Genomic DNA, 72,089 nt, shown 5'->3' with positions numbered 1-72,089 from the left:
CCAATTTGTATAAACTCCAATATAGCCCGAGAGTTGTATACCTCTTACCACTTTCTCGACTCATTCATTCAAATATCTCTGATTTTATCTGAAGCATTTTTCTGCAATAAACCAAATTCTTTCCAGGCTTGCAGGCTTGCTAAATCTCTACATAAACCAGCTTTGTTCACGGCTATGAAAATATTTAGTTACATGATTTTGAAAAACCAATGCCAAAATTATAGCGTCGATAAACTGTAAATACGTAATTTTTTTTAAATCGCATTCCCCTTGCCAATGAACCTTTAAGTAAATCTGTATTATTGCTTTAGAAAGGTGGCAATTTTGTTCAATTATTTTGTGTGAGCAACCAGTTTTTTTTTAGACATTTAACATGATGTAACGTAAAGACAGCGATAAACGGCGAAATGTGCTTTTCAGTATTTTGTTCAACTTAATAAGTTCCAGAAGACATTTCCGAGCAAGGAAGACAAGGATCGATTTATCGGAGAATTTGTCTGAATGATTGTTGCTTTATTACTTTTGCTGTATCCCGAGCCACTGACAGTTTGTTTACGGCAGGTGGTCAGCTAATTATCGAATTGTTCATTTGCCTTTATTTTTACTCAAAAAAAAAAGAATTAAAGTTACAAAGGATAAAAGCATGTTGAAAAAGCGTACAAAGGTCGCCTAATCCACGTCAAAAAGGTATCCGATTTCTGTTTTCAAACAAGGCTGATAATTATCGTGTTTAACTGAATTACAATGTTGTACAGGCGTTTGGAAATTGCCTAATTCTCGTCTTCTGTGCATGAAAAGTTAAAAAACCTTCTGTGAGTAGGCATTTTGAAGATTTGATATCAAGTCTTTTCCTCAACTTTAACCCCACAAAAAAACAATTTGCTCGCCGAAAGAGTTTAATTATATCAAGGCCAATAAATCGCTTCCCAAAATCTTTATTACGTTGGTTTTGTGCTTTGCTTCAACCTACGCACGAAGATGCCCTTGTCCTCAGACCTGACGTTAGTCTGTTTCTACAGCGCACTACTTAAAGTTGTATCCAGAAAGAATTTATTTTAAGATTTTAAAGCAAACAAGCAGCATTTATCAGATTAAAGTGATGTCTGGCCTTGGACAAAGGGATCCGAGCGACGAGGTTTGTGATGTTATTTCACGCCATCTTTTGATGTAGCCGGTACCAGAGCTAAGCCAAACCAACAGAAGACAACCTTCTACAATTTTCCGCACGAGCGGATCTGAAGGGATTGGACAGTCACCACAGTGTCTCCAGTTGGATTTGAGTGCGATTGAACAACTAGTGGGATTTTCTGTTATGACGAGTCATGATTGTCTTCTACAGATTTGTCATGGTCACTTTCAGTATATTGGGAACTGACTTTTGATGACAAGCACACACAAGATTTGTCCAACACATTTCAACAGCAATTCAGAATGAGAACAAAAGTGGTGCGTCACACGTAAAATACGATAAACAGCTTATGATTGGTAGCTACCGGCTAGCTATTGCAATGAGAGAACACCCAAGTCAAACATTATAAGCTAAACCACGAATTATTTTATTTTACAGTACATTTTTTGAAAGGTGGTCATGTGCCATGTGAAAAATTGAACATTGCAATTAAATCTAAAATAAGCAAAAATTTGTAGACTTTTCATGTATTATTTTTTCGAACACAACACGAAGCAACAGATCGAAACAAAGAAGTTAAAAGTGAGAAATTATTAAGCAAGGTATTTGATCAAACAGAGGGGAAAAGCGACTACGGATCTTCTGTTCTTTAAATTTGTAATTGCATTATTTTTTTTGAATATTTTTACTCCTGCAATTGTGCACTACCTTTAAAAGGTAAACGATCGTAATATATAGCACTAAAGCAGATGGAAGCTTTTGTCTGCTGGCAAAAGCTGGATATGCGTTGATGAAATAAAATCCCTTTAAACTGTTTGTCTATGGTTGCAAGCTATGATTCCAAAAACTATTTCCAGTTAGGTTGATTTCTTCAGTTAGTGAACGAGTGCAGCGTTAGACAAACATATCTACGCACTACAATGCATTGAACGATTGAACAGACTGTCCACGCCATTTATTTCATCTTGATACATGTTTTGAAATTTTAAAGCTTTTCTTTCATTTCTTCTTTGCATAATTAATAGGTAGCCTACCACAGATTACAGTCCGTGAAACAGGATTTGTACAAGAAGGTGTCAAAAATGTCTGTAATCTCTTAACCAGTTGTCTTGTCAACAGCTTCAAAATTAAGCAACTTTTTATCTACATTAAAACTACGTTGCAAGACGTCGTTTTGATAACTCAAAAAGCAACAATTACAATATTATTTAACCAAAAAAACTATTTTTTAAGTGTAAAAGTTTAAATGGAAGTAAGACAAGTCAGGCCGTTATAAACAACGACTTCTAAGAAAGAAAGTTAACCGACCAACGCACTTGAAGCTGACAAATGGTGACAGTGGGTTACCATCTCACAAAGACATGAAGTGACAGCAGCACCTGTTAAACTAGAGTTGCAAACTCGATCGATTTTTAATCCTATTCAAGTACCAGTTTTGAAAGCATTTGCGAGTTTTGAGTTCTCCATTTTTAAGGTTTGAAGTCACAGTTTGAGCTTGGCAATTTTCCATAGACCTCAACTTTGGATTCAGCAAATTGTGAAGCTAAAAATATAAAGAAAAAATTGTGAAAAACGAAAACCTTTCTTTGCAGAATATTTTCTTAATTTACAATTTCGCTATTACGGATAGCATTTTTCTTGCAAAAAAATTATTTTTGTGTTGTCTTTGAAAAATTACCGTATATTGAAAAGTTTGGGTGTTCATCGGGACAATTATCGTTTCTAGCACTAGTTGCAACGTTCCTCTGATGAAAGTGAAAGGTAAAGCAACCACAAACAATTTGACTTATTGCTTCACTGACGTTTCGCGCACAATGACAATGCGTATCCTCAAAATTACTGTATGGCGGTATTTGAAATCTATCCATTTTTCGGTCGAGTCTCTTGAAAAAAATCAAATGCTTTAATTTCATTGCGCTTTCCTGTTGCTAACGTAGTTGAATATTCAAACTAAATGTGAAAAGTGCTCTACTATGATGTTTGTTTGTAGCCTAAAACACTAAACTGCTTTTTGAAATCTTCAAAAATTAATTTTGACTTGATTTGAAGCATATTGTAATATCTTTATAAATATAATTTCTTCTTGCAATTTTTTTCAAACCGCGAAGCTACTATTTGCTAGGTAAGTGTTGACATGTTCATGATGTCCACATCACTTCTTAGACATCACAGTTCATTTGGAAGTGGCCGTTTTTCTTTAACAACCTCAAAGTTTTTCAGTAGCAGCAGATGCACAATTTTATTGAGATTGTTTTTGAGTAGCGGTAGTAAATTGAGTTTGTCGCCATTTCATTGCGCAGTACCTTGTTTCCAAAGTTTCGTTCACTTTCTTATTGTCACAGAAATATATTTGATGAGGTTATTAGGTAGTGCTTATTCATGCTTCACCTACAATTTTTCATCTTTTTATTGCTGAGCTTTCAAGCAAAGTTTAAGCAGCAAACATTATGCTGCAAGTTGTATGAATTGAATCCCTGTTTTATGAGAATAAATTCACCGCTGTGGCAAATTCACACAGCCACCTGAGACATCGGTAACGGAAAGGTGCTTTTAGATAGGTTTTTATTGATCTTAGTAAAGAACGAAAAGCCGTAGAAGAAAAGCTGACAATAAATGTTATTTAAGAAAGGCTTTGAATTGACTTTTTTCTTGTGCTCAATTCCCAGGGTTGTTTCAACGTTTAAAATTTATTGTAGCATAGTCTAAGGGTTAATATTATGCGTTTATTTTTAACGAAACGCGTGGGAAGGACAAACTGTTCACCAGTAATTTACCAAAATAAAATTGGAAACATCGCAATATTTGCGGTCAACAAACAAGTGTAGAAGTGGATGATATACTTCCAACAGCTGCATTTATTCTCTAGCCGTACTGTTTACCACAACAGCTCCAAACGGTTTCTCCGTTTACGCTTAATAAAATCATGATACGGGTAACTCCTAGCAAAGTCATGACTCATTCGCGACGATATGTATTCAAGTAGATGAGTTAAAATAATGATAAAACATAAATTATTGATTTTCATAAATGTTCGCCAAACGTAGAGCAGTTTCAACGCAATGATGCTAAAACGTTTAAATCGCAAACAAAATGAAATCCATTCGTATATTGGGTTTTGCTGCTGCTTTGATTATTTCACTTGATGTTGAATAGATAACAGTATCCCATATGTAGGAAGTATGTTGTTTGACTAACGATAAGCAAGTCAATATATCGACATGCAATGAATGCCAAACTGGTCACTCTATTGCGTTATAGCAAAGCTAAAATGTCAGAAACCGCTTCCATATTGTTAAATTTTATCAAAGTGCAAATGATGAAACATACTTTAGTGGAATCTACTTTCCCGGTTTGGCAGTTCTCATGGGTTTCGATTTCGTTTCGTTGACAAATCTTTTTATTTCGAAACGAAACAGCACGTAGTTTTCCAGAAACAAATTTTGGAAAAGCAAGCAAGATAAGAAGTTTCGCGTCGAAACGAAATATTTCGATTGTGGAAATATTTTAGTTTCAAACAACCCCATTTGGAAGTAGTACGGTATTTTTATATTCATCAACGTGTGGTGGGCTCCTTATATCTGTACCGAGACTTTTTGGGTTTATAAGCGTTTGTTTTGTTACTTGAATAAAAGCAACTCTTGAATATAATTCGAAAGTACCATCAAAAATCCAGAAGATAGTAGTTTTCATATTAGAAATTTTTATTGGGTTGGTGATGTGTGACTGTGTGTCGTGTACCGTTTAGAAATGTTGTCACTTTGTCGATGTTCACCAAATGGTTTTGTTTGCGCATACGTCATCAGACTCAGCTGCACTGACAGCTCATTTGAGTCCTTATTTATTTTTTTAATGAATTTATTAACGCTAGGCTAACTCTTCTAATCTAGTGTCTAAGTTCGCTCAAATATTAACCTGTCTGTCAGAGCACACAGTAAACAGACTTCAAAAGTACACCGGGAATAATAGCATAATATATACTCGACGCCAATCGACTAACACAATCTGGTCATCACTAAAAATGACATCATCAATGATTAACACGGGACAGAACCTTTCATATAAAGTAAAATATTTGCTAAAAGAAGCAATATTGAGTTGTAACTAACGGTGAGTTGTTTTCTTTTGCTTTGGACCAGTAGGTATTTTAGTGCATCTTTTATGTGTGTTTGTCCACCTCGGAGAACAAAAGAGAATTGACCATCCTGTAAGTTTGATAACGATTTTGAAAGACATGTTTTTTCAATTTGAATCCGCAAAAAGGTCGATTGAAAGAGCAAACATGCTATGTTCGTTTTGCCATTTGTCATCAAGCGGTTTCTGCTTTGTTTCTACTTGTCAAAGTACCAGCTTAGTGGCCAAGTAGTTTCGGCTTCGGCTCCGGTGCTGGTAGATCTGAGATCGATTCCAGGTCTGGTCAAACCCGAAGACTTCAAAAACGGTACCGATTGTGTTCTTTCTTGCATGACGCAGTGCGAACAGGTCGGGTTATATTGTGATGACATCATAAGCCTCTGATATCAATGAAAAATGAGCCCTATCGCTAAAAGACCTTAGCTGTTGCATTGCGACAATGAATAAAACCATAACATTATTATTATTGCTTGTTAAGGTTTAGCCTGTAAAGCAAGTGAAAGATTTTTTGCATGTAAATTACACTGGGGTTTATCTTTGTCTAGCTCTTTTAGCATCCAGCTTGAAATTTGCATTACAACAATCAACAAATTTTGGTGTAAGTTTATAAAAAGTACAGTCTGGTTCTAAAAGAATTGTCCAAACTGTATGAGCAGAACGATCATATGAACAATCTTTTTCCTAACGTACCAAAGTTACTTAAAGCTTGTTTTTGACAACCTATTTGATCGGCAGTCAAAATTCGAAGCATTAAAGATGTCGTAAGTGTGAATGGTATGCGCTCTGGACAGCTCGTATGACGTCTTGTCGTGTTTTCAAACATTTTCGCTTGATCGCTTGCCCGTTACTTCCAATCAGACATCCATTTTTTCAACCACGCAATTATTATATGCTGTCACGTAATTATCGTCCTTAGTGCGCGCCAAAATGGTCGGAACGGGACTAATGAAATAATTTTAGATTGCACATTTTGCAAAACAGTTTATTCCGACAAATATCATAAGCCCCTGTTTTCTTCTCTTATTTGCGCCGATAACATTAAACCTTAATGGAAATAAAAAAAAAATCAGCAGTTTTCAACTACTTTGCCTCTGATCGATTTTTAATTAAAGTGTTAAACTTCTCATATTTCTTACATCAATTTAACGTTGTGAAATGTCATCCAAACGCAATTAAGGTAGATAATCATCGACTGAGGCGGAATTGAAACGTAGCCTGCTTTATTGGTTCATTGGCTTCATCATTTGCAATAGAAGTTACACTAATAACAAACCCTGGAAAGAAGACCATGGGAAATTTTATATGCCATTGTGGTGGTGTAATAATTTTTACTTGGGTGCGTTCAAAACTTATCTGTGAAAAACAATATGAGATCTTGCGATAAACCAGTGTTACTGAACGCAAAAACAGCACAAATTTAACCAATTTCTCTGCACCATTGATCAACGAGTGCTTCTCTGGCTACGAAATATGCATTCAGAAGTGGCTTGAGGATCCGGACTTAGTTTGGGTTTATGTTTGTTCTGGCTCAAACCTATCAAATGGCTATTTCCAAACAAAACTAACAAAGCATTTGTTTCCATGACACATTTCCCAAAGCACCATTTTGAATTCGGCAGGCTCGTGAGCTTTGTTTACCAGTTACCAGGTCACCGTACTGCAGTGCACTGCATCTGGTGGAGAGACGTTTTTCTGCTCTGTGATGTAGCCTGCTGTAAAGTTACGCCAGGGTCTAGTACGTTGGAAATGTATAAAATATTTCATGTTTTGAGTTTAATAATATCTTTAAATTACGTTTGAAACTCACAGAAGTTGTTCAGAAATCTTGTTTTGCTTCTGCTTTTACAAAACCCGTATGTGCGTAGTTATCACTTTGCGTGTTTTATCGGAACGGAACTCCTTCTTCAAGCGCAAATGCAAACACTGAAAGTTGAAGGGTTTCATAGAAGGCACTCATGCCGCAACATCGGATATACATTAGCAGTATAGCTTATTTAAGCATCGAGATATGTTCATATTCGGTCACAATCATACTTCCAGGCAGTGGCAATATATTTCTGATGGGTTGGGTGGTGCCGAATATTTAAAATGGCAAAAAATGAAAAATATCTCAAGAAAAAAAAACAAACTTGGGCTTATTTTTTCTATTATCATGATTGGCGACGTAACTTTTCAGCTAAAAAGAAATTGACAGGGATGTGATTAGCAAGTGAACCAATATGAGTTTGTGGAATATATATTTGGAGCATAATTTTTTTGTGATATTTTGCTAAATTTTTGATAAGCAAAATCTTCAGATTGCGCGATTACGTTGGTTTTGTATGACTACCATGCTATACCTTTTCAAAAACATGTATGAATTTGTTTGCATTCCTTAGATAAAAGTTTATTCTATGTGGTTTGCATAATGTTGCTCTATAACATTTGCAAAACAAAATTGAAAACTAGAATTGCGTATTATTAACAACAAGTTCTTCAAAGTGAAAAAATTGTCAAGCTCAATGCCAAAACAAGGTTACGGTGAGTAATGTTTGTTGGAGCGTGTTATTATAAAGTAGGCTAAGCATTAGTTGCGTAACTAGATGTTTGTTACGGGGGAGTAAACGTAGCAGAAGGAGGATACATCGCCAATGCAAACATCGTATTTTGACACAAAATGGGCAAGCATGGTTTTGAGATTTAAGTTGCATGGGAAGTTGCTTTTCTGTGAACGTTGACTTTTCTTAAGTCTGTTCAGAGTTGATATTCTTAGCATTGCAAAGAGGATAAGAATAGATAAAGGATATTTATGTTTTATGGCAGCCTTGTTTTGTAACTTATCTGCTGACTCCAGGCCTTGGATTCGTCATGGAATTTAAATTCAACAAGAAAACTGTGATGGATTTGTTCTAATGTACTTTGAGCAGCGCAGTGTCAACTTACAGCTCTCCTTACTGAACTATTAAAAAGCAATCAGTGAATAATTCCAAAAGTTAGAGTGAAACTTTTGCTGATCATTGGCTCATAAATGCTGTCACTAGTTTTACATTACAAAACGATGACAATGAAACCCGTGACGCGATTTTGTAAACACCAAGGGTTACTTATGATGGCAGCTGAACTACACACAACGGAACTGGTAATACTTCAGTTCCACGCAGACAACTATGAGAAAATTTATGTTGTTCTATGATAGTCGACATTTTACCGCTGTGCAAGCAAATATTGTAGCCAAGCTATGATTTACTGACTGAAGTATTCGCTATTTGTAAACTTAAGTGGGCTATTGACTCGTTTACTGGTGTCCATGATTTTTGTTGTCATAATTTTCTGTGGGTATACAGGTTTGTCGTAAATTATTTCGTAGTCAAAATTAACGGTGCTTCGTTTAGAACCCTGTAACCCTGCACTTTAACAACACAATTTCATGGTGATCTTGGTCTCAGTTTGACAAGTCCGACTTATTCGTAGCTTACTTCACCAGTCTAGTCTGGCAAAGTACCATCGCTGATCGCGACAGCAATTACAATGGAGAAAATGAGGTATGTGCCATGTGTCGATGTGAGGAATAGTTGTCGCGGAATACGATATGTTCTTGATCCATCGGGTTTATTGTGATGCAATTAAAGTCTGAAGAAAATTTAATAACATTTCAAACGAACGAACAGACGTTTTTGTGATGTTGATGCAGTGTCACAGTGTGTTGAACCAAGCATAATTGCTGGGGTAGGAGCCTTGTTAAATACTTATATTCTGAGGTGACACACACGTCAAACAGATGTGACGCATTATTGGCTAAAATTGGGAAACATATCCATCCAGACAGATAACCAAAGCTTGAAAACGTCATGTCCTTAGTAATATTTGCCTTAAAAGGGTGTAGGGGTGAATCCGCACTTAAAAAGCATGTGAAGAGCTGTTTAACAACAAGTGTAGACAAACAAAGGGATTTTGTGGTTAACTTTTACTGCTATCACTTGTACAATTGAAAGTGATGCTACAACCTCTTTGAACAGGTTCTTGTGATAGTAGTCTACATATGTTTTTCTCTTTTTTATTGATTTTCTCCCATTGATTGCTATTTTCGCTCACTTAAGTTGTATGTAGTGTTGCTAAAATCAGCTCATATATTTGCTGTAGATCTACCTTTCCAATCTATTAGGAGTTGAGACAAAATTTTTATGTGCAATAAAAGATGTTTTGTTATATCTTTTGGCAATAAAAATGTCGTCGTTGACTTTTAATTAACGCAATTCCTTTGTTTCAAAATTTGCGTTGCTTTTAGAAATAATTAAGTCGTTTTGCCCACGCGAAGAACTTCATGTTTTGTTATTGCTCTACAATTGTTTCACGTAACTATACCCGAATTAATCTACTTTATTAAATACACTAATACTTCATGCATGCAAATACGCACCGCGACCTTTGCGATCTTGAGTTACTTCCGCTGAAAATCACTGCGCATCCGCTTGTCCACTTCTACACGACCACTTGGGTAACAACTTACGCGCATCAGAGCGACCCGATTAGCAAATCACCATTTACATTGATTCAACGTTTGCAGACGTTGAATCAAAGTAAGAAAGGACTGATGTTCTCATATAGAACTGCGCTGCGTTGGCTTGTTCAAACAAATGCTCTTTTGCTCCATTCAGTGACTGTACGGCGCTGGCGCAATACATTCCGATCAAACGATGACAAGAAGGCGCCCGGTTTACCAACGTGTTGGCTGGGAAAACTACCTATTGACTGGTGGCATCGCGGTGTTTTGTTGTCCATTCCAACGCTGCGATAAGCTTATCATAAAAGTAGCGCTTGTTTGAAGATGGCTACAGTGTTAGTTAAACTTTGTTTTTAATTTAATAAATGAAACTACGTTTCACAAAAAAAAAATTCACAAGCTAGCTGAAAGTAAATTGGAACTGTAGTAGTGAGATATAACTTGATGGTAGATTCTGTGCATTTTAGAGAAATTGCAATGACCTATTGGGATCTCGTTTAGGTCAACCGTTAAGTATATTTGTTTATTTCGTAGCAAAAGTCGCCAAAACATGTGCCGGACAATTTGATTGTTTATCATCACTAACATTTGCTGTTAATTTAAGAAAGCTGCTTGTTGCTTCTTATGACGCTAAGTACATATTGAATTATAAATCCAAAGAGTTTTTATTTGGCCAGTTTAGAGGCCACTGTTGCATCGATGGACTGTGTGGTACCCTCCTTGAGGCTGGGTTACTGGGCACTCTAATATAAGATGATCTATGATGTGGTTTGGGGCGTTGCATTTTACACAGTTTAGTTGAGTTGCTCTTTTTCATCGACTGAGGCTGACTTTTGTTTTATCTTGTTTTGCTCTTATGCGGTTTATGAAATGGTAGTTATTAGTTCTTAAAATGATACAAAGAAATATTTCAGTTTTGTAGCCATGTCATGTACAACATTTACCTAACTGCCCGAGCAACTACTTATGAACATTTTGCCTCTTTTCTTTATTTATTAATGGTGTCGGTTCATTGCTTGTTGCTGCTGGTGCATTATGTAACGCACCCAACACGTTAATGACAAAAAGTGGAATAAAAATTATTTTTCAATCTGTTTAAACTGGTATTGAAATGAACGGGGTTGCAAGAGACAATGCCAATTTTTAAGAGGCCATGAATCTACTCTACTGAAAGAATTAGCTAAGTAGGCCATTGCAATAATACATAAATGTTCCTGATTGATTGCAAATTTTTTTCCATTTCCAACGAACGAATATAGAAAAAAATGTTTCATCAAGCGAAACCGCCGAAAAAGATTGAAAGCTTATGATGATTATAATAGATTTGTTCGTCAGAGCAATTACGGCTTATTTAACTTCAACAAATAGATTTAATTTGCCTTTTTTTCTATACCGGAATTTGCAACCTAATAGCATTACATCAGCGTAACACGGCACGAACATAATCGTTTTTTATTTGGTTTTATTTTAAACATTTTTATGTGTTTTGCATACGTAATTTATTTGCTGTGAAGTAGTTGGAATCCAATAGCGATGGAGGTATCGTTGCAGTTGTGTTTCACTGAATCTGTCAAAATTTGTCTATTTTCTAGCATTTTCTTTGAATGTGGTTGGGTTTAGTTCAACTTTTTTCACAATGCTTGTGTTGAATTGAATTGACTACAACATTTACGGTTAGTTTGATCAGCTTTCATGGTTTTCCTAAATTTTATGTTTTCGTTGACTTCAAATTTACATCATATTTGCTAATCACAAAAACTGAGTTCTGTGGCACCAAAATATTTAACGCCAACTTTGGATTGGAAGTCTCAGGAAAACCTGTTAGAAGTGGAACTTTACTGACAGCTTGCCATGTGGCGTTTTGCGATCATATCTTTCCTGATTTCACATCAATTACTTGGATTTGATTTTCCACTCACTTTCTTTTGTCAAATGGTCAGTTATGATATTAGAGAGAGCTTACCTTCTGATGTCTGGTCTTTCCATTTGCGACTTAATATAAACTGGCAGATGACACAAGAGGAGATAATCTTGACCGTTTCAATTCCTCTTTTTAGAAATCATATGGAGCCATTTATTCAAACGTACTTAATGCGGACACCAGTCTTTTAAGATTATTGCGCGTGTGGAAAGATAATTAAGTCAATTTTATTTGTATGTGCATTTGCGCAAGCATGTGTGTGCGCGCACTCATGACGCATTTTGTTTGTGGCAAGAGCGAGATTTTCGGTCTGGATTTGGTCAGTGTGTAAATTGTCAGTCAGCGATCGAGTGCGCGAGAATGAGAAAAATGAAAACGAACATTTAACTTTCCATTTGGGGTTGCAAGTTGGCAATAAACATTTTATCAAAAGGGCGGACAGCTTCAGGCAGTGAAATACTTTTTTTCATAAAATAGAAATAGCCGTTTTCTTTGAGATCGAAATGACCAATATGAATAATACAATGACAAGTTTTCTTCGATTGTTTTTAAAGGTTAAATTTAAAAGTACGTAATTGCCTATTAAGTTAAAAAGCAATAGTTTATTTCCTGGTAAATTGTATAGCCGGTGCTTGTGAAAGTGAAAATGCATTAGGTTATAATTTTACCTGGGCTTTACTAAAGGTAATTTGCTTAAGGTTATTCATCTGGAATTGATATTGTTACAGTTTATAATTAATGTTGAAGGTTGAAAATTTATTGTGTTTATTGATCGAAATGATTGACCACACACTTCAAAAGATCGATATCTTGGCACCGGCTTTTGCCGCAAATACGCCTTACATCTTCGGCATAGCACGAGATTTTGTCCGATCTTAATCAAACGCCAGATCGTGTTTATGGTGATAACAAAACAGCCAATCCTACATCGTATCTTGTTTGAAATAAAGTTGACAAACTATAGTTTTACAAGAAAGCAAAGCCAAGAAGTTGAATTGCGTTTGTTTTCTAGTTAATTCGTGATTTTCCTCCCAATATGGCGTCTCAGGTTCGCTTAGTCACTTCCCTAGACTCCACAAAACAAAGGCCATGTCGCCACTCAATGCAGTGCTGGCTAGCTGGGTTGGCAGGAAACTTGAAGTCGGATTGATTTCACACAGCCATAGTGCTTCACAAAGTTGATTATTTTGTGTGTGTTTACTGTTATCCACCGTTGCATAAACATCGATAAGGTTGGAAATAAGTAGACCAAAGACTGTTTGCCCTGCGCTGCACAGAACAATTCTCCTGTTTGCTTATTGTCCACAAAAATTAAATTCTCTTAAAAATGTTTGTCCACGTAAATACAATGCAAATAATATTTTTCTGTCAACTGTGCAACAACGACCTGTTTAGTCCAGGCAGTCCAACAGTTTCAGCGAGAGTTGTGTGAAAATTTTGGGAAGCAAAACTGAAACAAATTTGAATAGAAGTAGCGACTTGGCCGTGAACAAGCTGTGCATTTCGTTTATATTATTAATTATGCATAACTTAGATTAGACTCAACTTATGTGAAAAACTTAAATAAACTGTTGGCATTACTTTAGGTTAAATAGACAAAAGGCTAAGCAGTATTGAAGTGCCAAGTTTTTATGCCAAAAGGAGACGCCTCATGTCCAGTTGCTAAAAGGAAAAGAACCTATATTGTCCTTACCTTATTTTCAAGTTGATCACTGACAAGCCAGTGAGCATACTAGAAAATGATTTACCAAAAATTGCATGCCTTCCAATGCAATCAACAGTCAAATTAGGTTGTTATAATTTCAGGTTCCGTTTTACCTTCACAAAATCGTGCCGAAATATCAGATCTAGCTCCCACAAAAAATGAAAGGGTCGTTTATTTATCAACTTCTGGCTACTGTAACTAATTTACCAATAGAATGTACCAACCCATAAGTTTGATCGTGAAGTTTTACAAAGTGCGAAAACGTTTCCGTGTTGAACAAAAAGCGTCGTTGATTGAATTATTTTGTAGTATGGGTTGAAATGAGAATCTTGTTTTGAAAAAATAACTCAAAAATTAATGCGTGCAAAAAGCAAGGATGTAACTATACTTCAAAGCGGCTTTGTTGTTTGTTTCACACATCGCAAAACGTAAATTTTTCAAAAAACAAAACAAAGTTTGTTTGTAGTATAGTTTTGTTGAAACAAAGAGAAATCTTGCAAGGGTCAAAATTAGCACTGACTACAAATACCTTGTCTTGTATAGTTCATTTTAACAAATATGCTTTGTTTAACTTAAAAATTGGAAAGCAGCGGGCTTGCGATTGACTCCAACTGACATTTAGCTAAAATAATTTCAATCGCGGGCGCCATCTTACGACAACAATAATACCGCTAATGACTTTTCGAATCGGATTTCTTCACTTTGTTGAGTCAGTGCAGACCCGTTAGTTGAAACAACAATGTTTGCGATAAAATCTCTCAATTTACTGAAGAAAATTGTTGACATACTTACAACCACCATTGCTTAAATAAACCTTTGTTTTTGTTGTTCGGTTGTTTCTCTGCTGTGGAATTTGTTAAACTGCTTAATTTGTACTTGCGTAATCCTATTGGTAATGGTGTTATAACGCAGTGGTTTGTCTATAATTCAACCAGAGTTGACACTTTATCTGCCTTGACACGCTTTCTTCTGTAAAACAACAAAGTCATTTCGAGAAATCACAGCAAAGTATATTGGATCATTAGACCTTGTCAAGTTTGTTTGAAATTTGTATAATTCACCGTAGCCGATGCATTTATCTACGACTTAAATCAAGTGGACTTAAAACGTAGTTAGGAATTTTATAGATTGCTTTTTGCTTTCAATGCTATTGTTTCGTGAACGCTTGAAAACAAACGTTGTGGTAAAAATGGCTTTTATAATAAGTAAACTTTGAGAAACGCACATTGAGGATAACAAAATGCTTCAAAATAAATACGCAACCAGTGTTCTAATAAGAACACTGTCATAATGCGATTAAGTATAAACTATTTTCAAACAAAAACGACTTAATTAATTCGAATAATATAAGAGGCGTGATTGACAATTTAAATTCGCAATTTCGGTCTTTTCAGTGTAATATCATTATAATGTGTTCTAATTACAAATTATCGATATCGTAATGTTGAATTGTGAAAAGATTGCAGACCTTTGTCTCTGAATAGTTTTTCTAATTTTTCTAACACGGTCGTGCAACCTATAATTATGGGTGGCATTGGCAAGCAGTGTCACGGCGTATGTATAATGTATGTTGTCACTAACTCTTATTTGCAACAAGATAAGATTAAGGGCGCCGACTGCTAACCGCAATGCATTGCAGGCGAGCTGTTTAATGAACGAAATATTGCGCCAGTCAGATTGACAGGATTTCTGTATTTTCATCACCAACGTCAAAAGGCTTAAATAGAAGCAGTTGTTTGGAATGTTTAAATGCACACAAATAAACAGGTTGAATTTTAATAAATGAAAGTTTGTTTCTTGATATCTTCACAGGACCACAGAGATATCAACAACACATAAAGTTTAAAAATGCATACAGTGTTTGAAAATCTATGCTTTTCACATTCAAATTTAAAAGCACTTCTCAAGCAGGTTGACTGTCAATCAACTTATGTTTTAGATCCGAGTTTTTGCGTTTAGTCAACATTTAATGACATCGCTCAAATTGAATATAGGCTACAAGGTTTACCAAAAGCTATCAGAGAGAATGATAATGTGATGTATTCCACAACTGAACGTTTATCGCGTGTAGAAGGGAAGTGTCATTGCTAAATGACAATGTTTTTCAATAAAAATCGATCTTGGCATTTTCTTCATTGCAAAGTGCTGTACAGCAATGCGTTAAACTGCATTTAGAGGTTTAATTTTTGATATATTTTTGTCGCACCAGAAATATCACAACGACAGTTTCAGACACGAGTGTATTTTATTCTCACTTACAAAACATACAGCTCAACGCTCAGGAAAAAACGTTTGCATTAAAAAATGTTTGCAAAACTAAATATGTATGGAGAAAGGGGTAGACCGATCTTTTCAAGCTGCATCATATTTGTATTATAGCCAGGGAATCACTGTTTTTACATTGATTTTGTAAAGAAAGAACCGACTGATGATGAAATTGTTTTGACACAACCTTGCATAAAATGGCAGTGTTGCAATGCAAAATCAACATGATCGTGAAAAACGCTAGATATTCTGTGACAAAGTTTTTGTTGACCTTTTTTACACCTTGCCAAGTTAATATGCCACAAAGTAAGTTTAATATGGCAACATCCGATGGTGATTAGCTTAAGTCCTGCTTGCTTCGTTGTGAATAATGGGGCTTGTTCTGTTTGGCAGCCGTAAAACGACGAAGAAAGTCTCACAAGCCTTTTAATCCCTTTTGTTTATTGTAAATAATAACACGGGTTGGATTTTAATCCCGAACTAATGCACACCGCCATGTGCACCCCATTAGGACGTACACGGTTTTATGTGTAAAATAAATAACTTGCTGCCATTGTTGATATCTTCTTGTTTTTCGGATAACATTGTCGATCCGAGAAACGTATATGTTTACAGGTAAACGGTACCAATGATTTATGAGTATTGTAACTGTCCGCCGACGAAACTTTTTTCATTACAAGGGCTTTGCAATGCGAGTGTATTATTGATTGCAACTTTCACTGATCAGAAAAACTAAATAATGATATAAAACAAGTAGTTTATTAAGTGCTTAGGAAGAAAGTAATTGTCACATTGTTATCGCAAATTTGCTTAGTCGCTGTTACTTTACCCATGTGGGAACTCATACAACAGCCGACAAAGCTTTTTTTCAAAGGTAATAGAATATGAGCTGCAGTAACTTTCAGTTAGGCTAAAATACAAGTTTTTCAGTACAGGTGCAAAATCCCTGATGAGCTGAATTAATACATCGACCAAAGTTTAATTTGAACGTCTTATTTCTTTTTATCAGATATTGCTCGAGCAGTCTAATTAATATTATCCACGATCAGTTTTAAAATCTATGTTGAGCAAATTTAAACTCTGAGATTAAGCCTGTGAGTTTATTCAAGAGCTGCACGCATTTTGCAAGCTCTGCCTTTGTTAATCTGTGTTATGAAAGTAGTGCTTTCAAATGAAATGAGAGACCAAAAAGGAATGACAAGCTATACCGACACTGAATCCTCAGGTATGTTAATAAAAGTGTTTGTGCAATGTGTATTAAAGTTTTAGGCCATACCTCGTTTTGTATGCTTGCTGCGACTTTGTAAACAGCGCTTGTTTCTGCCAAACCTTGATTTACTCAACAAGATCAGAATAAAGACTTCAGCATGATTTCAGCAGGACATCTACCTCAAGCTAATTCTGCAGACAGACAAACTTTGCGTCACAATATGCTTGTTCCGTTGTTCCTCATTGTTCTGTTTTTCTGTAGTTTCAATCTCAAGCCTTAAAATGTTTGTCTGGTTTTCACTTTGCAGGCCTTGGAAAATTCAGCTTTTAGTAGTGTGCCATTGCACAAACTGAACGCTAAACTTCTTCTCACGCAGTTAACAAACCTTTTATTTTTTTAAATGCTAATATAAAAATATTTTGTTGTTATTTACTAGTCTGATCGTGCGATTGTCTTGAAAAATTGAAATAAAAACAACATTATTCGTTCAATTTTGCATCTGCTGTACAACGTATTCAGAAGTGTTGCAATAAAATTGGTTTCGTTCAAACGACACTACACATCTCATTACATCAGATTTCTTACTTCTGCATTTCTTTTGAACTAAATTCAAACGTGTTTTTTCCTGCAGCAGTTTGTGCCACAAACATGCGGCTTTTCGTTGTCGGCTTTAAAATGTTACTTTCCAAACATTTTGTAGGGGTCCTATGTAGCCAAGTGCTTAATTACATGAATACTTCTTGTGTTTTGGCCCCGAGTTTTGGCAAGGTCAACAGGTGGTTTTTGTTTTTGGGCAATTTTAAGTTAAATTAATTTTATAATTAGCCTAAATGAGCAGATAGTCAAGCATAAGCTTGTTGGAATGGTGACAGTTTAGTGGTTGTAATTGGTTGTCAGACAGTTGAAAGCAAAATGGTTACGGGTTAGTCCAATCTTTTTTCTGTCTATAGAAATATAAGTATTTTACCAGGCACCTTGATGATATTCACAGAAAGTAGAAGACTGTTTCATGTGTCCGCTTCATTTGACAGCTGCTGCTTACAGATTTCTGTTTTGCACATCGTTTTTCGTTTTTGTTCTTGACATTTGGCTGGGATAACTTTTTAAAAAGACCAGAGTGTCATGTGATCACTGCTGAATTACCTTGAGATCAGTACTTTAAGCGACAGTTTTGTTGTTTGAAAGTAGCATAATGCATCCCAGTTGAGTTTGCGCATTGTTTAGCTACTTTTACAGCAGGCTTCCAAATCGTCATAGAATTTGTTGGTATCTTTGCAAGATTATTTGCATATCTATTGTGTGTGGGATTCAACACTTTTGGCTGATGGTTTGACGTCACCATGATAGGTGCTGAGAAGTTGATTACAATAAAATAAACTTAAGCATTAGCGGTTCATCCGATTTTCACTCTTCAAATCGATATTTTGGGCTAAATATTTCTGTATTTTGATGATATTTTGGTAAGTTAACACGTCGATCGTTAAATCCCGTATTGCCACAACTTACCACGATTTGTTGAACTCAACAACGACTTAACAACACAACAAAGACTGGGAGCAGAGTCTGACCATGACGTTGAAACAACATAAAATCTACAATTTCATTAATTGCTTCTGGTCACATTGTAGTCGGTTGGAAGTGATTTATTATCGCAATAACGAGCAGTAAAATGCGCATCTCTCACAGCTGTAAACTTGCTGCATGACCTGAAGTTGTTCGTTATCGTTTTGTGCTAGTATTTAGAACTTTGCTAGTGCTTTGTTGTTTGTACTGTCGTTTTGTGCAAGTTATAGCATTTGACCAGAAAGTTGAGAATTTACTTTTGCAAAACGTTTTATTGAAGCTTAGTGTCTACTTAGATGTGTTGACAGAGAAATGTTGAGCAGAAAACAGATCGTAAAGTAAAAGGCAAACTTTTTAATCAAATACCACAGTATAACTGTAACGAATATTTTCTGCAGTGTTCACTGTTAACTTTTGCTGATACTTGTAGATTCATAAAATTCTCAAATAAAATGCACAACGGAAAATGATCTCATCCAAAAAAACTAAAGCTCAATCGTATTATGTCAGAGTTAAATAATCAAATTAGTCTTCAAAAAGACTGGGTGTGCTCGCCAAAAACAAGCCCCGGACAATTCAAAGTAGTTTTGCGGCCGATCGGTCGGCAGATAGCTCGAAGGATCAGCCTTGTCACTGGGTGTTCAGAAAACGAGCAGTTGTCTGTTGGCAATGCAAAGCGCGTGCGTTGGAGACACAGTTTGGCTGCATATCCTTCTGGTGATCATCGACGATATAATGCAGGTGATAAGGCGGTCGCAATCAGAATTTGTCTTGGTCGACATTTAGAATACTGTATTATATTTAACGATTTAATTTACTGTCAAATACCGTGTTTAGGGAATCCACAAACAAACCCTTAATGTCTAATGCAGGTTGCAGCTGATATTGATTGCTTTTTCAGCTTCATAACAGCAAAGAAAATCAATAGACTTTTTATTCAGAATCATTAATTGGTTTACTAGATTCGATATGCAAATGCTTGCTGACCCCACGGATGTTGTTATGAGATATACCTGCATAAGGGATAAACTTTTAATTTCGACTAAGAAAAGTTTATGAATGTGGCTTATCTGTAGCCACCAAGTTAGAAAGTATTTTGTTGGAGATGTAGACTAAGTAGTTGATTTTATGCATTTCTCACATTGACGACAGTGCGCTGATAACTTGTAGTCGTCGTCTAGTATATCAATCTCAGGATGTTGTCATCAAAGTTATTTTATGTGTAGAATTAGTACTAAGAGGGAATTGGATTCATTAGACAAAAATGGAGTCAGAAATGCAATTTGGTTTTAGTCGATCTAATATGTCACTTTTTCAAGATATTTTTTGAGCACAGAAAGAGCTCTTTCTGAAGCTCAATGCAAAATGTTTTCTATACTCGTACAAGCATTATGAAACCTATTCAAGTCTTTAGGATTCTGTCATCTACAACTGTTTCATCTTCCAGGTTCCAGAAAGCACATAATTGGCTGGTTGGAGTGCTGAACTTGCTCAGTTCTTACTCCAAGGAATTTTGGAGACTTGATTTTTTTTTTTGCTTATAAAACTATGATGTAGGTCTCTTGGACTGTGTAATCAAACACTTTGTTATTTATGTTTATAAGAAAATCATAATCATTTATTGGTTTTCCGCCTAATTTGGTTTCAGTTTTCCCGCTAAATCTTTTCTTGATCGGTAACCGCAGATAAGAAAGATTTTCTCTTTCTCAACGGCGGTTCTTACGGATGCAAGATGTATGAGCTGGAAGCTCTGCGTACTAAGGCTCCCAAAAGTCGAACTCTCGCTTATTTTGTGTCGCCTCGCAGGCGAGGTAAACCTTCAGTCGACAAGTAACGCTATTTTACCTTAATTTAACATCTAAAATTGTTAAGCTGACGTAAATAGCGTCGTTTGTTTCACGTCTACCTGTTGCACGCTTTGGTTATCGTCTTGTAAGTTTTTTGTGTGTCATTTCACTGAAGCAAAAGCTGAATTTGTTTTGTGTGAATTTTCAAGTGTCTTGTATTTTTGCTTGTCTCTCTGTGGTTTAGTGTGTTTAGGAAGCCTCTGTTGTTCTGAGCATGGCTTTTGCTGGAGTTGTTGTTTCGGTTGTATGATATACGATGTGTGTGCAGGACTTTTTGAGAGATTTTTTTGATGTTTGTGCTGTGTTTCATTTGAGTACAAGAATATATCACGTCTATCATCTAATATTGTCTATGTTCATAATATTGTCTATGTTGTGCATAGGCTGCATTTGGAAATTTTCTATGTGAAATTGACGTCTACAACTGAGTTCTTTTGGCTTGAAAATAAGTACTTAAACGATCAACATTTTTCACGACAGGTATATCCTCCAGCGACACCCATCGCTCTTCTATCCGGTATGAACCGGTTATGGCCGATCATGCTTTTAACCCGCCCTCTCCTACTCACCATGGCAACCGTCGGATACCGGTACTTAACCGATCTACGTCATTGAGAAGTAACGTCGAATCCGGAAGTGCTGACGAGGGAAATGATGACATTGGTGACGTCACTTTGAGAGAAGAAGAGCGACCTTTAAACTCAAGAAGACAAGCGTCATCACCCACGAGTGAACACAGGATTCAGAATGCACGGGGCTCATCATATGCGACAAGAGCTAACACGGAGAGTCTCCATGCCCCTAAACCAGGTACTTAATATTCTAAACAAGATAATGTTTAAAATCTTTGTATTTTTTAATGCATTGACAGTAATTTCTTGGAGTTTTAAAAAATTAATGTGTTATTGGCTAGCATTGTGATAAGAAGAACTGTGACCTACTGTATCACCTAGAAGCGTATAACTTGCTCCGCTAAATAGGCTTACAAATTGTATTATTGATTTTGGCAAGATAGAGTGCAAGTCTGTATAAATCCCCACTTTGTCTTAAACAATGGTGGTATGCTGTCATTGATACTTCGTTATCATTTTTAATCAGTTTTAGTATCCCACTATAATACATTTTCGGAATGGACCTTAATAGGTCCCACAGCGTTCATATATCAGTAAAATCAGACAATATAGCCTAGTAGTAATATCTGGTTACCTAATATTGCAAATTTAATTGAAAATTAAATGTAATTATGATTGAACTGTTCGCCAAACTGTTTGCTGTAATATTATCTAACTATGTGCCATGTAAAATATTTCTTGTCACCACATCGATTGGCCTCAGTTTAACGCCGAAAGATTTTATAGCCATATTCAAGAATTTCATCAAGTGGGACGACAGCAACCCTCCCACTGCCATTTCTCATTGTATTGAGTTTGTTTGAAGCAACAGACTAATTACCGTAAAATGGATCCATACTCCTGAAAAATAGACTCGTTTTAATTAGTTTTATCGACAAGCACGCTCTCACGCGGTATTGACATGTAATCAAAGGGAAAAAGGACAGATCGTTCGTGTCTCTAATTGAGTATATACTGTAATTACTCAGCCTGCAAATCTGTCCTTTATTACTTTGACGTTACCCAGCCAGTCCACAGACGTTAAATCAATGCAAAAAGGACATTTTCTGGGCGGAGGATTGGACGACTTTGGGGTCTGGGGATTTTGCCTCTATTTTTTCCATGTGATTAAAAAGAAATCTTTTGTTTTATGCAAATTTCATATTAACACTTCGACCATATTGCTTTGTTTACATGATACACAATTTCCAATATTGAAATTTATTTAGATCCCAAAGGTATTTGTGATGGAATTGCGGTTTTGGATTTACAATAGTCGATTTTCAAAATGATGTGCTCGTTGCAACAATGGTAGAATGAATTAGAACAAACTAGGCAAAAGGATGAAATAAAGACATTTTAATTTCTTCGATTTTCTAGGCAAAAGTTTAAAGTTTTTGTGAAGTTCAAAATTTACAAAATGAACTTTATAGCACTACTTTAAACTCCGAGACTTAATTAATGTAGTTATAAAATTTATAAAACCTGACGTAGAAGGTCATGCTTTGTTGTTGAACAACTGGCAAGGTGCTAAAACAGCAAGTGCTAAACGTTAAATCGAAATAAAGTTTCTTTTTTTTGCTGAAAAAAGCTGATGAAATGAAAGAATCAAGAAAATGAAATATCTTCTGACAGGTGTCAAACCCTTTGCATGAAATGAAAGAATTTTAGTAAAGAGGTGACTTTCTTCAACCATAGACCCATAGAATGTCTATGGTTGAAATGAAAGAAAGCTTGTAAACGTTGGCGCAAAACTGCAAAATTTGAAAATGTAAGTTACTGAAAAAAGACACGTAGCGTATAATTTAATAATAATTTATTTATATTCCATGCTACCACTGCAGTGTCAATGTTATCCTGTTTTTCGATCGCAAGATATTGTGTCAGAAACCACAGACAAACTTAGCAAGAACAGGCCGTGATGGACTGCCATTGACTTTATCGATCTATTTTGTCGATATGATTGAAAGGAAAATAAGTTGCTTGGATTCGTCCGCTCATTTGGAGAGATTACATAGCAAATCGCTCGGCCAAAAAAGTTTTCCATTTCATCGCGAAAATATTGCTCCGGATGCAGAACCGAAGCGAAACGAGAACATTGGTTTTCAACATGTAGCAACGTCGGATAAACGTTGAGATGTTACAAATTCGCAGTCGGTTTGTCACGGTATGTCCACTGATCGATAAAACGGGCATGAGAAATGCAGCGGATAGCCAGCAAATTTGTTTTTTTATGTTGATTCGGCGTATTCAAACGTTGAATCAATGTAAAAAACGGACTCTGCCAACTTGGATACCACAATCTATTTTTTTATCTAAGAAAAAGTTATTTTATTGTTGAGTAGCGTTGTATCTATGTGACAACAGAATTTACTTCTCTCGTCATGCGTTGTTGAAAGCATCGTTTACTCACAGATTAGTTTCGACAAAGGCCTGACGTTGATAGGGGTTGGTTGAGGGTCAAAAGTATTTAGAATTTTCTTATTTTTACCACAGTAGAACAATAAACTAACAGTGGATGTTTTTTTGCCAATTTTTCAAAACATCCCTAAGCCTTCTTCGTATTCTTCATGTGGCTGACACGGGAGAGGTGATCCTAATGCAGCTCACTAATTGAGCATGCCCAATGCACGAGGAACTCGCTTGTCACAAAGATTTGATCATAAGACACGTTTATTTGCACAGGATCTTCATCCAATGACATTCGTCATCATGGAGTGCCAAGGATGGGCACGGGAGCGATTCAAGGCGCTGTGACGTCACACAATCCTAATCACTTTGCGACATCTTCAAACTCTTATAACCAGCAAGTAGGTTGAAACTAAGTTTTAAGGTGTATGGTGTGAAAAAAAGCGTAGAATTTCATTTCGAACCAAAGTTTTATGGATTTCTGAATCATCTCATTCAATTTCTCACTCTACATCTTAGAGGAAAAACTTCTTTTGTTGCAGACTTCAACGTCAGCCGTGACAGCACAAGATGACGACCAGTTCATCCCAGTTGTAACAGCAGCTTTGAAGCCTTCCTATGTTGATGAATCTCATCAGTGGAGCTATATAAGAGGATCAGAAGCCGATAGGTGGGAAATGCCGTGTCCATGTTTCTGGATAACATGTTTGTGTAAAAGTTTCTATTTATGTTATAGTTTACCAAAATATCAATGCGATGTTGGTAAGTGCGCTGAAAAATGTGCAATGCTATGAACTTAATTAAGCTGCATATACCTATCACTTGCAAAGAACTATTACCACTGAATACGCATTTAATGTTTTGGTTTAAATAAGATGCTTATTTTTATTCGAAGGAAGATTTGTTGCGGATTCGGTTGTGCAATGTATTAAAAGTGCACTTTGGTTTCATCTCGTGTCTACAAGTTCTTTTTATAAACGCATCCATGTCTTCATATTCTGCACCATCATCTTTATGTTGTTAACATGAAAATTGTCAGTTTTATTGAACAAGCTAACAACCAGCTATCGCACAAGAATGTGCCAGTAAAATATTTATAGCTAGCAGCATTAATATCGACCCCATGCTATTGGCAGTGGCATTTCTGGTTTCGGGTGAAACACGGAAGTTTATCTTTCTCTCCATTAGACCGTGACAGAGCTTCATTGAGATGATAATCCGCGAAAAAATAGCTCAATATTACCTTTAGAATATGACGCCATATTTTGGATTTAAGTCAAGTTTTGTTCATGCTCATGTGACTAGTTTTGCTTTGATCGAACGCAAAACTTCAACCATGAACTATCAAGAAGTTTCGATAGCATTTCTCTAACGTTCTAAACATTTTGCAAACCCAAACAACATAAGAAACGCAACGGATCCAATGCACCCAGAGTTATACAGTAAATGCTGCGATCGTGTTCAGCAATGTTGATTGTAATGGTAAACGTTTGCTTTGTTAGATATCAAGTTGCAGATATCCGATTTGTTAATCACGTTCACCTATAGGTAAACTTCAGTAGCTTGTGTTACGTTAATTGGATTTGTTAAGAAGTGCAAGTAATTCTCACAATGCATTTTCATGTGAGGAATGTAGGCTATTATTTATCAATTGCGAGATGTATCTTTTGCTGCAGACTATCTTCAGGACGGAATTATTCCTTGTGAGTTTCAAAAATCGGATTTGCAATGAGAAAACAGTTTTGTTGCAGGGTGATTGTTTTTACAAAGTTACAAAGTTTAAAAGATCTGGATCAAATTAAACGTGAATAACATTAGCACTCTGGAAATAATTCGGTACTTGAAATTGTCAGTTTCGTTTGAAAGTTTCAGCCAATTTTGAAACTTAAAGTAAAAGATGTGAAAGTTACAATAGGCTGTTTTTCAAATTTGAAACAATCCTTTCATTGATTGTGTGAAGCTCAAGCTATATTGAGTCGATCAGCGGTTTTGGTATCTTGTTTTTTCCTGAACAAATCGTTTCGGACAATTAAGTTGGTTGAATTTGATTGACGAGGCTTGTGTAGACCGTATTGGGGATGGGTCATTTAGTGTTGAAAAATCTTCATTTTGTCCAGCTTTCATCTTTCGAGTATGATCGATTAAACGGTGGACGCCCCATTAAAAGAATCTCTTAAGCTGCTGGGTTACAACCATCCAAAAACTAAGCCATGCACTCAAAGCACTTTCTGGCCTTTTTAACTTTTCCGGATATTTTGATAGTAAACCCCAAACGGATTTACTGTAGGTTCCGTCTTTTTTTTTTCAGTTATTCTTGACTTTGTCTATGACTAAGGCTAATGGACAATAGCCATGAATTGTACTTGGTGAAAGAAGATATGGGGGTATTATGCTGTAGTTTAACCTTACAAGAAGATAAAACATAGTAAAGAGAGAGTTATTCCACAGATGGTTATGATAAAAACTCAACTAAACCATTAGATTTCCAGAGTCGTTTTTCTGCGACTCTTGTTAAGAAATTAATGTTGGTGATGTTATTTCTGTTTCAAGAATCCGTGCAGGTGAAACTATCTTTAAACAAGGGAATAACTTCACATATACACATGTTGAGCATAATGTGGTTTTGTTTTTGAAACTATAACATGACCATTTTTACATATTATTGCACTTCGCTGCTTCCAAAACACTTTCTTTTTAACTGAGCACACAAAACATGTTGCAATGCATTGAGCTTCAAATCAGGTAAACAATAAATAATGGCTGTTTGCCAGCAACTAATGCATTAGCTTTTAAACCTTTTAAATTTTTGCAAATCTTTTTGAATCACCTACTGTGAGTAAGAAGAATTTCCCAAAGTTAATGCAATTAACCCAAACCAAACAAAACTGAACATTGCTGTATTGCAATACCTGCCACGGAGAGTGTTTTTAACACATTTCAGTTTTTATGTGCCAGGTTTAAATCATTTGATCTGCAGTGTAGTAATAGTCTTCACATATTATTCTCCCCTTCGATAATTGCCGTTGTTGAACATACAGCCCACCTATTTCCTCATAGCCGATTCTATGTACTACCTATATGACGGTTGCTTGCAAATCCTTTAGTGCAATACAAGTAAAGTACGCTGTGTTCAAACCACAGTAACTCCAGTCAATTGAACGAGTTTTTTTGCAGAAGTAGATGGGTGTTGTCCTTGGCCACACATACTTTTGCTATTCAAACATTTTGTAAGCAACAGACAAAAATTTTTGTTTACAATTTTTATGTGTTTTTTTTATTTTCTGTTCGAACTTCACATAAGATAGAAACTTTTTTTGTTCAAGCACATTGTTTGAGAAATCAGTATTGGTCATTATTTCATGCTTGCGCAGTTAAGCTGAATACCAACGAGACTTAGCCTACCTATAAAACCCAAACTCACAGATTGCAGTGATGTGATGGATTTGGCTACACTTTTATAAAACAATGAACCTATCTTGACGTTAGCAATGCACCTTCGAGCAATTAACTTTGTTTGAAACTACTTATTTTAAGTTCCCAAACTTCCCAAGCTTGTGCAAAGCATGATATCGTGAAGTTTACTTTTTCAAGCTTTTTCTTTCATCAGTCCGTCAATTTTGTTTCAAATTGACTTTGGTTAATTGGTGCAAAGGGATGAGTTTACCGGTGACATTCTTAAAACAACGTTCAAGGTAGCCATTCATTGTATGACTTGACGGCTAAGTCGGTGGTCTTGGGCTTTAACCAAAGTAATCCCGTGGTGACGACGTAAGGGTTCACAGCTATAAGGTTTAGCATTGTTCGGTATGTGATGCATGCATGTAAACAACCTGTTTGTGATTTTATTGTGCTTGACAAGGGGCGTTGTTTCCCGAATGGTTACCCAAACGTTTCAAGCCCAAATCGCAAGCGATTCTTCAAAATTATAACTTGCTAAGTTAACTGCTTTGCTTGAGTCATTGCTTTGCTCAAAATTGCATGTCCAATCAATTTAAGCCACTGACTTTTGAGCAAGACAAAACGCAGCAGCTTTGACCCAGACGTAACTCAGGGTACAATTTGAAATCCTAACCTTTTACGCTCTGCTGGTAATGGTTATGGATCGATTAAGGTAAAACACTAACTATAAATGGGTCTTTTCATACATTGATTCAACATTTGCTGACGTTGAACCGATGTACAAAAAGACTCATTTTGTGATTGGCAAGGTTATTGTCGTCGAGTTCAATGTTCGTGGATAGTTTCTTCACCCACTCAATTTTGGTGTAAGCAAGAGTTACGTTTTTGCACCAACAACTCACTTCAAAATAATCACTTTATAAATGATCATCATCAGCGTATGAGCAAATCTTTCCACTTCCAGACTAGATTGGAGGGCAGGAAATCATCAGCCACTCAACTCAACTTGGAAATGATGTTACCATCGTAAAGTTTTTGTTACTGCTTACGATATCATCTTGGTGTCGTCGAGAAATGCACAAAACTAAATAGAAATACAAAATCTAAAATCTTCTCGTTATAACCAAAACTTCTTTAAAAAGACAGTTGATTTGCTGTCTGGGTTATCATCGCAAAAAAACAGTAAAATTATTTCAATGCATTGTTCAATGATGAGACTGAGTCACTTCTCGGTCAGCAATCTTGATCTGTCTGCTTAAAGTCATTTGCAAATCAACTAATCTTTGTTGACAAAAGTTGCATTCAAAACCATTACATTCGTTTGATCGAGAAAGTGTTGTTGTGATTTTCAGGTGCGAAGGCGTTCATATCCAAACTTAATTAATGAAATGGCGGACTAATTCGAAAAAAGTCATGAAATTCAAGCGTGAGCCCGCATAGAATTTCTTGCTTTGTGTCCGTAAAGCTTTTCGATGTAAACCACCGCACGTCTCTTTGTCGTTGTTGTTTTGGTTGAGAAACCGCTTCGCTTATTTTGCAGAGATTTTATTTTTTGTCCACATTGGTAAAGCCGACACCATAATCTCCGAAGAATGTTAAATCTGTTAGTTTCTAATCTCCACTTGAGACTTTGCATTACCAGTTGACGTTTTGGTTGTGTTTGGTTTTAAGCTTGGAAAATAGGTCACATGACTTTTTTGACAATGAAAAACTTTAAAGTTGTTTATTTTTGATTCTTGTTTTTATTTGCTTCGGTGCTGAAACCACAAGGCAAAGTTTAATGCTATTTGTTTCAAGAAAGAAGCTTTTTGATTTGAACTCTTAACTTAGTTTGCTCATTACTGGGAATCTAAGAAAAAATCGTAGTCCTTTAAAGATTGCTTGAATTTGCGTAATTTTAACGTACATTGTCAAAGTTTACTAAACCAGGTTTGTGAGAGATAATTTTGATATGGCTTGATAGAAAGTGTAACCTACTTGTTGCTCCAGCAATATGTAAAACTACCCCACATGACAAAATTTAACAGCATTTTAATTCAAACAAATTCAAAAGATCAGAATGAAATTTAAAATTCGTCGCAGCAGCAACCGCCATGTTAGTTGTCCACTTGAAGGTCATACCCGTCCGTTCCATTGTACTGGTGAAAAACCAAAGCGGAGCTCTTGCGATCGAAACAACTTTTGAACAATCACACAGTTGCTTGTCTGGCGAAGACAGATTGCTCTTTAGTCAGCCCTTTCGGTGACAATGTTCGCTTATTTTGAATATTTTTTACATCAGCGCTTGTTGAAATAACGCAATATGAGATCGCACTAAGCGTGACTGTTTTTTATGGAATGAAACTTCTAACCAATAAACCGCCGCACAAGCCCACAAATGTTTAATTTGGTGACTCCTTCCACCTGCATCGTCCTCAAAAAGAGTTTGTTTTGTTTGTTTTAACGCAATTTTTTATCCCAAAACTTCCTTTTTAAGCGCACTTGTGACGCATCAGTTATTTTCTTGCCGACACGTATATAGACTCAGTCTGGCAATTTTAAATTTGCGTTGTTTCTCTTGTGTAAGTAAAGGGTCAATGCAAGTGCAAAATGTCTGAAAGATTTACTTTGCTCATGATTGGTAGGCTAGTATTTTGTGTTGATGTGTTTTCACGGATCAAAGTCGTCAAACTTTTGGAATTGATGTGTAATTAGATGAAAACGCATCTTCATTTCTTGGTTTGCCTGCCCCAGTGCCACTCTTAGTTATATATTACTTGAATCCACCGTTGATGAGATGCGCTGAGTTCTGTTTATAGATACCGTCAACCGCGCTACTTCAAGCGTTCATACACATCGCGCAGCAATATTATAAAAACGCCATTCTGTTTCGTAAAACTACCGGCATTAGAAAATTTACAGAATATCAGTTTCTGCTCTTTGACCCGCGACCTTGCTACATCAGTCAACCGTAACGGAGTTAGTTTAAAGTTATCTTGTTATCTCAGTTACAATGCATTGTCGTAGACAAGCGCGGGTCTAACAGGTGAACGTCTGGTTCTCATCTTTCAAAGCCGGGCAAAGTTTTATTAAAGAGAATGCACAGTGCAAGGTATTCTATGCTTCTGAGAAGCAATGACGCTACACGGATATCACATTTGTGAAATTTCTATCACATGAACATAATTAAGTTTTTGACAATACATGTGATGTTTTGTAGAACTCAGTTTGCTGGGTACCCTTCCGTTATTCCGTCGACTTCCATCTCTTCCCACAATCCCGGTGTTGCTCCAGGAGGAACAGGAAACAATACAGCAGCTCGGTTTATGAGCAAACGACCTTCATTTGGTGGACGACATCATTTCGATTCCAATTTGCACCAAAGAAGAGACGGAAATTTAAAGAAATTTGGATCTAGATGTCGTTCTAGATGCTCATGGAAATGCGTAGCCATAGTTTTCATGGGTCTTTCTATTTTACTTCTTGCCCTTTCAGCTTTTTTTATGGGTAAGTAACAATCACGTTAAGTTTGTTGAAATGCGAGTTGGGTAGCTAGGAATTTAAATTAAAAAACAGTTAAAATGATATTCAACTAGATCTTCCGTTTTGTTTTGTTTCATTGTTAATGTTGGCCCATCTATTGCAATGCTCAATCACAGTAATGTATCCACAATGCTGAGAGATTGCTGGGAAGTTAAATGCATTCCAGAGTATTCTTTGAATGATTTATGGTCGATATGGCTCCAGCTGGCATAAGATGCAATATGTATTCAGAGAACGGCTCCTACAATTGATCTTTTGCAGTCAATACACTATAGTAGAACGTTGAATAAATATAAAATAGTGCTGCTTGGGCATATTGCTTAACTAGCGTGACATGTTAATCAGATAAAACCAGGCATTGGATAAGAGAGATAACATCTTGAAAAAAAAAGCAATTTGTCACTGTCGCTTGGCTTGTAGAGACAGCTCGATGAAACAGCAACTGAAACACTATTAAAATTTTATTAAAAATTTAGCAAATCTATTCAGCCTTTTGTGAAAGTGAGGCTTAAATGACAACGTTGACAGGGGGCCATTGTTTACTGTTACCTGGCTCTGTTTAGTGTTTACCCAATTGATTGCTGATTTGTGTGCGGTAAACATCGATATATTCTCAACTCAAGCTTAGATGAAAATAAGTCATATCTGTCAGTCGTGCTACATACGATTTTATATTTCCATTTACAGTTCAAAATTTCAACAACCCAGAATCGGCGATTTTAGCCCCAGAGACATTACCATGTGCTGCAGCAAGTGATTCCACACAAACAAAAGAAGTGACTAAGCAGGACGGTAGGTTGAAACATGATTCATTCAACTTCTAAAAATTACGTTTTAATTGGCTAATCGTAGAACTCTGGAGCGAGCCTTGCAATTTGACGGCTACATTTACCACGTGTGTTGATGACTGTTGCTTTGATATAGCGCTGATTTTGAATTATGTTTTGTATCATTATGGGCTACATGCAACTGCAAGTGAGAAATATAATACAACTCCTTTGTAGTTGTTTCCCGTTGTTAATGAATTGTCATTTTTATTAGTTTCAACAATCGAACTGCAACTTCAACGAACGATAACCCTGGAAGCTCCTTCAAAGTCATTTAGTTGGGTGCAAGTCTATCTGGAGGAACCTTCCAACCTAAAATTCAATTGTACTGTGAGTTCGTCGGCAGTTTTAGCTATTTATGGCAGGAAAGGCCTTCGACCTTCTCATACAAAGGTTGGTACCTTAAATCTTTCAATCTATAATAGAAGAATGTTTTTGTGCTTGTTTGTATATCTTTTCAGCAATGTTTCACAATCAATCAGTTATTTGTTAAAAAATGTTAACTGCAGACGCAACACAAAACGACGCTTTGATATTTGTTTTTTGTTAAGTTTTGTAGCTTGTTAAATACAAATAAAGTAGAACAAAAAATGTTCAAGTCATTTTGAAGTTGATTCAGGTCTAAGCTCACGATTTGCTCATCAAAAGCTGTTGTAATAACTCCATTGCATGTAAACATTCTGTCAACTTTCGGACTTATTGTTATCTCTTGTCACTTCTCAGTCCTCATAGATTAGTGGTTGGTGTGAATGTCGCACCAAACATGGATGTAGCAAGTGTCCTTTTGGTCGTGGTTGAATAAATGTATTTTTTCAACTCGCGTGTTTTCTCAGCGTTATGAAATGCTTGTACTACCATGGTTTATTAAGACAGCACCAGCTCCAAATAGTTTTGCTTTTACCGAGTGAATTTCTTCGGACATAGCGGTGTTTCCAACTCTTCCAACGCATGACATGGAAACAACGGTATACAATAAAAACTTTGCATCCTCTTTTTTTCTTCATTTCTTCTGACCTTTATGCGTTTTTACTTTTTTTAAACATGTTTTCCCGTCAGGCGTAAATATAACTCCAAGCACAGCAGTATGTTGCTTAATTATAGTTTGTATTGTACCTGAAGCCTTGTTGTCTCAAGCCCTTCGAGTTGCATGCGAGGCATTTCTTCGATCGAAAATTGACTTGTTCGTGACAGAGGCTTTCACAAAAATTTTGCATGACTTTTCTAAAAAGTACGAAAAACGTCAAAAATTTGCGAAAACGAAACATTCTGTTGCAATAGAGCTGGTGATGCTACTCAAATAATAGTAACAATCACGCGGAAACTGCAATACAATGTTTGTATGGTTTTCTAAAAAAAAGAACGTAGTCAATAAATTAAAATTTTCTGTACTTATGACGGAATGTACAGCACTTAGGCTACTCGGGTGAACTTTAGCGACGCATAAAAAAAATGGGATGCATTTGCAAACTATCGTCATGTCAAAGGTCTGGTTTGTCTGACAGTTTTCATCTGAGTACGTATATCGAAACATAAAAATCATGTTTATGCCATGATTTTTAAACTAAAAGCAACGTTAATTAATATAGAAATTGAGTTGCTTTATTTAAATTTTGAGCATAACCATTGCCCATAAAGTAAACACTTATCAGTTTCGATGAACAACTACATTTCCCACGGTTGGGTTATTGATTGCTATCCAAATTGGTCCTCTTTCACCGTCTAAGACGTCTACAGACGTTGAATTAATGTAAAAATGAACCATGTTTTTTATCTGGATATTTCTAAACTATCGGAGGGGGTTCGCATGGCTGAATTCCGTGTAAAAGAACCATGTAAGAGCTGATTGAAACTTTCAGCAATTGACCAACTTGACAAGTTTGTTGGTTAAGAAGTGAAGAGGGTCACAGAAGACATGTTTGTTAACAAGTACATCAACATCGCGTCATCATTTACTAGGAACGAACCACAACAATATCCGAAAGCACTTCAGTGCAGTGCATCACTGGGAGGGATTTTATGCGTTGACCCTTCGCGGGCCAAGTTGTTTATTTACAACATGTCCCGAAATGTGTGCAATTTCACTGTCTGACTTCGTTTAATCAATGTAACTACACAAAAGATTGCCGCAGAAGACTTTGTTGTCGCCTTCGTGGGTGGTTGTCCTGTCACGCCGTTGTGACATCATTTGATAGATTTTCGCTATCTGGACACATAACTTTTTATCGTTACATCTGGTTTGGTTTTACTGCCGAGGGGAAGTCTCACTTTGAGACAGGTTTTTATCACAACAATTTCTGAAGAAACTGACCGGTGTTCAACGATGGTTCAACAGTCTGGTCACTAAACTGAATGCTATCAAATCACAATGTACGGTAGATGTTAAAAGCTAAAAAGTATCTTCTACTTGATGTTTTACGATGTAAAAGGCATCAAAAGAAGTGTTGACTTTTGACTTATTATCCCATCAATCTCTTGTACTGCGCATGTCTTTTCAATCATGTTATATTGCAGTTTGATTTCTTTCAAAAAGTCGATGGAAGCTTGCTCCCATCCACTCGCACCTTGACGTCACCGTCTTCCGCTGTTGCCTTGTCAACGTCAGGTCAAAGGTCACGACGTAGTACGACTACTTTCAGTTCCAATGTGAATGTTAAATTTGTCGAGCACTTGGACGCTGGAACGTGGCATTTGGCAATCTTCAATGACGGAAATCAGGATGAAGTAGTTTCTATTGTTGCATCTAAATCCAGTAAGATGAAGCATCTTTAAAACTAAACTATTGATTTCAGGAAAAATAGCCTTGTTTTTTCTAACTGTCCCAGCCTATCTTGAAATGGAAATTAAGAGGTCAATAGGGTGATAAAAAAAAGCATGACAAATGTTGTATGGTGGAAGACTACTTGGCCTATGTTTTGATCGCAAAATAAGCAAGTGCAAAATTTTTGATAAACACCTTGTGGAAACGATACACTGCTTGGAATCGCTTATCTTGTGATAATAGATCTGTAATATCCTGGAGAAAAAAATGTTTGAACATTTATAACGATATGTTTGATTAGTTGGTCTATCTCAACATGTTTTTTTTTCGATCAGACAGAATTCTTGGTTTTTAACAAGTTCTAAACACCAACTTAAGCAGATTTTAATCAGTTCGTTTTTTGCTTGTAGAAGGATTAGCAAAGTGTCCTGGAAGCTGCAGCAACAACGGTGATTGTGTTAAAGGAATTTGTAATTGTTTTCCTGGTTTCCAAGGAAAGGATTGTTCTCAAGGTGTGACATAATTTTGAGTTTCTTGTTGCAAAGACTGTATATTCAATATTCATCCGCATGTTTTGAGCTGTTTAGCGTGAGCCATCAGCAGCTTACTTATCATAGGCTTCTATGAGACGACGAACGAAGACGAGAACTTGTACACTCCAACGTTTTGTTGTCACTACTGTAGTACTGTAGTTTTGTGAGAGGTTTCATGCAAAGTATACCGTTACTCATCACAGAAATATATTGCTTTTGGCACTTTACCATAGTTTTACCTGAAAATTGATTTTTTTCAGTGTCATGCACTGTGACTTGTCGAGGAAACGGAGCCTATTCTCATGGAAGATGCATCTGCTTTTCTGGATGGAAAGGGATTGATTGTGGCATACCTTCCGACCAGTGCATTGTGCCAGATTGTGGAACGCACGGGGAGTGTGGGCCTGATGGGGAATGTGTATGTGAAAGGGGGTACAAAGGAGAATCATGCCAAGAAGGTTAGCTATTACCCAAATGTGCAAATATTTAATTTTAAAAATCAGTATTTTGCTTGTCAGCTATCTTTTTGTGTCACTTAGTATTGTATCTTTTTTGTGTCTTTATGGCACAACAACGAGAACTCTGTTTCGAAGTTTTGACGCTAATTCATCGTATACCAATTTATTACCAATCTATTTACTGCCAATGAAAGACTGCATTAGGTTGACGATAGTTCTTCCATTTTATCAAGTTGTTGGTGGTTTATTTCTACCATACTACGGATGCCACAAACAGCCACAGGCGTCAATGATATTACGTCACCAAGCTACTATTGTGGTAATATCTAGAGTTATCTTTATTATATTTGTTTTTTTAAAGTTGATTGCATCGATTCCTCCTGCTCCGGACACGGAGTTTGCGTAAACGGACAATGTAGATGCGATAGAGGTTGGAAGGGAACTATTTGTTCTGAAGAAGACACCGTTTGTCTGATCAATTGCAATGGACATGGCACGTTTGATCAAATTACAAAAAAATGTATTTGTGAGCCAGGCTGGACCGGTAGCGACTGCAGTACAGGTAATTATATGAATCTTACTTTGACTGCAAGTTCGCCATTTTAGTTTTTTTTTGATTGACACAAAATGGTGGGATATATGGAGTCTAGTGTGTGAAGTTTGTTGTTTCACTTTTTGTAGAAAATTAATTCTAAAGATGTTAAAAATCAGTATTGTAGTAACATCAAAGTCTAATTTAACAGGCGTTTGAAATTAATGATGACAGAATTTCAAAGATGTTTGTGTTTCATCAGTGTTTCACCTCATTTTAAATTTGAATGCTACATGGTAGTTTTGTTTGCCAATCATGGTCATTTTGATTTTGCATGCAAGTATTAGCTGATTTGTTCAATCAAAGATACATGGACTACGTTTACAGCACAAATTGTGCGAGCAGGCTAACAATGCTCTCAGCCTGTTGCACTATTGTGGTCATACGTTGTTGCTGGAGAATTATCTCCAGTTGTAGCTCCATTTGTGGACATGCTTGCTATTTAGTTCTAGTGCATTTGGAAAGTAAATCAAGCAAAAAAATTGTCTTTTACATTTGAATTCGAGTTGGTATGCCACACTCGAGTAAAAATATAAAAGACTAATTTTATAGTTGGAGATTGTTTGGTTGTAGTGCTTGTCAATAGATCCATCTCCGTTTACAGACTGTGTTCTTTCTTGTGAAATCTCTGCCCTGTGGTGTTGCCACCTCAAGCAGATTAAAACAAAAGCACAGTTTGTAAACGATAACCCATTAGTTTTGGTTGTTGTTGCATCGTAGTAATCACGGTTCTGTTTTCTTTCCTTTCATGTGTCTCTCCCGGTGCTTGCTGTGTTACCCTAACCCCGTTGTCGTGTTGATTTGGATTGTCCGGTGTACTGCTGTGCTACCTGCCATCACCACTGCATCACACCATGTTATCATATCCATATTTTCATTTGGTTTGTTTTACCGCTTATCGTCGGTACTGTTTCACCATTCACTAACTGTCTTGTACGGAAAAACTCACATAATCACACTCCCGTTGTTTACTTCACTGTAATCCACACACCATTGAATCACTTATAATTTCAACTCAATCCTAACCATATCTAACACAAAACCTTCACATCGGAGAAGATCTGGAATCGATAAATGAAATCCCTTCCACAGCAACATGCAGACCGGCCTGTGACGTCGATCACGGGATTTGCGTGGATGGAGCATGTCGTTGTAACGACGGCTGGACTGGTGACGCATGCGACGTGCGTGAGTGTCACGGACGCTGCGAAGAACATGGAAGTTGCATAAGAGGAATTTGTGTTTGTGACGTTGGGTGGAATGGCGACTTGTGCACTTTCTGTAAGTGAAAACAATTACAATAATACTTTAGATTTAGACATTGTGAAACACCAAGAGAGATGCAAGGATGTTCGAAATAATTTCGACGTTGCATTTGCCAATAAAAAGTTTTCGTTACCGATTGCCCGCAGTATGAATCATTCATAACTGGTCTACAACTTTTTAGCTGTGTGGGTATAAGTCACAACGTTAGTGGTGAATGTGAAAGTGCATAATAATTAGACGGATATTTTCTTTTGCTAATGTACTATACTCGGGGACAACACTGCAGGTCATTGAAGAGGTAGTTTCGGTTTACATTTGTAAACAATTTAATATTGTTTTATAGCTGGTTGTCCCAATGATTGTTCTGGGCATGGAAATTGCATCTTGGACGGTGAAGGAAGTTGGTATTGTTCGTGTAGAAGCGGATGGAAAGGTGCAGGGTGTTCTGCTAAGCTTGAAACTCATTGCACTGATGGTAAAGACAACGACTTGGGTAAGAAAAGGCGCTATCGATAAACTTAACATAGTAAAAGTCTAAGGTGGTTGACTGTTCCTTTTTTGTTTGGAAATTTCACTGAAAAACAAAGTAATAAAGCTGGTAGCTTGTCAAATATCACACACTAGTTTTTAACCTTGTTCCACCATCGGACGCCAAATTGCTCGCTAAACTATATGACGCCCTGTAAGGTGTCTGAGACTGAGATACATTCCCTTCTGCCAGAATGTTATATACAGTACAGTATTTGAACAGCTCCATGTTTTCAAATGTGAGATTTGTTTTAAAGTTTGCATTGTGGTTATTTTTGCGCATTTTTAGACACACTGATTGATTGTCAAGATCCAGATTGTTGCTCTCATCGCTCATGTAGTCGAACCACTCAGTGCAGAGGAGGACTTGATCCTGCTCATGAAATCACTCGGATCCATGGAAGAAGTTATCTTCCAACCGCGTCGTTTCATGATAGAGTAAAATTCCTCGTACACAGAAATGGAGTGCAACTCAAGGCAGACATTTCTTCCATTATTGCAAGGTAGGTTAACTGGAACAAAGCTAGTGATAGGCGATTGCATTGTGTGTCTGCAAAGAATATAAGCCAAAGCCAACGCTTTATCTTACAATTACATCTCATCAGTTAGTTTTGCAGTAGATCCACACACCCATGGAATTACATCGTATTCATAAAACTTAAGCTAACGCTAAATGTGCAACCACAAATATGTGCCAAAACCGCTCTATTCAAAATTTCTGTAAACAGTGTAGCTTAACATGTCAAGCTTCAAAACAACCCTAGGTTCATATGTTGTTTTTTTCCGTACGTTGTTGATCGATCGTTTATATCATTTGGCTGCTCTTTGTGTTTGCAGTCGGGCCAGTGTCGTTCGCGGGAAAGTAGTGACTCATGATGGATCACCTCTGATAGGAGTCGTGGTCCAGGTAACCGACCAAGCAAAGTATGGGTCTACCAAGTCAAGAGCTGATGGATGGTAAGTCATCTAACATTTGAATGCTTGCTTGCAATAGTATAAAAGACTTTAAATAGACCATGGAGTAGTCCATCTATCACTGTTGCAAAGTAAAATAGAACAACGCTTCAAAACTCTACACCCTTTTATTGTTATTTCACCTAAGTAAAGCTCAATGATACATCCGGTTAATGCTACAAAAATTTCCTTATTAACTAAAACTTTTATCAATATTAAGGTTTGATCTCCTTGTGAACGGCGGTGGATCTTTCACCCTCACATTCCAACGTTCTTCATTCGTGCGTACTTCCACCATTGTTTTTGTTCCCTGGAATGATTTTGTCATCGCTCCTCTGACAACCATGCGTACTCTTCGCGAACCAATTGAGTCTGATGCCAAAAGTAAAATCTGTGATGCAAGCAAGCTTCTAGTACCAGCCTCTGCCATTCTGACAAGCTCTGTGAGAGCGTACACTGCTGCAGATTGCTCTGAAAAAGGATCTGTTATTCCTGAGACACAGGTATAGTTATTGTTGCTGTTGCGTTGAGAACAGTGCGCTGTAAAATTGCTACAGTGTTGAAAATAGAATATTAGAGCTTCAGTAGTTATGAGGTGTTTTATTATAATTAAAATAGACTTTTGTAAAGTTGAAAATTATGAGCATTGTAACATTTCTACTTTTAGTAAAACAATGCTAAATTTAGAAATTTTCGATCGTTTTACGAAAGAGAACACCAGTCATGCCATTGCTACCTTGCGTTATGCTAGTATCACACGATTCTTAATTTCAAGTTCAATCGCGTAACAGGATGTAGTTGGATCACGTATTGAACTTCACAAAAGTTGCTATTTCGATTGCGACCGCTACAATAGTTAACTGGTAACTTGAACCGCATAACGAAGTGCAAGTACAATAGAACCCAGTCTGACGAGATTAACACTACAAATTGCTGCCAAATTTTGTAACTTGTAAGCTTTGCGAGTTGATCTGGAGAGACATATAAGGGATGAAAATGCCTTACTGACTTCTTCTATGACAAGATGTCTTAGTTTTCAAGTTAAGACCGCCCAATCGTTTGTGTACACGTTTCTATTATGTTGGCTTCTCAATTGTTTATTGATTTGGTGTAAAAAATTCAGAAAGGCAATCAGTGGTGAGAATGCAATGTCAGCTGGATATCTTAATCTTGGCCAATGAGTAATAATAATAACAATATTTATATAGCGCCACATCCACAGTCAAACTATGCTCCTGGGCGCTGGTAATGAGCATAGAGCAAACAGCACTTTATACCTTGAATGAAGTTTATATCTTTCTAGTTTTCACAGCACGTTATTTGTATATGCAAACTTATGCAGCTAACACGGGTTTTAAAACCCATTCATTGTGCAATTTTTGATCACGTACAATCAACAGTCTTTCCCGCAAGTTTGTATCACTTAACAAGTTGGAGTAAAGATTTAACGCAAAATATGTTTACATTTCTATTGGATTTAATTGGGCGTTTTAAAAATTAATTATTCTTTTCCTGCTTTTTACATATGCCTGCCAGACGAAGTCAAGGTTCATTGGATGTTAAATCAATTACCCTTTCTGTTAGCTGTCTTAGTCATATCTGATTGTTTTTCTTCTACTCAGGCGATACGAGAGTCTGTCAGTTTTCCAAGCACTCTAACATCGCTGGTCTACTTGAGCAGCAGAGCAGCTGGCTACGAATCAACTTTGGTTATATCTTTAATCTCTGGCGACAAACCAGCCAATTTGCGACAAGTAAATGTGGTGATCACTGTACAAGGAAAGCAATTTGAAAAGAAGTTCGAACCATTACCGGAATTGCAATATACATTCCAATGGTCTCGTGAAGATGCTTACGGTCAAATGGTATACGGAAACGTCAAGGCAGAAGGTGAGCTCTTATTGTTGAGAACTGAAAGAAACGATTCGAATTGCAACCAAGGCTGTGGAGTCGGACAAAAGTTGGCTATACGATTCTGGTTCTTCAATTTTTAGGGTCCCACTTAGGCTCAGGTCTTGAAAAGAATTTTTTTGAAAAAAACAACATTTTTAACATGGAAATTCAATTCCAAACAAAATCAAACCAAACAATCTTTGCGTCGAAACAAAATGTTCCCAAATGTAGAAACAAAATATCAAAGATTTGGAAATTTCATTCTGTGTTTGAATATGCGAAAGCAATTCAGTGGGTTGAGCATACAAAGCGTGTGAAGAAGGAAAGCGTTTTCAATATCTGCTCTCACGAAAAGCAAGCCAAGACACTATCGAAAAGTTTAGGTTGCTCGAATTTGTACCACAAACGATACCTGCTGCAAAACACACTAACGTTCACTTGTGTTTGGACATGATACAAGGTTTCGAAAGAAAGAAGAAAAAAATATTAAATGAAATAGAATGATGAAATGAATGTTTTTGTATAGCGGTCAGATAGGCGCAACTGTTCTTGGCGCAGCCGTAAGGAACGCAGTCAAAAACAATTTTACTCTAAATCTATCCTTTCAATGCTGAGTGCTAAGTGGGAACGGAATTAAGTACCATTCTAGAGTAGGGCAATTAAACCACTGAACCACCAAACTAAAATTGTAAAACTTATTCAAAAAGCAAATTCAATTCATGTTTTAGCTAGCATCTCATTGCTTGTGGCGTGTTTCAACAGAAACTGAATTTTCTGAGTTTTAACACCAAAACTACCTTATTTCAAGAACTGAAGGCGGCTGGCGTTTTAGATTTGCTGAAGCAAAGCACTGTCGCTCAAAGGTGACGTCAACGACTGCCGCGCTAATGGATTTGTCCCGTTAATGACCGTGAAGCTTGATGACGTCGTAAAAACTCGCATCTTGAATAAACTAATAATTGTGGATTGCTCAATAAGCTGTTTTAAACTTGTTGCAATTGTTTTAGAGTTTACTGTAAAGCCCTATCGAATGTGCTGTCTTGTCATGCAAAGCTAAAGGTAAAAATATACATGGCAACGATGGCAAATTACAACAGCATAACTTCCTTGTTGTTTAGTTATGGTCGGGTACTTGTACGAGTCTTGCTCCAACATAATATGGAAACGATTGACTGGAACATTGCAAGGATACAATCCCTCGCAACACAACACCATTGGTCTTTGGTCTTTCGATGTTCATCACATGTATCACCCAGCTAAAGGGGTGGTCCATCTGGGTAATGGAGGAGAAATGAGGCTTCAAGAGCAACCTCCAATGATGATCACCTTGATGGGGAACGGCCTGCCAAGGCATGTAACATGCGATCGATGCGATGGTGAGTGCTATGAAGGAGCAATGTCTAAAAGTCATTTTTAGGAAAATTTCTCGTTTAAAGAATGCACTTTTTTACGATAGTAGCAGAGGATTATTTTTTAACGACGTTTTCTTGTTTTGAAGGTCCATCACAGCAAACTAAACTCATGTCTCCAGTTGCTTTAGCAACTGACGCGATTGGCAATGTTTACGTAGGAGATCACGACTTTATACGCAAGATTGACACCAGTGGCAACGCTACAAGCTTGTACAGTACGAGAAGTGCTCCATCCAAAGTGAGCAAGATATACTTGCTATCTTTTAGAATACTCACAGAATACTATATCGTATTGAAATTATTAGTAGAAGTATAAGCTCTAATTTTGTAAATAATACCCTCAGTTATTTTTTTTTTTGCTTTGAAACCAACAAACTAACTTCTTTTTTCTTTTAGTATTACATGGCTGTCAGTCCAGTCGTGGGAGGAACGCTTTATTTTTCGCATCCAAGCGACAAGCGAATTTACAAGTTGCGACGAATGAGTATGCCCAAAACGAGACACTCCCGTGATTTGGGAACAAATCATCAAATAGTGGCAGGGTCTGGAGCGACATGTTATCCACTGCAGCAAGGTATTTAAAGATAACAGAAAAAGTATCATCTTGCCTTTGACAGTTGTTTATGAAGCATAACACTTGCAAAAAATAAATCACAGTAATTTACGGTCATGTTTTCTGAAAACATAAAACCACAATGTGTTTGACATTCTTTTCATTTAGATAATTGCGGAGACGGTGGGCCTGCTTCGACAGCGAGATTATCTTCACCAAAAGGATTAGCCATTGACAAAACCGGACGACTGTATTTTGTTGACGGTAGCCGCATTCGAACCATTGACCCTTTTGACAACACAATCGATACATTTGCTGGTAGTTTGTTGGTATCCGGCACCCGGCCACTGCATTGCCAAAAAAGCATAAGTTTGGACCAGGTAAGATCATCACACCAAACCACTTACAGTATGTGCTGATTTTAATGAATTTACACCTATATTTGAAGCATTCAGACTTTTACAAAAAATACCTTGTTGCTTTAATAACTATAACTTTGTAAATCTTTCAGCTGGAGTTAAACTTTCCTACAGCGTTGGCAATTAATCCGATGGATGGTTCCCTCTTTGTTTTGGATGGTGACGTTGTGATCAGAATTGACGTTGTTAGCCGACAAGCTTCATTGATTGCGGGAGTTCCGACTCACTGCGCACGGGCTGTAGCTAAGAACCTTGACGATAGGTATGTAGGATACATAAAAACTAACTAACCAAACCAAATATAGGATAGGGTTTTTACAAAATAAGTTACGTGTTTTCAATGCAGTTGTATGTTGAAATAGGTTTTATCACCACTAATCAGTAAATGTAGCTGGTTTGTTGCATTTTGTTGTTTTGGGCAAACTGTAAGGAGCTAAGGAGAAAAAATGTTTACTTGACTTTCAGTAGTGCTAGGGAACTTATCAAATGATGTGCACTATGAATAGGTTAAAAGAACCAACAAATTTTAAGGTTTTTGTTTTAAAGTTCTCCTTAGAAAAATGACAGATAACCAATAACCAATAAAATATATGTTTCCTAACCGATTTCAATTGTTTGATTTCAGGGATGCTCGAAAAGTTAATTTGATTTCACCGACATCTATATCTTTGTCGTCGCAAGATGGCGCCCTCTACATTGCTGAAACAGATCAAAAATTTGTCCATCGCGTCCGTCGAGTAGACCCTCACGGTGGTCGAATATCAACTGTTGCTGGCAGAGAGTCAAACTGCGATTGTGCAGTGCAAGAGTGCCAGTGTTTTGGTGGCGATGGAGACTTTGCCCGTAGTGGTTTATTGAACAATCCTACCGCTATTGCTGTTGGTCCAGACGGAAGCTTATACATCGCCGACCAATTAAACTTGAGAATCCGGAAGGTAAAAATACAACTATCATGAACTAACTGTTAGTGTTAAGCTTGAAGACAATTTGTTTCACCAGTAGTGGCGTTATGTTACTGGAAAAAGCTAAACCAGTATAAAAATTAACCCCAAAATATAATAAACAGGTCTTTCATTCTGTGCCTGACTTTTCCAACCACAAGTACAGCGTTTCGAATCCCGACACAAACCAAATTTACACATTTGATCGAAACGGTCGCCATCTTGAAACAAAGAACGTCATCACTGGAACGCCACTTTACCGGTTCTCCTACGCCACCCAGGGACTGTTAACCACCATTACAGACGTGAATGGAAACACTCTTCGCATAGAGTATGCTGCTGGTGGGGTGAGTGGTCAATCAACAAGTCAGTCCGTTCAAGCATTAAATTTCTGAGTCACTGAGTGAACAGTCAGCTTAACTTGTGAAACTCAATTTTTTCAATTCTATTTTTTAGCGGCCTGCGAGGGTGATTCTACCAAATCGAAACCGGCTTGAATTGGTTGTAAGCCAAAGTGGTTCCCTAACGGAAGTGTCGTACGGAAGTTTTCCTATTCTTGCGTTGACTTACGAAGGAGAAGATTCTGGTTTAATCCGCTCTTCGGTGAAAGGACGTCACGCATCGTCATTTTACGTCTATGACGCGTACGGTCGGGTCATCAGTGCTACGTCATCAACTGGAGCTGTGACGTCGCTACACAGCAAAATGAATGCCACGAAGCACACAGTCACGATGCAAACAGCGGCGACGTCGGTTGGAGACGATTCTGGGCAAATGGGGGTTGGAAGACGCGATGTTGTTATTACAACTGAACCTGGATACCTTTGTGACATCATCACTACAGTAGAAGGTCAGTTTAGCTACAACCAAGCAAAACACCTAACTTTACAATGGTAGCTTTCAGCTCCAATGTTTTCAAATCCTCGTCAAAAGATTTTCTTTTCTTTGTATTAAAATATATGATTAATCTTTAGGTGGGATGACCACAACTTACAAGCGTTGGACCGACAACTCCATATCAGTACGCTATCTTGACAACTCCGAGTTGAGTTTGGAAACGAAGCCACATCCTGTGTTGGGATTGACCGCCCCGTTTCTAGCGAAGCGAACTATTCAGCTTCCTTCAGATCCGCTAGAAAATAAAATTGAATGGCAAACGAGAAATGAAAGAGAAGTTGGTAAGTTTCTCCATTTTACTTTTAGAAACGTGCTGAGTTGAAATCCAGACATCTGTTAGATTTACTTGCATTTACTGCGGTGTCTTGTATAACAACTAACATTGAATTCAATGAGTCATGCAAATTTTAAACCTTTTAATCAAAATTTTGGGAAGCGGAAGTCCAGAGCGACGTGCCTAAAAAGCTAATTTTTGTTTTAACTTTTCGACGTGTTTTTTTAGACCGTTCAATTTATGCTTCAGGTTATTCCCCCGAGCAAGTCTTACTAGGAAAACGAATGCGAGTGAATGGACGAAACATTTTGTCTCTTGACTATTCCCAAGGCATGATGATGGAAAAGATATATGACGATCATACCAAGTTTATGCTGCGAGTGAAGGTACAGACGGCCGATCTTACTCAGGGCTGTTGAGAGGCTATTTTAGTCCTGGTACCAATGATATTCTCGAGTCAAAACAAGATAGTCTTCCTCTAAAAACCACATTTTAAGAAATACCTAAGAAAAGTAAAATCACAGAGGGAAGAGGTGGCGTTCTCCCAATAAACAGGAGTTTTCCCAAAGTGATCTGGGCTTAATGCAAATGCACTAAAACAAAAAAGTATCGTGTAATTTTTTTCAACTTTCCCGGCCCCCATGGAAAGGCTCCGGGCTCCTGAAATCATCCTGGGCTTAGGTCCAAAGGTACCCCTGATCTTACTTCTACCTGTAGCCTATCACATCTAAGTCTAAGTTACGTAAAACTTACAAGATTGATGTTTTGCACAGTATAACAGTCGTGGACTGCCGACTTTATGGATGCCTCAGCGAGGTATTACACCAGTGAATGTGACGTATGACGCAAGCGGACACGCTGTGACGTGGCAAAGAGGTCCAGACAACGAAGAAGCGAGATATGACGCAAAAGGAGATTTACAAAGCACAACGTTTCCTGATGGTTCTGTGTGGCGATACACTTACGGAGATAAGGTAGGACAGTACTTTCTTATATCTTATTTGTATTGATGCAATAGACAGTACCACTCCCGCAGTTGTGGTTATAGAGGAGTCATTGATACGAGGTACCTTTTGTGAGAAAGCAGGCCCCCTGTGTTACATTTTACGCCTAAAGTACAGTACAGCAATAGCATCAAAAATAGAGATTCTTTCACACAAGCCCACAATTACGCCACAGATCGGAGTGTTTGTAAAAGAATGTTTGTTGGTGTTTTTGCAGATTGCGCATTTGAGTTTTTCGGGAACATCTATTCGATATACGTTCACTTACGATGAGAGCTTTAACTTGCAAAGACTAGCTATTCCATCCGGCCTTTCGTACACCATCGACAAAAGAATAGGAATTGGTTTCATTCGAACCACTATCAACGGCCCTGACAACGTATTCACTGTTGTGCAAGATCACAATGACAGAGGAAACGTACTTTCCATTCATTATCCAGGTATCTACACATTTCTTGAATTGAAAAAAGCACAGCGCAAGAGCTGATATTTATTATAATGTTCTACTCTTTACATAGGCTTATAGTAGCTTTTAATACCAGAAAAAGTGAGCTACGCCTACATGGCTGTTATGGATAGGTAGATGTTCATGATAAAACGTTTGTATGACAGGTGAAAAGCGAAAAGTTCTCTATCGATATGACGCACATGGTCACATGACCGAAATCCTTCACGATTCTACTCGTACAAGAATGCTTCGAGACCCTCAATCCGGAGAACTTGTGTCTGTGTCTACCAAGGACTGTACGATGCGGTTTCACAGAAACGGACCTCTGGTTCAGCGCTATGTGATCACCTCCACTGTGGATGGTGGCCTCCTTGCAATGTTCGACTACACACATGATGTCAACTTACGACCGAGCAGCTTCGAGGTACGCTTAACAAACTTTATTCTTTTGGCTTTATTCCCAAGTGGGATAGCTGGTGCAGATTGCAGTCCTCCACATCACGTTAAATTGCTTTAGTTGGTCATAGTCAAACTATTCGATTGGTAAACTGGATTTTTTTCACAAAACAGGTGAAAGTGAACGGGACTCGACTCTCAGCAGAGCAACTTTCTTACAACGATGTTTCTGGAAAACTGACAACGTTCGGGCCTTACAGAATCATCGATCTTGCCACCAACGTATACGCTATCGGCAATCAAGACGTTACTTTGACTAAAGAACTGAATAACAATGGAAAAATAACTGAAACTGCAATGCACGCATATAGGTAGGCTAAGCCAAAGCAATCAAACAACAAAGTATCAAATTTTAATTTATTATTGACTCATATTCATTTTTATTTAAGATGAGATATTGATTTAAGTAATGATTCCAATTTCTTTGTTAGTGCTTTTTGTGACACTGTCTTAATTTTCAGCGTTATCGTGTTTCATATGACACTGCACTATAACAACGGAGGGAGGGTGTCAAGTCAAGATGTGAAATTGGGAATGTACGGAAACGTTTCACGGAAAGATTACACTTACACGGAGAGTGGTGCGCTCAACACTGTTGCGGAAAATAGGGTGTTGCTGTGGCGTTACTCATACGATGTTGACGGAAAACTTACCAGAGTTGAGCACCGCGGTACCAGAAATGAACTGAGATATGACAGACAAGGAAGGTAAGAAATGGCAAAAAAATTGAACATTGTTTTGCAGCGTAAGTTGGTGCTGCGCATTCTTTGTATGAATTCCGTAGGAGTTGAGCACACTGCTTTGGAGTAGTAAAAAGTGCTGAGTATTTTTCGAGATGTCTACGAAAGGGCCAAATAAAAGAACATACGATCAATCTTTTGTGAGAGTAGGCCTACACAATTGAGGCTATTATGCTTTATCTAGAGGGGGCAGAGACTGATGAAGCAGTATTTGAGTTGATGTAAACTGGTCTTTGCTTTTCTATTAGTGTGATTCATTCGTTTAATTAATTGCGTACTTCAGATTAACTTCGTTTGGCGATCTTCAATACGAGTTTGACGACGATGGCTTTTTGCGCCAAAGAGGAAACGAAGTATTTGAATACGATTCTATGGGACATTTGATCAAAGCTTACAGATTAGACAACAGCTACGAGGTTCGTTATACTGAGAGGTGTTCGTAACAGCACATTCATTGAAATCTATGTTGAGGAAAAGATTTGTCATTTTTCGAAGCTGCAAGTAGCCTACTGTACCTTTCGTTTGATTCTCTTGAGAAACTTGTCGCCAGAACAAAATTATGTAACCTACATGTGGTGAGGTATTGAAAGATGTTGAAAAAGCTAATTTATTTCTTGTTTTAATTCAGAATCAAAAAATTACCTCAAACAAAAAACAGCAATGATAAAATGATGAAGAATTTTTTTTGGGTTTTGTGTCTGAAGCACCTTGAAAATTTGAAAATAGACAAAATTGTGGAAGCGTTTTGACAGGAGATGAAACTACACGGTTAACACGTTAATTCATTTTTGTAGATAAACTACGGCTATGATGGGTTTGGTCGCATGGCAACCAGAGTTGACGTGAAACGCCGGAATGTGATTCGATACTTGTATGGTGACGTCACGAACCCAACCAGGTTAACCCACGTCTATAACGCAACTTCAGGTAAGTGCAGTCCGCAGATGTTGAATCATTGCAAAAAAATATTATTATAACCTACCAATATGGCTGTTCGAAAATAGTTTTTGTCGAAACGAAATGTTACAAAATGTCTCCATAATTTTGCCAAGAACACTCATATTGCTGATCAAATTAATATTTTCGATTCACAACAAAACGAAATAGCTTTTTCTTCAAAACCAAAGAACTTTACGTTGAAATCTTAGTCTACCGAAGTGAGCAATGTAATTGTTTTGCCAGTCAAGAAAGTTTTTTCTTTATGAGATTGAAACAAAACACACGTCGAAAGCATGTAAAATTCCCAGTGCAGGATAACAAATTTGACAAACAAAATTTCGTTTCGACGCACAGTTTAGCCTATTTCTTATTCGCTAGAAATATTCAAGAATCTCCCAAAGCTTAGCACTATGCGACTGAAGCTTAAAAAAAATTGCAGGTGATTGAAATCACTGTATTCAAAGAGACCTTAACTGTCTGTTTCATCCTAATTGGGATCTTTGAAAGTTAAGGTTTATTTGGTTGGTGTGGCTTAATTTACCGTACTGAAAATACTGTAGCTTTGCTTACAATAGTACGGTAATGATTTCAATGTCATTTATTGCATTAATTCCTTCACATCGGTTAAAAACATGTATTATACTGTAGGTCACGTCACCACACTGCGGTATGACGTAGAAGGTCACCTGTTTGCTATTGATCGAAGTGATGCGATCACGCGGTCGGTTGTATGCGACCAGTCAGGAACGCCGATGGCTGCACTGGATAGAACCGGATTTGTTGCAAAAGAAATCAAGTAAGTGTACTATTAACTTCACGTGAAGGAGGAGGACTACAGCTGTTGTCAGGAAAGGCGATCAAACCAAATAAACCCGTTCAAGCAGAGAAAGTTGTACCAAAATTGGATTTAAGATCACTCACAACAACCGATTCAGGGTGAAGACTTCTTGTTTTACGCCAGCTTTTAAAGCGGGGGTTGACCGGTTTTGCTTCAAATCACGCCTCTTCATTTTCAACCCGTCATATTTCTCTTCGCGGAATTTTTCCAAGCTTTTCACGTTACTGATATTTTTTTTAAACCAGTCCTTATCATTTTTATCTCCAGCCCAAACTTTGGTCCGTTACACTGTTTCATATCAATAATTTCTCCGTTAAGGCTGCCATACTTTCATTAAGCAACATGAAGTAACTTGTCAATATACACCATATTTCTCACAGTAAACCTTTCCATGCCTCATATGTCAAAGTTTGCATCACAATATTCCAAATTGAAATGGCCCGTTACTCCTCGGTGCATTCTAAATTTTACCTTGCCCGTGTTCGCTGCATTTTAATGCTCATTTATTTTTGCCCTGTCTAACATGGAAGTTTTCTGCTTATTATAGATATTCACCGTTTGGACAAGTTGTGCAAGATTCGGCACCCAGCATCCATCTGCACATCGGTTTTCGAGGAGGGATTTACGACTTTACAACGGGCTTGATTCACTTCAACGATCGTAGTGAGCTGTCCCCACTCAATGTGCCAGGCATTTCTTCAGCTCGGCCCCTCAATTCTCAAACAACCACGGAGCAAAGTTCAGGAAAGCTTCATCACGGCGTTGAGTACGATGCTCTAATTGGTCAATTTACGTCATCGGGTATAGCTTTGTTGAAGAATGCCCGAGCAACAGCCTTGCCTTTCAAAATGTATCAAGTAATAGATCCGATCAATTCTGAGCCAAGATACAATCACATGACCGATACGAATAGCTGGCTGGATGCCCTTGGATTTAAACTTCAAAACGTCGCTCCAGATCCTCAAATTGCATCGAGGCAAAAGGTTGGTCGTCAATGGATTTGTTCAGTAGCTTAGAAAAACCTTACGGGACGTTTAAAATTTCTACATCTAATCATGACTGAAGATCAGTGAAGGATTCGCTTTTTTGATAGACCGATAATTATTCTTCTTTCTTACAGGACAAATCAAGTGCTGAATGCCAGTTATCGCATCATTTATCAACCTACATGAGTCTTCAAACGTCTACGCCTTCTGTGTTGGTGCCAGGAAGTTATAGCACTGAAGCATCCTCTACTCCGGGTGAGTAGTATTTACAACGCGACTGCCGCATGCTATGACTTTCCCTTGGTCATTTTTTTAAAACTTGGTTTCATTTTATCAGGTGGTACTCTCTTTGCGCAAGGTTTGGTGATATCAATTGATCGTGGTCAAGTCTCGACTCAAGTCGTGGATTCGGCGACAAATGACGTTAAACGACTCAGTAGGATCATCGACGGAGCTAGAGTCATTATCGGAACGAATTCCGATTCAGTCTCAGCCGCAATGAGTCTGACGTTGGAAGGCAAGCCAACTCTATATCTTGCTAAGTCTGCCGCCACGTTGGCGAAAGATCAACAGACCGCCCAGTTGGAGCCAGGACACGAGCAAATACTTCAAAGCGCGTATGATGACAGTTCCACTTCGAGCAGCCCTATCGCTGTTCTGCTGCAAAATGACGAGATTCACGCTGAGTCTGGGTACGCGATTGTCTCAATCGTGTACGTCGACGATGATGAAGACTCAAATCCAGATGGGGAGTTTTCACAACAGCGTGAAAAGATCATGGAGCAGTCTCTCAGCCGAGCGGAGAGCGAAGCTTGGCTCAGGGAGAAACACAAAATTCAAGCCGGGTTATGGACTAGATGGTCGCCCACTGAAACGCGAGAAATTCTTTCGCGTGGATTTTTAACGTCGTACACAGTGCGATTAACTTGGAGTCCCGATGTTTATCCAGAACTAGCAGATTCCGGCCGCAATGTTAAATTTGTGAGAAAAACGTGATGCATTTGATCAAACGTTTATTAGGAAAATTCTTTAGCAAAATCTTGAAAGTGTGTGCTTCTTAAAATTGAAAACTTCCACTGTGCTGTCACGTCAAGCCGCTCAGCTTGTGAGATGGTAATTTTCCTTTCATTCGAGAGTAGTTTCAGCTACTGCTGTCGCACAGCTTTCTTTAAACATATTATATGCAGCCATGAGTTTTACAACAGGCTCGTTCTTTATTTTTCTTTTTCCCTTGTCTCGTATTGGCCGTGTTACTATTCTTGCCACTGTGATATTTTTATTTCTTGAAGAAGGCATTAAAGATGCCATATTTACGTGTTGCAACTGCAAATATTGTGTATTTAAGCTAATGTACGATTTCGCAAGCATTCATGACGTCACGATACTCGTATGCCATTATGTAAGTCCGAGGTTCTCAACAATGTTTTACAATGCACAGATGCTGATGAATTTGATGTGCAGAATCTGGAAAGTCGACAAATAGTAAAAAGGTTGAGAGCCTCTGGCTTGATTTCTTGTGTTTCACTTTAAGAAAAACATGAAAAACTGTTAGCCTAAGCTACACAAATATGTTGAAACAATTTGCCAATAAACGTTGTTTGTAAGACAATTGCAAGTACACTGCAGCGATAGCTAAACAATAAACATGTTTTAAACGTCCACGCGCGTCATGACAACGTTATTCCGGTCCAACTCTACAGCCTCGATGATGACAACAATATGCAGCAACAGAAAACCGAGGTAGCGTTCACTGCACTCTGAATGGCTCAATAACGTCTTCTGGTGGGCTGCAAGTGCACAGAAAAAGTGCATTGCTGGTGTACGGGTGTTGTCACCTGACCACGCTGTACTGCGACATGTCTATACTGGTAAACCGAGGTAGCCGACATCCGGAAAGCACATTGTCTAAAGAAGCGCTGCCTTTCGTTGAGGCAAAGATCTTAATCTGCCGCATGTGAGTATCTCGTCCGTTCTGGTGGTTCTGCGAAAGAAAAATTCTGTCAACTGCAAGTTCAAACCTTTCATTGAATATTTCACAAGTGTAGAATATATTTCACAACTACAGCGAAGCCGCAGCATCAGGCTAAAACAGGTCGTTTGTGTCCACTTTTGAAACAAACAACGATCATGCTCCCAACACCGAAACTCAATCGATTATTTACTTTCAGTCAATGTTCACTTCGATCTGGTACATCAACTTTTAAGTCAGGGTGAAAGTTTCCAGTTAAAAAGATGGTCTAGCGCCCATTGATTGGGTCTGATATTAGGAGGTTAATGCAATGATGCCACAAGGTGAAGACTCGATTGATACGAGTAGTGCACCTCAGCCCCTGTGAGAGTTTTTGTTTTATCACAGCGCTCCATTATGACAATAATGATTTTTTTTTGATTACGTATAGTTTCGAGAGAGAGTTTAATTTTTTGTACCATAGACAGGCAAGGCACAACTAGTGTAGTTAACAATATTTGAAATGTCAAAAAGAAAACAAGACAACTACTGTACCCTTATCACAAAATAAAGCGTATATTAAGAATGATGGATAATTAGCAATTTTGCCCCGACTGAGTTCTGAAGTGACATTGATACCATCTTGAACAAGATAACTTACCTGCAAGACCGCGATCTGTGCCATGAAAGTTCTGATAGGTTTTGTTTGTGAGTCGTCCCCAAGTTTTATCCACACCCAGCCCAATGGTTCGTTGACTTCAACTTGCTGTTGAAAAACAAAGAAAGTGATAAAACTAATTGGAAGCAACTTTGACAAAAGTAGAAAAATTATCTTCGTCTGAATTCAACTGCACTTCAGCAATAAAAATAATTTTTAGTTAATGGAAGTTTTCAAACAAGTTGTCATTGATCAAGTCTCTGAACAACCAATACATTAAAGATAGATAATTTTAAACAATAAATTCAACGCATCTAAAATTCAAAAATCCTAGTTTTGTCTGTTACTTAACAGTGAATGCTGATTTCATTTGCTGACTGCACCTCAATCTCGTGTAGGTCGTTGAAGTCATTTCCAATTCTCACGGACAATCTGCTAGGGGTGTAACTCTCGTCAGCTTTGAAATTAGTGTACACGCCAACACTGTGCACCCCCGTCTTGTGCCTGTAACAGACAAGTCACTTGAACGTCTAATTCCGGATGTGCGATGTAATGACAAATGCGTATGCTGGTACAGCTCTCAACATCATTCTGCTGGAAGTGGAACCTAGAAGACCCTTCTTACTTTCTTGAAATAACGTAGAACACTGGTCAGTGTTTCAAACAAAAATTTTAAAATATAAAAACATAATTCGTATGTACCATATGCGCGTGTACAATGTTCATTTACAACTTAGCATCGGTGTTTGTACGAGCCGCTAACAATTTATCAGTCGATGGATTCCTCCAGGATTAGGGTCAATAACATCTAACTCATTACGTAGTTGTTATTCTTTTTTTTTAAATTTGACAGTTAGGTCAGAAAACAAAACAGCGAAAGGAAATACAGACCTAAACTGCACATTGATCATATGAGGCTGGATTCCATCTGATTGCCAATAAGTGTCCAAGTTATTGTCACGCAGTAGATTCACTCCGTAACCTTTAAAAAAAGATCAAAAATAGCCAGAGCTGCCAATATCAGTGCAAAATCATAATTGCTGTAACTTTTTGAAAGAGAACTCGTAGGCTGCAAATGGCCATTGAGGCTACTACTTTTATTCTTGATCAAAGAGAAAAAAACAGGAAAACCAGATTTGGAACCGTCGAGATTTTGAAGATTTAATTTGAAAATGATTCGTGTTTGCAAAGCGGCAGCTGTAGCTAGGTAGCATAAACACAGCGAGGTCGGATGTAGATCATTGCTGTACTGAAAAGGTTGGACTCACAGCTTCTGATAATAATGGTTCTTGGAAGAAAGCGTTTAGCAAAAGCAAACCAAGATTTTGCAAGTGGTAAAACGTCTAGCCCACACTTCGCCAGCTTGATTCTGGCCAAACTATTACGTTATAAATATACTAGCCTAAGGTCTATACGTATTTACCATATTGCGCAGAAGTTTGAATGTACATTCAGTTAAGCAGGAATGAAAATTTTTAACAAAAATTGTACTGTACTCGTTCCACAATCGTTTTCTTGGCACAATCGAGCACATAGTTTGTTACATGATTTACCCTGCTTGCATGACGACACAGACCATATTGCCTGCGACCCAATCTCTTTAAGACTTTCTGTTTTTAATAATTCTTTTAAATCTTCCACAATGGCATGGTTAGGAGCAGCAGCAGTGGAATCTTTCATTGAGTCCTCCGCCATATTACAAACAAATGCCTGAACACAACGCAAAGCACAAGTAGTAAGCATTCATCACACATAAACATGTCAATTGTTTATGTCAGCTGTCAATTGTTCATACATAAATAGCAAAATGCATTCATCTTCAAGCTTACATCAAACCCATGATGCATTTTTCAAAAGTATAAAATTGAACGTATGAAAAAGGAAATTTATCTCACTTATTAATCGCGAAACTGGCTGGACCGGTAAATCACGAACGGTTTTACTTAATGAAACATGGAAAACGGCTTTTCGTTCTTTTACTTGCATTATAAAACTACAGCTGGTCAGCATTTGGGAACAGAAGTTGTTGTTTCAAACACACATAAATAAGTTGCAAGATTACAAAAATCAAAACGCACAGATTAAAATTTTTCTGGCACAACGATTTTTAATATGAAGCAGAATCCACCTAATTCGACACCTGAAGAAAAATGGTAAAAAACGCTGCGTTAAACGAAACATCGAGTCACCCGCACTGGTATGTACAAACCCATTGTGTTCTGTTAGTTCTGTTCTACCCCAAGTGTCAAGTTAGGCAAAACGTCGAGTCAGCCGGTGTCGAGTTAGGCGAATTCTACTGTAATTGCAAAAAAGGCATACAGTATACCAGTAAGGAACAATTTTTAGTTTTACACCGTTAAAACTTAATGAACATTGGTGTTTTTACACATTATCAAATTTTTTCCTACCATGCAAATCCGGTAAAATACAACATTTCCAAGTCAAGCGGATGTAATATCAGTGCTATTCACCGCAAATGATACTACAGAACAGATTAAGTACCAGCCCAGAGCAAATCCTTCATTTTTACATTAATTCATCGTCAGCACACGTTAAATCAATGTAAAAATGATGGGTTTGCTGCCTGGGAAATGATGACTGATGAATGATGGGTTTGCTGCCCGTGACTTTTTCGGTCACGATGTAGTCTCAACATCTCTCAGATACGACTGATCAAAGTGATCATTTGAAAGAAATTGTGCAATTTTTGATGCTTTCTAAATCCTTCTAGGCACAGGACTCTGAATGGATAAAACACCAGTTGCGACACGTCACGCAAGTTATAAGATCACAATATAAATAATTGCAGTTTCTTATCTTGTTACATTTTCTCATTCATTGAACTCAATTGGTCTATGTTTGACTGCAAAAACTGTATGACAAAGTCAAGTTTTCTCTGATAACTGCAGAAGACTTTTTGACCTATCCTAAGAAGGTCAAAAAAGAATGACACGAACGCGGTAGTGGGATTTGGATCTACAGCAAAATACTTCGTGGTATAATTAATCTTAGAAGTACTAAGCCCTTGCAAACCTAGCACATTCTCTAAGTGATACAATATATCAAAATATCAGTGCAATGATAACTTCACATGTATTTAAACGTTGTGCACAATTCTTGGTAAATATATTTCGCTAAAGCAGAATTCCTGTGTGAAGGAATTTTGTGGTAACTGTCAACGAGATACTTTAACGTAGAGTCATCAAAAGTTGAAGACATTGATATTTTGCAAAATTGTCGAAAAGCTTTGTCATTTAGAATGACGTTCAAGTCAATGTCGTCATCGTCAATCAATTTTCGCAAAAAGGAATCAACTCTCACTAGATCTTCACAGTTGGAAACCATCGCATAGCTTTTAGCAGCTAAATCCACATAATGCTCTGGTTTTAAATCATGTGTACTAAGCAGATGGCTCACTCTTTCAATATGAAATTCTTGAACTATAGCAGAAGCAAATGCAGAGGTCAAAATGTCAGCATGCATTGAGCATTCTGAAATGGCAATATCAAACAATTTGCCAAATGCATCAATGCTTTGAACTTGGATCAGTAAATCAGCAGCCAATTTAACAGACTTTTTATTGTTCAATGACTCTCCATTTGCTAAATTATGGTAAAGTAAATATCCTTCCACCATGTCCTGAGTCTTAGGATGTTTCAGCAATGAAGAATTTTGGAGAGCTTTCAACATATCCCACTTATCGTGCTGAAGCCCTGCATTTCCAAAAATTTCAATAACCTTTTCCCAAACAGACATGTTGTTTTCATTGCTTGCTTCCAGAGACTTTGAAGCATAGGCAATGACCTCGTCGAACTGAGATAGAGCAACCAATTTTTGCATTCTGTCAATTAAAATTCTACTCTGTCGATGTGGTTTAAAATGTGAATTGACTTTTGTCACTTGCTGATAGACGAAGTCGTATTTATCGGCAGGTGTTTTGGTAAAAAGCAAGCAATGCAAAGGGTTAATAGTAAAAAGAAAGGCAAAACTTTTGGAGATTTGGAGCGGTTGAAGTGCAGCCAATACTTCATCTAAAGACATGTTTTCAGCTGTCACAGCACGTGCTAATTTGTGTTGCCTGGAATCATACAAGTTCAATGGAGCAACTTCTATGTATGTTGAATATAATTGTCTCAAGCGCTGTATCAAGGGCAATGATCCAGTGGAAATGACATTTTTGTTGATGAAATGCTCAGCTTCTTCAAGCTTTCCTTTTGTTAAAAAGTTTTCAACAACGGACAAGCACAATTGGGAATGATCAAACTTCTCAAGGTGACGGCAATCGTTAACAATGGTATCATACCATTCGCCAAGATCGCCATTTGCAGAAAGAATGAACAACAATTTTAGTAGTTCTTCTTGAGACATAGTGCAGTTTGAATGACTTTTAAAAACCTGAGTAGCTTGGGTTGTCAAGCCGGCTTTGAGAAATGAGCAGTACAACATTGTAACTGCCTCTTTTTCTCCAACCTCATGTTTTAAATAATTCATCAAAAAGTCTTGTTTTTCTGCATCTTGAAGTATATCTGATGGTATAGTTTCCACATTCAAACTGATCTTACGTGGTACTCTTTTGCAAAGTGATTGAGCTTTAATAGTATAGCCATGTTGCACATAAAAACAAAAAATAAAATTTAGCATAATACATGGCAAGGTTTTAAGATGTGGATTGAGTGCAGATAGTAATTTGTTGAAAGATTTGACAGAAAGATGACGATATCCATCTAGAATAATATCACAAACAATGTCATTGGGAACTTGCTGATCAAACTGAATTTTAGCCCTCTTCAAATCATTCATCAATGTTGCAAGATGATTACTTTTTAACTGGTTGTGATCAGAAAACTGAAAATGTTGTGAAAAACTTGTATCTGTCGTGATGAGGCCTGACAAAGATTTGTATTCTTCCTTTAATTCTTGATTGAAAAAATCAATTTCCTGTTTGCATAATTTCAAACCTTTGTTATGTAATTCATCCAACAATTTCTGAATATTTCCCAATTGCCAACCATGTAAGCCATCATTGAAAAGTGAAGCAAATGACGAAAACAGCAATTTTGTGCTAATGTTTGCATCCATCTGTGCATCACCACAAATTATCTTGGAAATGTCGTTCACAAAAACTGTTGGATTGAAATAAAAGGAAGATAATACCTCTTTCAGAAGTGAAGACAATATTTCAGGAGCATCAGCCTTCGAACTTTGTTGCAACTTCGATAAAAGCTTTCGAGCAATTTCACTGTAGTGATACTGTGCTGCAACGTTTGGAAGCTTTGAGCTCCTTTTTCTTGTGTCAGAATTCGTTAACATGATACTAAAATTGTTTTGCCTCTCCAAACAACGTACATTTTTCTTTGATTCCGTAGGAATAGCGGGTGGTGACAGAACATATTTCCATTCTTTTTGTAATCTCTCCTTTTTTTGTTTGCTCATGGTCTTGAAGAATGCCAGTTTCTTAATGGTTTCAAAGTCTACAGAAAACTTGTTATCGACCAACTTATCAGCAAAAGGCTTGGAAGATGGGGAACACTCCAATAAAAGAAGAGACAAAGTCATATATTTAACATCATGAATGCGGTTGAATAGTGGTTTCACCATCATCATTTCTTCCCACAATCCATCAAGGCTTGTATCTTTCCTGAAAGAAGGCAATAAAAGAATCTCTAAGGCTTTCAATTCTTTATAACTGTTTAAATGTTTGCCGTTCTTTTCAATGTAGCGAGCAAGTAAATTTTTCAAGAAAGAGGAAGAAGAAGGACTTTGTCGAAAATAGAGGCAATCAACAGTTAATTCCATATAAGATTCATCAAAAGCAGTAAAATCAAATAACTTTCCAATTTCTTTTCCATGATCATTCTTTTGCAGTTCCTCAAATATTGAAATGACGTTAGATGCAGACAAAGGTTGATCAAGCCTTGTAACAAATGTGTTAATGCTTTTATCAAAAAGTTCCAGGTCATTGCTTGCTGCAATGCCACGACACAGCAAGGCAAATGAGCTGGAAGAAATCCATTTGTTGGACTTTAAAAAATGTTCCAAAATTTGGAAACCATATTGCGGATTTCCAGCTATACACATGCCATAAGCAAGATAGCCATATATATCTGATGGAATTTTCATTTCAGATTGCTTTAGAAATTGTACAATCTGATTAGCAGCATTTACATCCCCTTTCATGCAATGGCCGGCTACTAGATTTGCATAAGTAGTTTCATTTGGTTTAAGGTTGCTAGCTTTCATTTGTTTTAAGATATCATTAGAATTAAATGGCCTGTTATTCTTTATATAAATGCTCAGCAATGAATTAAACAAATCAACTGTTTTGTTTTGGGCAGCGTTAAATATTTTGTCAACAACCCTGTTTCTCTTTGACATGTCTCCTATTCCTGTGTGACAACCACACATAGTTAACAATTCAGCAGCAGCATTTCCGCTCAACTCATTTGATTGCACGAGTGAAACAAATTTATTCTCTATCAATCGTAGAGGCACAGTCTGATGTTTTTTCATGTTAAACTCTGTGCTTCCTGATGTGGAGGTATTTGAGTTTCTTCCTGGCATTACATCTTGTTCAGCAAAATGTTGATGAAATGAAGTAAAGTTTGTCACTGAAAGTAATCGACTTGGATTGGGCTGTTGGGCATTAAACATCGACAAGGAATTGCTACATCTACTTTTCACACAGTGTCTGTAGATTTGCTTTGCACAACTCGAATTGAATTGCTTTAACATGATCATTCTTGGTTTACTGGATATACTAAATCTTTGCTGTTTCATACATCTGAGTATTCGATGACGTACAACATGCTATCCAACATTTTTTCATGCAACAAAAAGCATTCACAATTTTTTTAGTAATTAAATAGATCCAGTGTCGCCTATGACACACCTGACAAGCAATAAAAAATACATTTTTAGATAAATTTTTAGTTCACACAAGTAAGCTATGGTAAATGATAATAGAATACAAGTGGCTTGTTGAGCAGTATCAAAATACCGGTACTCTTTGAAGCACGGTCATCCAAAAACTACCACCATCCATTACATTGTGGCTGAGCTGTAAAGAAGCTATTATGTTCAAGTTGAACAGTTGATCCAATGCTCCCAATTTCAAGTTAGTGACATGCAGCAGTAGAAATAAGACGATTTTTTCTGTACTCTCTCTTTTTCAAAAATACACGTTATTTAAAAAAAAATGAAAGTAAAAAAGAAATTGTTTTTTTTTGCACCATCAATCTCTCTAAAATTTAAAATATAAATGTTGGAACAAAAATTTTACTTTTGCTTCTCAGAAATATTTGTTTTGAAATAATCAAGCCATCGATATGTTACCAAAATAAAACTTCGTCATTAAAATTTTCATTAAATACTTTTTTGACTTCACCAATGATCCAAAAGAATGCGTAGTGTAATAAAATAATCAAAAAAGTAGTAGAGAGCAGCCTACAACACTAAATTGGCAAATATAAGTTTGTTAGATTGGAAGATGTAAAAAGTGCCAATTTAGTGTGGTATTCTCTACTTTTTATACCAAGGGCTCAGGTTGTCAACCTACCTTAGGGGCTCAAGTTGTCAACCTCCTAGTGGTGAGCTCTGGTAATTGATTCTTGCAATCAAGCAAATGACAACAAATCAAGACAGCAATTGTAGCTCACAGAGCTCCATGCAACTCCATCCTGTACAGAGTGATGTCGACCCAGAGCATGCACCCTTCATGTCTAATAGCTGTTCGGGGCGGGCAACTTCGGTTGTCGTATGGGAATCACTTTGCTGCAGTTGAATGTGGAAGGCCTGACTTTTTATATCGATAAATTAACCTGTATCAGATGACTGGGATGCAGATTCATCAATTACATTTTAAAAATCATAACACTCATCACAATAGCAATGAAAAAAATAAAAAATAAACTAATGAAAGCAATTAAGACAAGTAACAAAAGAGGTTGACTGTTAACATGGTCACCACTGGTACCGAACAGTCCTCATCCTTATCATTGGTAGCACATGAAGTTGTGTGGTTCATTGGTATCACCTGCTGAGCATTAGCTATGGAACAACTTCCGGCTCCGGCCAAACTGCAGCCACTTTTTTAACTCCAGCTCGAAGATGATAATGGCTCCAACCTGACCAGGCCTGGTCCTTCACGTTTAGTTGGGCAACATTTCATAAAAGATATTTCGGTGAATAAAAAAGGACAACCAAAACGAAGGTATTTGAAGCTTATTTTCTCTGCTCACATTTGTATGTGAAACTTTTTCCCCTTCACTTGCATTCACAACGTTTTTTTACAGATTGTTTTATTTTTTACTTATCAAGCAATATTATTCCACCAAATGACAGTTGTGTTTGGACACATTTTGGAATTAAAACAGCAATGACAAAATGCGTTATTGTAATTTTCATACACACAACAATACCACCAAGTTATTACATGCGGCAAGAGTATGAAAATATCTTTCTAATAAAAAAAGAGTAACTGTTTTAATAAATTCGATTTTCAGAGGTTTTTGAAAACACTAATTGCAAATAATGCACATGGAAATGAAATATATATACTTCTGCACATTGCACAATTTAGTCATTTGACACTATGGAAGCTAAACCAATCAACCATATTGTGTGAGAAACAAAATTTAGTCTGTTGGGTGCGGAAAGTGCTTTTGCTGTAATGACAGCTTCTTTATTTTGGCTGCCAGTAAAAAGCTCTGGTAGGCCATGCTTGGTTGACAGAAAAATATAGAAGTTTAGAGGCCTATTTATGATAACAAAACCTAATAAGTTAGGGCTGTCCAAATTTTTTGGCCAAAGGGCCACATGTGGTTTATGAATGATTGCATCATGGGCCACTTGAGTGTACTACTAATTTATAGCCTAATCTTAGAAACGACTGCCTTATAATTTCTAAATAAAATCCTTACACTGAAATTCTAATCTTAGAATTGTGTATTATCCTTTTTTATAATTATAAGAACAATACACATGCCAATTTATAGTAGAGTCAACAAAGTTTCTACAACAGATATTTATTTCAATGCGAAGTTTGGCAATATTCAGTAAGATGTAGCAATGCGAAGCGAGTTTTCTATATGACTGCCACAAATCAGTGTTCTCACAGGGGATTTGACACAGTTTATTCACGAAAAAAGTTTCTCGCACAAGTGCTGTCGAACAGTGAGGTCACAAAAACCGCCAATCTATAAATTTTTTGATATATTGAGACATATTTTTCATATCAGAGTGCAGAAAATATTTCACTGCTCAATGTGTTTTGCGCAAGTCTCTGATATCAGAACTAGGCTACGGTATCTCAAGAAAGCAAGAAATATTACTGACTGACTCTTGAAACACAATAACGATTGTGTGGAAAAGATGTGTGTAATGAAACAATCTGGAAAGTGTGATGCGTAAAAAAAGTGTATTGTGATGCAATAAAATTTACTTGAACAGTTGTGCACACCCCCCTGCACTAGAGACTATAGAGGAGTAGACAAAGAATGCAAGCAATAAATGTCAATTTCTCAGAATGTAAGTTCACCATAAATTAAGTACTAGGCAATTAAGCTGATGATACAATCCATTTTGAAAAATATCATGCGGGCCACCCATAACTTTCCCGCGGGCTATAGACTGAAGACCCCTGACATAAGTAGTGCTTGCTGTTTTATGTCAAATAACACCCACCAGTGTCTGTAGACACGGTTTTCCAAAAACACAAAAAATAGAGTGCCTTACCCACTTTTAAACAATATTATCACTGTGAGGCAAGGGTGATCAGTTTTCAAACTTATTGTGATTGAAATTACCTGTACTTGCCAGAATGGGAGTTGCTGATATTGGATAGAAAATTCCTAAAGCAGATGCTTGCTGTTTTATGTCAACATTTCAAAATTAGCCAATATACCGGTACTACGGTACCTGGTAGGCCAGAGCAAGGCATTGGAATTCGACAATACAATAAACATATTTATATCAAAAACGAGCAATGAAATCAATAGAGACGTTATCAACAGCAAAACCCATCCCAATACAAAAAGTACTGCTTAAGGAGTTCAAAACTCCAGAAAACCAGAAACTTAAATTACAAAGATGCAGGAATGCTGAAACACAAAACGACCTTCTCTCAAAAAATGCTGAAAAAAAGACTGGCGACTCCAGTGCTGCCACTTAAAAAACTGTATTGTTTTCCACTCTGCAGACATGGATTTGGATTTAAATCCGACAGGATTTGGATATAAGCTATTTTAACCACCGGATTTGGACTTTGCTAATTTGGATATTTGCGAGCACTGTCACAAAAATGTTAAAATATACGTTTGCATAATTTTTCTTTGTTTATCGATAGGCCTACAAAGTTTAAATCTTTAGTGAGTTTATCTCAAAGAGAAAAAGACAAGGTGTACGAGCACAGTAGCCTATGCTAAAATTCATTCTCGTCGTCAGATACATTTTACCCTGATTTTTCCAGCAATGATTATTATTCATATGGGGGTGTCCAAGTGTCACAAGAAGACAAAAAAATCCAGTTAACCTTATTGATGGAGATGATGAAGGAAATTGCTGTTGAAACCTAAAATGTTCTTGAAAATGCAACGACAAACAAATTTGAATGTAGTGAAGGGTTCAACATGCTACAGTTTTGGTTGTCAGCAGCAGGGTAATGGAAGACGTTTTTTCAATCTTCTATCGAGAGATTGACTTCTAGTTCATCATAAAAATCTTCCACTTCATCTCAAAAATTTCTTACATCTACAGAGTGATCACTGATCAAGCCAAGTGTAGAAAGATAGATAGGCCTAGTTGTTAGTTGGCATCAGGGGCGGATCCAGGTATTAACGTTAGGGGGGGCGATCAGTGGCGTAGCCAGAAAAAAATTTGGGGGGGGCCAAATATTTGATGAATTGAAGAGAACGACAAAATGTTTGATTTAAGACATCGCCACCTGATGTGCAGTGGTGCATCCTGGTGGGTTAAGCAAGGAAAGCAATAAAGCTGGTGGGGGTTAGAGCGTGCCGAAGGCACGCGTATTCTAGGGGGGTCCGGGGGCATGCTCCCCCAGAAAATTTTTGCAAAATTACACTTAAATGATGGATTATAGGCCTAACGCTTTCTGGAAACACTTTCAGGGTAATATTTGTATGAAACTTATTAGCAGATAAACAGCTATTAACTTATTAAAGGTAGCTCTTATCTACACACAAACGGGCAAAAACTGTGGCTAACATTAGAGAACCCAAAAAACTCAGCTACACAAAAACCCTACAGAGTAAGCGATTCTGAAATTGCTTCCACAGATTAGTTAAAAGAAGCGTAAATCGCGTAAACTTTGCGCGATTTACGATTTGCAAAATTTATTGGTGTCTTTTTGTGTGTCTAAAACAAGTCCTGGGGGGTGTTAATAGCCAGATGTCTTGGAAAACAATATAAATTTATACAAATTATATTATATTTTCAACAAAGGGTTCAACTTCGGAATCCAAACTTTGAAAATTTGGGGGGGGCCATGGCCCCGTTCGCCCCCCCCTGGCTACGCCTATGGGGGCGATGTCATTGATATTCAAGCAAGTGATCAGCCCGGTACAAACAACGACGGGGGTCTCCCCTAGAAAATTTAGGTTGAATTTGATGAGTTCCGAGAGCATTTCGAACACAAATTATGAGAAATTGAAATACTATAACTTAAAAAAACCTTCAACAATGCTGTTGTTTAACAAAGGGAGGGATGAAGAGCTGATATGCCCTTGCCATGTCAAGTTGAAGCCTGAGCAACCTAGCCGCATTTATAGTTGAGAGTGAAGGTTTCACTCTTGATTGTTTCACGGCAATTTAAAAATTGACCTCGGAAAGATAATAACAGGTAGCCTAATTCTGTCTTCCCAATATTGATGCAAACATTGAGGTTATAGACTTACTATATAACTTCGAGGTTTTATTCCTCTGACAAGTTTTGAATTGTTACAAAGAGCAATGAGGAAAGGTTATGCATACATTCAACATATAATGAGCAACAAAAGTGGGGGCCAGGTCAAAACACTGGGTTATGCTCCACCTCCCGTAGAATCGCCACTATAGGCTAGGTAGGCTATCGATTGTAAATTTTTATTTTGGACCAGCGAAACACTACAATTTGTACAATAGAATGGCAGCTAAACATAATTTAATGACAACCAAAAGATATAGGCCTAGTCCTCCAACGTGTCATGCACGGTCGCTGCACCAGACAAAAAAAGAGACTAACAATAACAGAAACAACTATTTCTGTGGACTTCACAAATAAAATGAAAATAAAAGCTACTTTGCCGGTACGGGTAATAGCCTACTAACAGGTGTCGTACCTTTGACTACAACACAAAGTCAAGTTTGCGGTTTCTACTGTTGGCAAATCGATTTATCACGGAGTCTGTGTCAATTAAAATGTCCCGATGCTGGTATAGTAAGGCTAGTCCATTCAGTCTTTCCTCGCCGATGTTGTTCCTCAGCCAGGTTTTCAACGACCGAAGAAATGAACAGATTCTTTCGGCTGATGCTACGCTGACTGGCAAGGTTAATAGTATTTTTAGAAGAGAGATTGTGTACACATTTTATCACACGGTTGTAAAGCTTCTTCTGCAGTCATCGGTAAGACTGCAGCAGTCGCCAGAACAGTTTTATTTTCCCACTTCTCCTTCCATAGTTGGATCTCTAAACATAGAGCAGATTCCACCAAATGACTTTTGTCAATGCTATCGGGTCGGTACTTGAGCAATTTCGTGGTAGCAATGATGTTAGGTGTCAAGATGCTAAAGTCTCATTGAAAAAAAATTGAGCTTTGCTGTTTCTAGATGCAATTTCAAGGTAGAATTCCAGATAGGCTAGATTGGTTGACGGAGCAGGTTTTTGCAACTTTGACGGTCAGACGTGGAACTAAAACCATTGGTTTTAGTTCCATGTCTGACCGTCAAAGTTGCAAAAATCTGCTCCGTCAACCAACTTAGCTAGGCTAAGGGATTTCTGGCTATGCTCTACAGTGCCGGCAAAAAGTTTAGTAATTTTTTAAATTTTAGTAATTTCGTTCGGTAATTAGACTCTGCTATGAAATAATAGCCTTATACTATGTTATTATTATAGCCTACCCTAGCCTAACCTAATCTTTGAACATGGCGAAAGACTTATTCACCATTGCTTTCGACATGTTGTTTTCCTAATCGTATACATATAAATGAACAATAAAGCTACTTTCTTGGGTTTTAGGGGGGGCGATCGCCCCAATCGCCCCCCTCTGGATCCGCCCCTGGTTGGCATGGCATAGACAAATATTTATTGAAATAACAGTACATCCAAGCAGGAAAAAAATGCACATATAAAAAAAAATACAAAGAAAAGTAGAAATAAACAAAATGTAGGCTACTCTTATTTTTCAATATATCCTCCCTTTTATTTGCCTTCACCAAACGCCTTAGTCTGTTGTGCACTTGACTGCATGAGGCACGTATGGTGTCTGATGATATTTTTTCCCAAGTGCACAATTTTTCCTTCAGAGCTGAAACTTTTGAATGATTTGAAGAACAGGCTTCACTATCCAAGATACTCCAGATTGCGAAGTTCATTAGGTTTAAATCAGGAGAGGATGGATAGAGGCCATTATTCCTTTGGCCAAAACCCTGCCATATTCTCCTTACACCAGTTCTGGGTAAGATTCGCTGTGTGGGACGTAGCCCCGTCTTGTTGAAGAGTTATTCCGTCTTCTCCAAATGTTGTATTGATCCAGAGAATCAATTTCTCCTTCAACATTTTCAAATAAACACGTTGATTAACTTTTACTCTCTTTTCAATGAAGAAGAGAGGAGTTTTTTCACCAATTGAAGTTACCCCACCCCAAACCATCACAGAGGCTGGTTTCTGTTTCTGGAACATCAGCCTTTGATTCAGTGGGATATCTTCTTTATTCTTTGCATAAATACGGTCATTTTGATGATTATGCACAGCATAAACAGTGAGTAACTTTTCGTCTGTCCAAAGAACTGGTGGCTGCGTGCCATCACCAAGTTTGTCCAAAAGAAACTTTCCTCTCTCCAATCTTTTGGGTTTTACAGCTTGTGAGAGCAACTGAACTTTGGTTTTCTTGTATGGTGATAGTTGCAGATCATGTTTAAGGACATTTTGCATGGTTCCATAACTCACTCCAGCCTCTGATGCCAGTTTTGGAATGCTTTTCTGGGGATTTCTTCTCATTTTTTCCCTGGTGTTTTTGATTAATTTTGGAGTTCTTATACTGCGTTTTTGGGTGCTTCGTACCTTTGGAAGAGACGAGCTTGTCTCATTCAAACGTTTTAGAGCCTTATAAACCCCACACCTGCTCATACGAGCCTTCAAAATTTTGCGTATTTCACTGGGGGTCTTTCCTGCTATGAACAATTCTTGAATAGTTGCATTTATTGTGCTCATTAATAACTTAATTCTACAATTTTTATCCTGAAATGAAAACAGTTAATTTAGTTAATATATAGCTATAGGCCTAGGTCCTATTGTAGCGATCCATTATTTCGTCATATAGCCTACGTTTCCCTTTCTTGTACTAAAGTGAACTACTGTAGGCTAACTTAAATTTCTTTCCTAGTGTTTCTGTAATTTTCCATGTAAACTGCTCCCGAAGTAGCCTAAATGGAAAAAAGGAAACTGATAATATAAAACGATTTGTTCGCATTAGACAAAGAGCTCAATTGGATAAAAGCTCACATCAAACCAGCTCAATTAGACAAAAAGCGGAGTCAGACTAGCTCAAACTGAGCTCAGTGAAGAAAGCGTATGTAACAAGTTGGACGCTTGTTGTAATGTAAAAATCCGTACCCTTTTGTTTCGTTATTCTACAATGTTTAAATTCCTTTTTGCTATAAACCTACAATATTATATGAACACCTACTGATAACTTAAAATTATAATTCGAGTAGGCCTACCGGTAACAATTGTGTGGAAGTTAGTTCATGGAGTCAGATAGCCAAACTAGATAAATTAGATAGATAGAACTTTCATCAAGCAGTTACACAGTCTTAATCTCAGTTCAAATTATAAACAAACAATAGACCTTTACATCTAAAACAATTATAACCACACTATGCCTACACAAAAGAAATGTCAATTTTTTTTAGTGAGGTTTATTTTAAACAATCAAAATCTGTCTACACTTGGCTTGATCACCCTGTACAAACTTTGCGATTGCTGCAATGTAGCCTATATGCCACAAGTAAACCCACCATTGATTACAGGCTAAATTTGAAATTAACAGCAGTACTTTTCTAAAGGTTACGTAGGAGCATAGGCTATGGTAGGAGTCACCTCGAAAACAGAATACATAAAGGCAACCGCCTATAGTAGGTTACCGGTACGAAAAACAGCCACTTCAACTTGCTGCGCTCCCTGTAGCCCAGTGGTGTACGCGCATACAAAAAATATTGACGCCGTCAGCGTAAACGCAAACGTTCGAAAAATCATACGCCGTATGCGTCAACGTAGCTTGTAAAAAAAGTTGGCGGCGTAAGCGTCAACGCATACACTAGCGTAAACTCATTGTGTATGCTAGGTGCCAAACATTCACACAGTATAAACCACTCGAAACAAACAAGTTTTATTTTGAATTTCCACGAAGAAACACAAGGATCTGAAAGTGTTCATCTGACATTTTGGGAAAAAACCTAAAACATCACACAACTCAGGCGAAAGAGAAATTGAAAAAAGAAAACTAATCGGGAAAAAATGATGGTTTGCGAAAATGAGAGAACTTGTATACCTGGGACTGATATATAAGTCCCCCCCTACCCCCCTTGATAACTCATGACAAAGACAGGACTCAATGGACAATTTAGGGTGGTCCCGAAATTTCTTTTTAGAATTTTGTTACAACCACCTTACCTTTTTTTTACATTGCCTAAAAGAAGTTAATGTGCAAAATTTGGTTAAAATAGAACAATGTTTAGAGGTGACACTAAGCCATTTAATTTTTCTCTCAAGACACAACATAAAATAGTGTGGCTTATAAACTGTTTCTAAACCCTTCTGTACTATGTTATTCTGTAATGTCATCACGACCTTAACAAATGTTTATTCCAAGGGCCAGCTTTAGCCAAGTTTTTTAGCCCAGCAACAACAGTTCTTTTTGTTGCATCTGGAAAGTTCTTGCGGTGATCTGCGCCACTTGAAGGAGGCATTGTCTTTGTTTCTCATCCTTTGTCAGAACATGGATATACTCCTGAATTAGAGCCACTCCTCTCTCAGCTGTGTCGTTATAAGCACTCAAAACTGTGCTGCTTTCTTTTTTCCTGCAATGTAACCATCATTTGGCAGCCACAGTGACGGTGGCAATGACAGGAAATCTGTCGACAAATTCAGAGCTTTGAAGAACTGCATAGATTTTACTGAAACAAAGTCTTCTATCTCACTTGCTTCAATTTCTTCCATCTTGAAGCTGGCTTTCACGGCACGACTACTCTTTCCAGGCTTTTTAAGGTTCTTAACCATTCTTTGCTTCCTCTCTTCAGCAACACCATCATCAAAGAATGCAAATGCCACAACTTTTCACTCGGGTACCAAAGATGGTTGAGGAATTTTCTGCATGTCACTTTGGAGACACTGCTGTTGATGGAGGTATAAGCTTTCAAATTCTTCAAGAAGACCAGGTCATTGGCTGGTGCTGAAACTGCTACCGGTGCATCAAACCAGGCTCTGAAATACACCAACACTGCGAACAGAACAACTTCTGCAAGCCCTTTCTTTTGCTTTGCTGTCAGCTTTACTTGTGCCCGGAACATCCAAATCTTGAGAGAATAAAGGACCTTGCTCATCCACCGTGCTCTGTGGAAAGCTCCGGGCTTTCTGATAACCAAAACACCCTGATCTGGCAATTCACCAAGGAAGAGGATGATCAGTTCCAGAAATTCTCTGTAATCTTCTCTTGGTTGTTGTTTGCATAGATATTTCTTTGCAGACATCAACAAGGAATCACGTTTTGGTGCGATATTAATCTCCACTGAAGGTTCACTTGCTGCAGTTTCATAATCATCTTGCTTGAGATGTGGCCATGAAACTGCTTGAAAATCTCGATGTCAGGCCCTGGTGACGGTCCCATTGCATTGTTGAATACTGCACCTATCACTAGTTCAAATATATGGTGCCGACACGGCAACCATGAAAGTTTCTTCTCTAGCTGGACCTCAAGAAGATGACATGCTCCATTCCTTTTTCCTGTGTTGCTGCTAGTTGTATCAAAACTCATTGCTACAACATTGTCTTCTAGTACCCAATCATTCAGGACTTCTTTGACTGCCAAAGCCATCGATTGTCCAGATCCACTTGTCAACTTTGGTACAGCAAGCAACTTTTCTGTACCATCATACTATACAATCACTGGTAACCTATCGTATTTGTCCTGACGCCCTGCTGTGTCTGGGATTAGCTTTCTATCCCAATGCACAACAACCTTAACTCCGGGGTCAAGAATGTCAAGACTGAAATTGTCCATACTAGAAATAGCAGCTTCTAGTCTTAGTGACCTTCTTGACTGACGGATAGTTTTTCGATTAATGGCCAATTCATTCATATTGTGGCCTAAACTTTGAGCTGTTGCAGCAATGATATGAACAGCTGCTCTTTCACTGACTTTGGTTCGGTCCAGAGCTTGTGCTAGTCCTGGAGAGATCACATTCTTCGCTCTAGCTGTAATTGTACATTTCAGTTTTTTTGGTGTCTGCACTTCTGAAGAACCAGACTGTTCACACTGTTCAGTATTTTTAGACTCTGATGTTGATATCTTCTTGATAACATGCTTGCACCGCAGAAGATGATACTTTTGCCTTTTCAGCTCGAGCTTGCTCCTCTTGACAGTTCGTGCTTCTTTCGCAGCAAGTTTGTGATCAACTGAACCTAGGAAACTTCTTCGTCCATCTCTTTGTGCCATCAGAAAAGCACGTTCTTCTTCAATAGTAGTCAGATCCAGTGCTTTCGCGTGTGCTATGTCAAACAGTTTGTCAAGATCGGCACTGAACTTTTCTTTTTTCTTCATCTGTGTATCTGTTCTCCTTAAAGCCGCCTTCTGGAGTCCTTTCCATTGCAGAAATAACTTTTCTAGTCTTTCTCTTGCATGTTATAATCCTAGCTCTCTCCCAGAATGGAATACACAATTTGATAACTTCTTTGCAACATTTTTTGATGGTTATCTTCTCAATCTTGTGAAGATGGAAGAACACGCTAAGGACTTCCTTAGCAGAAGGAACAGTTCCTTGGAAGTGGGACCAATCAACCAAACATAATTGTCCTTTCTGGTTTTGCACCACCGATAGGCCTAGCCTACTACTATTATTACTGTTGCTAGCCATCTGAAAAACATAAAAAAAAAAACGTTCACAACTTCATCAGTAGGGGAAGGTGGGGTAAAGCGGACCAACGGGGTAAAGTGGAACCCCGCCTTTTTTTTGCTATTAAAGTTTCACTACTGTGCGGATACCATTAAGTTTAGTGAAGCATGACGAAAAGTAGCAGCACACGCCATTATTCAAGGTTTCATGGTTTAGAAAACACAAAAAAGCACAGAAATTATTTTTTGCACCCTCTGATCTATTGAAAGGTATGTATGGTAACTTAAATTGTATCTTATGTACACAAGGTAGAAGTTTTTTTGCATGATAAAAATGAGCCTCACTATATCACGTACGCATTAGGTAGATTCAATCTTGTTGCTGACTAGCCTAAATTTGGCCAACAATTAAATTAGTAGTAATGTAGAGGTGGGGTAAAGTGGACCAGTGGTGATCCACTTCACCCCGTCATAAATATTTTTTTTGTTTATGATTTCTTGACCGAATTAGGTGCTGTGTTACTTATAATCTTGTAGCTTATTTTACACAACAGCTGTGTAGGCCTAATTAGCACTCAAGTGGATAGTTGTTCTGATATGATTGGTTGGTTATTGAATCTTTATCCTCGGACTGACAAAGCCTTGATAGGTTATTCCTGGTAGTTTCGCATACTTGTAGAGGCTCTTGACGCAGGGCCGGTTACCGAGATTGGCTGAGTGAAGTTTCCGATTGCTGAGGTGTTGTTGCCTGGAAATTATTCCATCCATTAAGTGCCGCTAAATGGAGAGCAGTCTTGAAATGCGTTGCTCAAGCGGACACCCCAAGAGTCGAACCAGTGCCGCGTAATCTTGAGCCGGGCTCGTAACCGCTGAGCTAACGTGGCGGAATATCCCACCAATCATGATCAAGTAGACGAGCTGGTTCTTAACTTAGTTGTATTCTTGTTTTTCATAATGCCTTGTTATCACCAAAGGACATCCTGTGGGCGCATGAAGCCTGCGCTGGTTGCAATGAAGAGGATGACAACTTTATCTGTGAACTCTGTTTTTAAATTTTTTTTTCAAAGTTTGATTCGTAATGGACTTATGAACTGCAGTTGTGAAGTTTCATAATGTCTTCGCTAATGATGCTAGTTGTAAATAATTTGATTGCGTGAAAAAAAATTACGGAATTTGCTCAAAACTTACAACGGTCCAGTTTACCCCACATATGTGGGGTAACGGGTGAAGTGGACTATTGGAGGTAATTTTAAAAT

General features: G+C 37.5%; 3 protein-coding genes across 4 annotated transcripts; 1 reads left to right on the top strand and 2 right to left on the bottom strand.

Annotated features, from left to right (window-relative positions):
- The first annotated feature begins 29,890 nt into the window (after positions 1 to 29,890).
- Positions 29,891 to 51,567, top strand: LOC145779353 (teneurin-3-like). Of its 2 annotated transcripts, none has more exons than XM_082590915.1 (34): positions 29,891 to 30,156; positions 30,880 to 30,984; positions 31,234 to 31,412; positions 33,531 to 33,768; positions 34,188 to 34,289; positions 34,571 to 34,768; positions 35,130 to 35,330; positions 36,453 to 36,641; positions 36,970 to 37,119; positions 37,444 to 37,657; positions 37,992 to 38,111; positions 38,329 to 38,611; positions 39,731 to 39,998; positions 41,120 to 41,377; positions 41,500 to 41,651; positions 41,810 to 41,987; positions 42,135 to 42,346; positions 42,478 to 42,647; positions 43,011 to 43,320; positions 43,452 to 43,673; positions 43,783 to 44,176; positions 44,301 to 44,504; positions 44,747 to 44,883; positions 45,271 to 45,471; positions 45,719 to 45,941; positions 46,114 to 46,373; positions 46,520 to 46,716; positions 46,867 to 47,112; positions 47,429 to 47,561; positions 47,940 to 48,072; positions 48,733 to 48,880; positions 49,470 to 49,905; positions 50,043 to 50,163; positions 50,246 to 51,567. In XM_082590915.1, exons 1-34 carry the CDS (start codon positions 29,976 to 29,978, stop codon positions 50,902 to 50,904), a joined length of 7,422 nt encoding a protein of 2,473 aa, XP_082447041.1. In that variant the 5' UTR covers positions 29,891 to 29,975; the 3' UTR covers positions 50,905 to 51,567. The 2 variants fall into 2 exon arrangements, with proteins under 2 accessions (XP_082447041.1, XP_082447040.1); XM_082590914.1 differs by having other exon boundaries at positions 36,420 to 36,641.
- On the bottom strand, positions 51,554 to 55,511 carry LOC145779354 (anaphase-promoting complex subunit 10-like). Its single transcript, XM_082590917.1, has 5 exons — positions 54,068 to 55,511; positions 53,406 to 53,496; positions 52,898 to 53,018; positions 52,518 to 52,622; positions 51,554 to 51,889 (listed from the first exon to the last, which is right to left on the bottom strand). Exons 1-5 carry the CDS (start codon positions 54,255 to 54,257, stop codon positions 51,740 to 51,742), a joined length of 657 nt encoding a protein of 218 aa, XP_082447043.1. The 5' UTR covers positions 54,258 to 55,511; the 3' UTR covers positions 51,554 to 51,739.
- Positions 55,512 to 66,131: 10,620 nt separating this feature from the next.
- LOC145780150 (uncharacterized) lies at positions 66,132 to 66,935 on the bottom strand. The gene has a single exon (XM_082591861.1). The coding sequence runs from the start codon at positions 66,933 to 66,935 to the stop codon at positions 66,132 to 66,134; it is 804 nt and encodes a 267-aa protein (XP_082447987.1).
- Positions 66,936 to 72,089: the final 5,154 nt, after the last annotated feature.

The sequence above is a fragment of the Aplidium turbinatum genome, chromosome 11 (genome assembly GCF_918807975.1).
Source record: "Aplidium turbinatum chromosome 11, kaAplTurb1.1, whole genome shotgun sequence".
NCBI lineage: Eukaryota > Metazoa > Chordata > Ascidiacea > Aplousobranchia > Polyclinidae > Aplidium > Aplidium turbinatum.
This window is presented reverse-complemented; position numbering and strand designations above follow the sequence as displayed.

Excerpts from the sequence above, each read along its gene's own strand:
- LOC145779353 (XM_082590914.1), top strand. The coding sequence starts at position 29,976 with ATGAGCAAACGACCTTCATTTGGTGGACGACATCATTTCGATTCCAAT. Across the intron at positions 41,652-41,809 it reads CGAGAAGTGCTCCATCCAAA|TATTACATGGCTGTCAGTCC; the intron begins GTGAGCAAGATA and ends TTTTTCTTTTAG. Across the intron at positions 46,374-46,519 it reads TACGACCGAGCAGCTTCGAG|GTGAAAGTGAACGGGACTCG; the intron begins GTACGCTTAACA and ends TTCACAAAACAG.
- LOC145780150 (XM_082591861.1), bottom strand. The coding sequence starts at position 66,935 with ATGAGCACAATAAATGCAACTATTCAAGAATTGTTCATAGCAGGAAAG.
- LOC145779354 (XM_082590917.1), bottom strand. The coding sequence starts at position 54,257 with ATGCTTACTACTTGTGCTTTGCGTTGTGTTCAGGCATTTGTTTGTAAT. Across the intron at positions 53,497-54,067 it reads TGTGTCGTCATGCAAGCAGG|GTTACGGAGTGAATCTACTG; the intron begins GTAAATCATGTA and ends CTTTTTTTAAAG. Across the intron at positions 52,623-52,897 it reads ACGACCTACACGAGATTGAG|CAAGTTGAAGTCAACGAACC; the intron begins GTGCAGTCAGCA and ends GTTTTTCAACAG.